The sequence below is a fragment of the Beta vulgaris genome, chromosome 8, assembly GCF_026745355.1.
Source record: "Beta vulgaris subsp. vulgaris cultivar EL10 chromosome 8, EL10.2, whole genome shotgun sequence".
Taxonomy (NCBI): domain Eukaryota; kingdom Viridiplantae; phylum Streptophyta; class Magnoliopsida; order Caryophyllales; family Amaranthaceae; genus Beta; species Beta vulgaris.
Window position 1 is genome coordinate 19,448,901 of NC_079209.1, and position 71,940 is coordinate 19,520,840.

General features: G+C 38.4%; 5 protein-coding genes, 1 long non-coding RNA gene and 1 pseudogene across 6 annotated transcripts; 1 reads left to right on the top strand and 6 right to left on the bottom strand.

Moving 5' to 3' along the window:
- Positions 1-605: 605 nt before the first annotated feature.
- On the bottom strand, positions 606-3,731 carry LOC130589853 (uncharacterized). The gene is made up of 5 exons (XM_057391464.1): positions 2,879-3,731; positions 2,532-2,781; positions 1,962-2,061; positions 1,520-1,863; positions 606-918 (listed from the first exon to the last, which is right to left on the bottom strand). Exons 1-5 carry the CDS (start codon positions 3,729-3,731, stop codon positions 606-608), a joined length of 1,860 nt encoding a protein of 619 aa, XP_057247447.1.
- Positions 3,732-4,334: 603 nt separating this feature from the next.
- LOC125492867 (serine/threonine-protein phosphatase BSL3-like) lies at positions 4,335-8,036 on the bottom strand. Its single transcript, XM_057391465.1, has 3 exons — positions 8,022-8,036; positions 7,366-7,651; positions 4,335-6,005 (listed from the first exon to the last, which is right to left on the bottom strand). Exons 1-3 carry the CDS (start codon positions 8,034-8,036, stop codon positions 5,878-5,880), a joined length of 429 nt encoding a protein of 142 aa, XP_057247448.1. The 3' UTR covers positions 4,335-5,877.
- Positions 8,037-8,171: 135 nt separating this feature from the next.
- Positions 8,172-11,538, top strand: LOC130589854 (pentatricopeptide repeat-containing protein At2g15820, chloroplastic-like; annotated as a pseudogene).
- A 14,201-nt stretch (positions 11,539-25,739) lies between these two features.
- On the bottom strand, positions 25,740-26,346 carry LOC125492247 (uncharacterized). The gene is made up of 3 exons (XR_007268727.2): positions 26,206-26,346; positions 25,995-26,115; positions 25,740-25,884 (listed from the first exon to the last, which is right to left on the bottom strand). It is a non-coding gene; the product is annotated as an uncharacterized LOC125492247 (long non-coding RNA).
- Positions 26,347-29,658: 3,312 nt separating this feature from the next.
- On the bottom strand, positions 29,659-30,827 carry LOC125492866 (ATP-dependent DNA helicase PIF1-like). Its single transcript, XM_057391466.1, has 2 exons — positions 30,210-30,827; positions 29,659-30,108 (listed from the first exon to the last, which is right to left on the bottom strand). The coding sequence occupies exons 1-2, from the start codon at positions 30,825-30,827 to the stop codon at positions 29,659-29,661; spliced, it is 1,068 nt and encodes a 355-aa protein (XP_057247449.1).
- Positions 30,828-30,858: 31 nt separating this feature from the next.
- On the bottom strand, positions 30,859-31,974 carry LOC130589855 (uncharacterized). Its single transcript, XM_057391467.1, has 2 exons — positions 31,388-31,974; positions 30,859-31,264 (listed from the first exon to the last, which is right to left on the bottom strand). Exons 1-2 carry the CDS (start codon positions 31,972-31,974, stop codon positions 30,859-30,861), a joined length of 993 nt encoding a protein of 330 aa, XP_057247450.1.
- Positions 31,975-52,286: 20,312 nt separating this feature from the next.
- LOC104901304 (hypothetical protein) lies at positions 52,287-54,086 on the bottom strand. The gene is made up of 2 exons (XM_010688859.4): positions 53,528-54,086; positions 52,287-52,824 (listed from the first exon to the last, which is right to left on the bottom strand). Exons 1-2 carry the CDS (start codon positions 53,999-54,001, stop codon positions 52,663-52,665), a joined length of 636 nt encoding a protein of 211 aa, XP_010687161.1. The 5' UTR covers positions 54,002-54,086; the 3' UTR covers positions 52,287-52,662.
- Between the last annotated feature and the right edge of the window lie 17,854 nt (positions 54,087-71,940).

Here is a 71,940-nt window from a genome sequence, read left to right on the forward strand (position 1 = left end):
AAGACAAACCAGTTCAATCCTAATTTGCTCAGTTGATTTAGATCCTTGACAGTGAATAGGAATTTTTTGTCCAGGCTTCTTTCTATTGAGAGAGTATTGGGTAGACTTCTTTTTGAAGGCATTGGTTGCTCTAATAGCTGCAATTCGTTTCTTAATGCTTGGGTGACACCATTTTGCACGATAGCCTTTTACTTTAAACATCTTACACACTACTCCTGTTAGTCGCCTAGAACACTTCTGTTGCCATTCTTTCTTTACCATCTTCGCCATTGAAGGATCCCAGGAGAACTTAGTTTTTAATTGAGCATGAAAAGACAAATTATTAGTGAAAGTTTAAGAGGAAGAACAAAAAACTTATGGGCGTGAAATTATAATTATAGTAAAAATTATTAAGTATCAAAATAAAAGTCACCTTGAAGGCTTTCCACCATACTCCCTTTGCATGTTTGGGAACATTGGACCAATTGTTCCATGGTCCCACAAAATAAGTCATATATGAAGTTTGAACAACTGCATCAACAACTTCACGAGAGTGGAACTTGATTCAGAAACACTTAGAACCGACAAATAAAATAGATATACTAAATAAGATCATTTACAAGTACTCACCATAGTCCCTCAGTTTTGTGCAAAATTTGAGTAGCCTCGGGATTACCCGTTTCATGTAGGAATTCAGCTTCCTCTTCAATTTCACTAGTGTCTACGTCAAGATCGGCATCCCTGCCCTCCTCATGATGATTAGAGTTATACTCAATGGATTGTTCTTCATTCTGAGAGCTATTATGGACTTCCAAGGCAAAATCAGGGTTTTCATCTTGAGATGATTGTGAGATTGGCCGAGAAGGATTAGCGGTTCGAGGCCTAATGATAATTCTCCCATTGAGTCCACCTCGGCTTCTAACCATTCTCTCAATCAGCCTGCACATCAAAAAATCATAAAAGTAAAGGTAAAAAAGGCACTATAACAACAATAAGTTTCTAACTAAAGATGTACAAGGCTATATAACATAGGCTTTGGATTTAAACATTCAACTAATAGCCAAACTTGAAATAAAGAATCACACAATATTTATTTAAATAGTTCCTAATAAAAATAACATGTCAAATCTAAAATAAACTATTTTCATCTTCTTCTTCATCCTCGTCATCTTCCTCTAACTCGTCATCATCCTCTAACTCGTCATCATCTTCTTCCTCCTCTTCTTGGTCCTCTTCCTCCTCTTCTGGGTCCTCTTCCTCCTCTTCTTGTTCATCTTCCACTTCCTCATATTCTTGAGAAGAAAGCACTTGAGCTTCTTCCTCACTCACTAGAACTTCTTGATCATTTCCTTGAAACTTGGATAGCAATGGAGAATTTTCATTTTCATGTACTTGGAATGCCGTAGGCTCAGGTGCATCAATGGTTCCCTTTGACTTGATGTTAAAAACACACCACCATTGATTTTTTTCATTACTACTACTTGGACAGGGAGTATAATAAACTTTCTCAGCTTGATGTGCTAGTACAAATGGGTCATACTTTGGATATCTCCTTATATGATTTACCTCAACAAGATTGTACTTTTCATGTATCCTAGTACCATGTCCAATATCAAACCAATCACACTTAAACAACACTGTTGTATAGCGCTTTCTTGCTCCAACATAAGTCAATTCTATCACTTCTTGCAGAATGCCATAAAAATCTTTTCCTTGGGATCTTTTCACACAAATACCATATTTCATAGTTGACTTATTCTTTCCATACTCAAACGCATGAAAATGAAATCCATTAATGTGATATTGCTTGAATTTTCGAACTCTTGTCAGCGGTCCAAATGATAATGAACGAATAATATCATTATTGATGCCCTTTCCCAATACCTATAATAATAAAAGCAATATATCACTATGGACATTGACTCGCATGATAAAAATAGTATAATATATATTCATATAATCACATCTACTAATTAACTTACATATTCTTTGAACCAATTAGGATATTCATCTTCAGATTTGATCCAAACTTCTTCTAGACTTTGATAACCACATTCTCTCATCATTTGTTCTTCAAATAAACTATTAATTATTTTAGTATCTTAGTCTATCTAAGACTTTACTTATATCATGAAATAAAAGAAATTTACCTTTCATATTGTTGTAGAATTTCGCAATTGATTAAAACATAACGGTGAGCAACTTTGTAATCTTTTTCATCAAGGTAACAAAGTTAGCCTTGTGATGAACTATGCCCAATAGTAGAAGAAAATATCTCAGGTAAATCAGAGTTAAGGTCTAGTTCATTATTAGCACATGTTGTCAAATTTAACTCTTTCACCTTGGAATCAACATCTTCTTCAAAATAAAGGGAGCAAAAATTTGTTAACTCCTCAAGTAGTTACGCATTGCAAATTGAGCCTTCCACTTGAGCTTTATTGCCCACCTTCTTTTTTAAGTGATAGAGAAACCTAATTAAGGGTGAAGTGATTATTATGAATGACGTACTTTAATTTTTTTTAAAAAGTTCAAAAATAATTCAATAATATTACCTCTCACAAGGGTACATCCTCCTATATTGAACCGGTCCACCAACTTTTGCCTCATAAGGTAAATGAATAGGGAGATGCTCCATAGAATTGAAAAAACCAGGTGGAAATATCCTCTCTAACTTGCAAATAATTTCAGGAATATTCTCCTCTAAGCGCACCACATGATTAACTTTCAAGGTGGTCGAACAAAGATCTCTAAAGAATTGGCTCAATTCAGTGATAACATTCCACACATTAAGAGGCAACAAGTCTTTAAAGACAAATGGAACCAATCGTTGCATAAAAACATGACAATCATGACTTTTCATACCGAATAACTTACTCCTCCTTCATATCGACGCATCTACCTAAATTTGAAGCATATCCATCAGGAAACTTTAGTTTCTTCACCCATTCACAAATAAGTTTCCTTTTCTCCTTAGGCAACATAAAAGGAGCATTCGGATTTAGGATCTTCTTCCCCCCTTTACTATCAAGGACAACTCGAGTCTCCAATTTTCTTCGTTTACAATACACTTTCATGTCTTTTCTTGCCTTCAAATCGTCTTTAGTTTTCCCCTTAACTTCCATTATAGTGTGAAAAGCATTATCAAACACATTTTTCTCAATGTGCATGACATCAAGATTGTGACGTATCAAGAGTTTTCTCCAATATGGAAGCTCCCAAAAGACACTTTGCTTTGTCCAATGGTGTAAGATACCATACCATTCAGGCCGCTTACCTTCATTCCTTATGCACTCAGTAGTTTTTGGCAACAAAGATACACGATTCGAAACTTCTTCTCCACTCAATCGTGGTGGAGGGGATGAGTTTTCAACCGTGTCTTTACGAAACGCACTCTTATTTTTTCGAAAAACATGATTATGGGATAAAAACTGTCGATGATAATCAAACCAACTTTGTTTTCCACCATTTTTAAGAGTGAAAGCCTTAGTGTTCTCCATACAATATGAGCAAGCTAATTTACCCGCCGTGGTCCATCCTGAGAGTATGCCGTATGCCGGAAAATCACTAACTGTCCAAAGCAATGCAACTTTCATTTGAAAACTTTGTTTGTTGGAGATGTCATAAGTTGGCAATCCTATCTCCCATAGTAGTTTTAACTCTTCAATAAGAGGTTGCAAGAACACATCAAGGTTCCCTTTAGGGCTTTTTGGACCCGGAATTATCAGACTGAGAAACATAAAAGGTTTCTTCATACATAACCCGGGGGGAAGATTATAAGGAGTCAAGATGACTGGCCAACATGAATATTGTTTTCCCGTCTTCCCAAATGGTTGCCCTGAATGAGGAGTTAGAAGCTTCAAAGAAGCTGTTAAACACACACACTAGCTAGTTGCCATGAATGAGGAGTTAGAAGCTCTTGAGAGTAATCACACATGGGAGATCACTCACTACAAAAAAAACTACATATAGAGGCAATCCAAAATTGCATCTAAATATACATTTGTAGCCTCTAATGGTGTTTAGAAGCAATTTTCTTGCTGCCTCTAATTAGTCCGTCGCTAATTATAGGTTGCCCCTAATGTCACCTTTTAGAGACAGACAAGTTATGGTGTTGCTATGTTGTTGCCCTAATGCCACCTTTTAGAGACAACAAGTTATGGTGTTGCTAATTGTTGGTTGCCCCTAATCCCACCTTTTTGAGGCACAAAACTTGAATTGTTGCTAAACCACTTACATTTAGAGGCGACCATCAGCAGTCGCTAATTATAGTTGCCTCTAATGCCATATTTTTGGGGCACACTGTTACATTGGTGATAAGACCATTTATATTTAGAGGCACCATAAGTTTGTCTCTAATTTTAAGTTGCATCTAATGCAACCATAAGTCTGTCGCTAAAGGATGTTTTTAGATGCAACAACTAGAATTTCCACATGTTCGACAATATTTTTGGGATTTTTTGTCGTTTATAAGCATCGAAAAAAAAAATTATCGACTACTTAAAGGAGCAGCGAACATTTAGCCACCGATAATTAACGACACTCATAGGCTTCGAAAATGTTGAGGCTTTTTAGCATCATTGCAATTGAATATGTCGCAATTTGAAGCTACTATATAGACACTTGTAAGCGTCAACATTGTGTTATTAGTAAAGTAACAGTTACAAGCACATTCTTACATCAACAAAAAAAAAACATTATAAATTAATAAAGGAAACTAGAAGTATAATCTTATTACTAACAATTTTGACGAATTGATACAAACATTCAGAAGAGGAAATAAAAAAAATAAAAAATATGTAGAAATTCCATCTTCAACCGACATTCAACCTTCAGTGAATCTTCAACATAAAACTTCAACTTGAACGCAATTCAATCTGCAAATTCAACCCAAAAAAAAGATCAATAATTGCAAAATAAAAAAGAACATAAATCTGGAAAGTGCAAAAACTATACCAAAAATCTATACATGTTAGTTAGCAAGTACTCCTAGGATCTCTGCAAATTGACAATGGTTTCTAAACTTGAATGGTAGGGTAATTTCATAGACCCACGCACCTTAGTTGTCGAGGTTACTCTGACAGCACTCTGACTGCATGTCCACACATGGAGAAATCAGTTTAGAAAATTCAATACCATTCCTTAAGAATAGAGCCAATCAAATACTTGTGCATTTGCAATTGGAACATCAATTTTTGGTTGATCTGAAGATACCATTCCTCCATTAAACGTTGCTGAAAATCATCATATTGTTGGTCTTTAGCAGTTCTATAACCAAACCAAACAGTGATTACAATAGGCTTGAAAAATTAGGCACACTGAATCTTGAAAAGTTATATACCTCGACGAGACAACTTCTTTCCGTAATTCATCAATATCATCACACAACCTCTTATCTTCTGTCGTCAAATACTTTATAAGAGTCTCTGCAGCTGAAATGACAATCAAAGTTGACATAATATGAGGAAATAACCACCTTGATCCAAGACATGCAATAGCATTTATATCTAGCACTTCTTTCCACAAACAATCAAGTAAAACCTTAAAGAAGAGTGAAAATCAACAAAATTAACACTAATCTAAAAAAAAACTCATCGAAAAACAAAAAGTTTGAATACCAGACATAAACTCCATGAATTTTACTTCTTATTCTTGATTAACTTGATCTAACTCATGATCCTTTGCTACCTAAATTGCACACACACACACACACACACAGAAAAACATTATTTAAGCAAAAATTCTATAAAAATTTGTAGAGATCCTAGGAGTACTTGCTAACTAACATGTATATTTGTTCTGCATTATCATTGTAACAAGCATCAGATTAAGGACAACACCCATAAGTTTAGCTTCTTTTTACCACGCATGATATCACAGCTGCACTACATTTAAGATACTTTACCTGTCAATTAGCCAGAGTACTCCATCTTTAACTCCCACAACCACAAGTGGACCAATTGGTCGTTTCTGCTCCATTGGGAAGCGAGTAACCGCAACAACAACTCCTTGTGAATTTGTTGATCCCTCTACAGGAAAGTCCAACACCATAGTAATCAATCAAACACTAACATCAAACAGTTCAAAATAGTCATAAATTTGGGGTAAGATAATAATTTCCATGGGAATTAGCTTCCCTAAACATAGTTTGATGGCACATAAATCCTTAAGGAAGCAAACACAAATGTACTTGAATGTTCAAAGCTCTAGCTCCAACCATTTAGCATACCCAGCCAAGATAAATACAATTAAGAGCAGAATTCATACTAAGAATTTTGATTCATCGATCAACTCGCCATGCATGTAACACAATTATACTATCATAACAGCGTAAAACCAGAAGCCATTCTCACGTTTCACACTGGCAGGGGCTTCACATTAAGGCAGGACAACAAATACTGCATATCTTGCCATCAGGTATATCTCTTGTGTCTGGTTACAAAGTGGAGTATTTTAGGATGCTCTTGTAAAAGTTGATCTTGCTTGTAAGTTGTAACAGTCTTTCTTGACATGGATATACATACATTAAGTGGAATTTTACTTGTATAGCAATGGCACTTTTACTTGATTTGCCATGTCATTTCCTGTTAACATGTCATTATTCGATTTTGCATCATTTTTGAAGAGTGATGAATATCATACGAGTCCAGCTAAATGGCAAAGTTTTCGCCAACTAAAAAGATTCATTAAAAGACCCTGGCTATCTCCCCCCACCCTTTTAAGTTGTAATGGTAATAAGAAAGTCGCTAACTTCTTTATTTTAACTTCCCATATGTGTAATTGATTCGTCTTGAAATGTTGAGAAAATTGGAATACGGAAAACTCTCTCCACCTAAATTTTAGAGGTAAATGTTTACAAAGGACGGAAAACTCTCTCCACCTTAATTTTCCTTTCTAAATCCCTTGTCCAACCAAACAACGGAAAATAGTTTTCGTGAAAATCATACTCTCAGTTTGTAACTATATGGGCAACATTGCTCCATCAGCCAAAAACAATAAGTACTAGCTATACATACTACTCAACAGCAAGCAATCGCTACAGTGAGTGATTACTAAATTAAAAACTAAGGCATCAACATCTCATATTCCAGGTCCCATGAAACCAAAGCATCTATCACAATTCACAACTACTTTATAAACACGATAATTACGAGCTCTGATGGAAACACCAAGTATCATTCACTAACCAACTACCCTTTCTTTTCTTCTTCTTCCATTTTTCTTTCCTTATAAGAGGCAATTCATATATAATCCATCAATTCACAGCTATACAAAAGAAAACTCAAGGTAACAGGCAGCAACCCTAAGTTCAATTAAAGACTAATAAATAAATCAAATCTACACTATAGAAAAACAAAAAACAAGAATGAGAAAGAAGTAGAAGCATACTGATGCCAGCACTTCCAGCGGAGGACGGAGTTCCGGTGGCAGCAGAATTTCCTTCAAGAGCAGTAGCACCACCAAAAAGGATCAACCTAGGCCCAATATAACCCGGACTACCTTCTTCCCCGACCGCCAGAACCGCTGTCAAAGTATGGCCGCACCTCGGCCCAGCTCCATCCTCTTTCTTATCTATTATCGCATTTACCACCGAATAACTTGGCGCACATCGAGGCCCAACTATCTGTCCTTGCAGCTGCTGTTGTTGTTGCTGCTGTTGTCGTTGTTGCCGTTGCTGAACGATGTTGTTTGAGAAGATGAAGATTCTGAATATCGAACATCCTCGCCCTTCTCTTCCTCTTGATTTTACTTTTGCCAAAAATCCTCCCTAATTTTCGATTTCAAAGAGGAGCGACAAGGATTAGGGAATTAGGGTTTGAGATCTGAAAAGGAGAGAGAAAACAAGAATAGAAAAGGAGTTAGAAAAATCTAGAATCGTGGCGAAGCGACCACGCATTTCTTGTTTTTTCGGATCGAAATAAATTCAAATCACTTTAATAGCGTACATCAGTATTGCTGCGCGCGAGAGTTGAAGTGCTCGGGTTGACTTTAATAGCGATACATCAGTATTGCTGCGCGCGAGAGTCGAAATAAATTCAAATCACTTTAATAGCGTACATGGTCTTATTCATATTTTTATTTTTATATATTAAGAAAAAAAAATAGAGTCAAAGTTTATATATGTGAATAGTAGCTAGCAAAATCAAAGTATTACACTTAAAAAGAAACAAATGTGGTAGTTATCACTTGCAGAAATGGTAGTTATCATTGTTAGTGTAAAAAAGGATAGTGTTTTTATTCCTAGCTAGCTAGTAAACATGCACACCCTCGTATATAAGAGCCTAAGAGGAAATGCAATAGCCAACAAGTACTTGCTTTAATGGTTGAAAAGGCATATATATCTCTTTACCAAGTACTCCGTTGATCAACCTGTAACGTACAGATCTCTTTTATATTGATGTAGATATGGCCATATGGGTACAAGTCTAACTCTAAAAAGAAAAAGAAAAATTGAAAGAGGAAAACAATTGTTGCATTGCTTAAGCTTTTTTTAATCATCGACCACCTTTAAATTAAACTAAGTTGAGGTCATTAAGCTTTATGCATTTGAAAACTGAAAATATATAATCGACGTAAAATAAGTTAATAGTGGATTGGTTCAAGGTATATATCTATGTGAATCGATAAGTTAAATCAAGACAACAATACTCCATTTAAGTTAATCGTTAACAAGTTATATTCAATTTGAAACTCATGTATCTTAGTCAAATTGAAAGAAATTGATGTTACATTAGATGTATCAACATGTAAGGCGATAAACTATTTCAAGATAATAACAACAATTTTCTACTTAAGTTAATCATCTTTAAGTTGCATTCATTTCGGAACGAAAGCATCTAATTCAATTGCAACAAATTTGGAACAATGTAACTTAGCAGATCGGTTCAATATAACAATACTCCGTTTAAGTTAGTCGTCTCTAAGTTGAATTTATATTGAAACTCAAAACAACTACCTTGACAGTACCCTAAGTTTAATTCAAGATAATAACAATACCATACTTAAGTTAATCACTTTAAGTTAAATTCATCATGGAACCAAAAACATCTAATTCAGTTGCAACAGATATAGAACATTGTAACTCAATAGATTAGTTCAACATAACAATGCTCCATTTAAGTTAATCATAACATATAATGAGGTTTGTTAAATTCCTGTATCATTTTGCACATTAACAATATCTTAATTGATTAAATCTTATTGCTTATTAACAAGATCTTGATATGAAGCCTATAAGTATCGATCAAGAAAACCTATGGCTTAAACCTCATTGATACAATAATACATCAATATAAGTATACTGTTATACTATATTTCACGTAAATGACTCGATTATTTGCTATATAAGTAAATCTCACTACTACAAAAAAGGCCAAGAAGACCATTTATAGGAGACCTGTGAAGGTTACCAACACATTTCTTAAACATAGCAAACCATTTATTATCAAAAATCAGTCTCTTATGTTTTACTATTTGAGTTATTGTGAAAGCTTTTGTGAGATAGGAGACTGCTTCTCAGTAAAACCGGTTTCCTTGACATATTTCAGTTTTTTTTTGTTACAATTTCTTCAACATAATACTAGTGTACATGCTATACACTCTACTTATTGTGAGATAAGAGACTATCTATTACTATATACTAAAAGAGAAAACATGGTTCAGTTTTTTCCCCCCAAAATTGTCCACGTGGCATGTTTATGTTCATTATTTTCCCGCTTCATGTTTTACCTTATTCTTTGAAGCGTAAAAAGAAAAAGTAGTCTGACTATTTGACTTATCATCATTTCCAATAGAAGTTACTCTCCTTTCTTTTCTTTAATTACTCTCCTTTTCCTCTGCCTTCATGTTTCTTCCGGTCTCTCCTTCTTCCTTCTCCATTATTCAATCTTGAAAACCCAAAAAAATTATATTAGGTCTCAATCTTTTTGGTGAATAAAACTTTGTTTCAAGATTTTTTATGTTAATACTATTGAAATTTGATGCGAAAATTAAACAAGTGAATCGATGAGTTGTTTTTGCTGAAATTAGTAGTGATAAAATCCGCCCCGCAAAATCTGATACTTTCATTTGTTTTCCAAGCGCAAGTTGAAGATTGATCTTGATGATTATGGGTATGTTTTTTTTTTTTTTTGTGAAATTTATATATTTAAAATAGTATTCTTAGAAATTTTGGATTTTTCTTGGTTGATGCTAATGACGTTGAAATTTTGGTGAATGAGTTATATGAAAATCGCTTTTAGGGATATCTCACCATTTTTACTATTTAATTTCTATTACTGGATCTTAATTTGGGGTAAGAACCCAATAAGGAAAATGATATTTTCCTCCTTTTTCCAGTCTACAACTTCACTCATTCATTAATGTTAAAGTTTGGAAGGAAGATAAAGAACCCACTTTGTTCCTGTCTTTTACTTTGCTCACTGCCTCCTAAAATTTATTTTGAGTTGAATTTCGTTATACTCTTATGAGTTTATGGTTTTTGGGTTATTTTAAGCATATGTTCTTCTAAATTTAAATTGTTTTTATTTTTTCTGATTTTGAGCAACCTCTGAACAAGATATCATCTAATACCTGAAATGTGTATTAGGAAAATTATCTGGATGAATGATGATGGAGTAGCAAGGAGAAGTTCATCTTTATAGTATTTTTTAACAATCCATTCCACTACATTTACCAATTTATTAAAACTTTTACAAATAGATCGTCATTGAACGGTTCTCTATTCAGTTGGAAAATATAGAAATAGGTAGGATGATTTCGAATCAAGGTCAGATTAGGCATATCATGGAAGTATCTAACCTGATGTTATTGAGAAGGCTGAAAGCATCTTTAACCTGAGGTTAGAGAATGACATTATTGGTATAAGCAACAGGTCATGTAATACCCTATTAAGTGGTTGCCTATCTTGTGGAGATACCTTGAAAGCTGAAAAATAATATAGGTTAATGCGCCAGAAGAATTATGAAGTTGAATCTTCTTTGATAAAAAGTTGGACCCCATTGTTAGGTCCAGCAAGAAAGTTGTTCAGAAATTTGTGACCTCAATATTATCTCCAGAACAAAGAGAGATTTTGGTGGGTTTGCTGCTGGGTGGCTTGCAGATTGAGTATTCAGGGGAAAAGAAGCTACATTTTGTCTGTTTCAAATTCAAGGATAAATCTGATGCGAACATTCCATCTTAAAAAGACACATATACATCAAGTTCCATGAATGGCTGCAACATTCCAACGGCTCATTAGATGATAATATTGATATCCCTTCAACATTCTTGACAGTCCCACATACTTGCTTTAGTTTCTATGCTCATCAGTTCTAAGAAAATGGGAGGCAAAGCATTCCCAAACTAATTCACCGGTGGTTGTCACCACGTGTTCTTGCTTACTGGTTTATGTATGGTGGATATATAGCACCGAATGGAGACATTTTATTGAAGTTGAAAGGAAGCAAAGGTGATTTGGAGAGGGTGTTTAAAGCATTGAGATCAAAATCATTGGAGTTCAGGATAAAGCAAAAAGGCAAGGTGTTTGTATCTAATTTTCCTTCTACTTCATCTATTGTATAAGGAGTTTATTATTCTTCTACCTTCTTTATTGTATCTAATTATATTTATGGAATTTTAAAAACTGAATAGTATTTATATATTATTAATATATTTCCAATCTTTCAATTTTCAAAAATAATAATACAAAATTATAATTTATATGTATCAATAATACATAATATATGCAGTATTTAAGTTGTATTTGAAGTTAGATTTTTTTTTACCACTATAAATGAGGATTTTAGAAAATCTTAAATTATAAGTATTTAAAAAAACGTGCATCGCACGGGTGTTAATCTAGTTTCTATCTAAAACTGATTTCCTTGGAATAATTTAATTCATTTTTTTTAACAAAATACTATATACTATATCTATACGTGCTATTTTTTATTTTTTTTTAGAATTGTTTTCCCTCCTTGCAGCAACAAATAAGGGAACATACCTTTTAAAAAAAAAACAATACCAGTTGTTTTCCCTCTCTTTAACTTCATTCTCGCTGCCCCTCTCTCTCTCTCTCTTGTTTTTGCCAAATTCTAGGGTTTTGCTGAGCTTCCAAGATTCTCTCATGGCATCAAAGCGTATCCTCAATGAAGTAAAGGATCTCATAAAGATCTTCCGACTTCATGCAGTGCTGGTAAATTCTCTATTTCTCCTCCATTTTTCGTCTTTCCTTCATCTTCAAAGTTTTTCGCTTTTGTAAATTACATCTCAAATTCGATGAAATTCGTTCCCAATTTTAGGAGAATTAGTTAAATTCATTATTTAAACTTTGTTGTCGCTGCATTATCACTTCTAGTTATATGCGAAAAACAGGTTAAATTCATTATTGAAACTATGTTGTTGCTGCATTATCACTTTTAGTTAAATTGATTATATCTGTTTAAATGCAACAAATTTTGTTTATAAACTGTTGTCTTTGCATTGATTAATGAAAGTGATAATCTTTTCACAATTTGTCGTACTTTTATGCGAAACGTTCGACTTTTTCACAGTGCATCTATACTTGGTCTTTCTGCCTTGTTACTTACTAGAAGAAATTATAAATAGGACACTCTATATGTTTGTCTTGTATGTGAAAAAGAATGTGTTGAATGGTGTCGAGAATATATAAAAAGAAATAGTTGAAGGAGAATGTAGAGGAGTTGACATTGGTTCTGCCGCTCTGCGTTGCTTGTGCTGCATAGTTTAGTTTGAGGAAGAGTTCGTTGTCGAATTTTCTGGGTGAACCTTTTTAATCCATGTGGTCTCCTATGTCACACTAGCAATATATGTTCAGATTACTGAGCTTGGCGTGCATGTGTATCTTTGTGCTTGTGCTTGCTTCATTGCGTGATTTACTCCTTATCTGAAAAGGTTTGCTTCTGCCTGCTTATACTGTCGACTGAGTGTGTCGTTTCCTTTTCACAGTGCTGGAGCATCTGTTGGCTAATTGAATTAGGAACACATTTTTGAGGCAATGTATTTGATTTCATATTGCTTCACAGGTAACTATATTCAAGCAGCGTGCTAGTAGATTGGCATCCCTCAATGCAAAGCTAATTGGTAGAGTTGGTGACTTCTGGTATATATATATAGTGGGGTTGTTTTTCTCTCTTGAATCTACTTTAATATGTTTGTTTATAGGTAATGATACTTATATTTAACCTTTTAGCTATGTCCAAGAAGGGCTTCAGCTTGGGTAGCTTTTTGGCAATAGATTCACAATAACTCTTAGGTAAGATGTCATTTATGGACTCCTTATGTTATCTCGAAACTTAATTTTCAAAAATGTCCTAACATTCATGTCATGAAATTGTTTTTCATGGTCTATGACCAGCCCCGATGGGTTATATCTATGGGAAGTTGTGTAAATGGAGGTGGATATCTGTCCCTGGTTGCCCATCAACAGTTGAGGCCTTGCTTTATGGACTTCTGCAGCTACAGATAGAAGAAAATTAACAAGCGCAAGGATTTACTTCACTTGTGGACCAAGTGAGCACATTCTGCTTATATTCCTTTAACATTGCTACATTTTGGCAAGATACTAATCAGTGTAGTATATGCCGGCTTGTTATGGCTAAGGGTCATTCATGATATCTGAAGAAAGCGCCTTGAAATTACTCTAAACTATGATGCCCAGTTGCGGTTTTTTATTGTATCTAATGAGAGGTTTATATGTTCTTTTAGTTTTCTCAGTTCCAGATTTTTAAAAACAAATTGAAACTCTATATGTTATTTTTCTTTCTGGCTAAAGTGAAGCTATCCTTTGGTTTTGTGTCTGGTTTAAGGATGAAGAGAACCTTTGATAAAAATTCAGTCTTCTAATAAGATTCTGAAACTTTGTATGTTTAGTAGTATATTTTTAGGATACATTCGCTTGATCTCCTGTATTCAGTAGTTTTTTCCCCTTCCTTTTCAAGGACTTAAATTTTTGAACTTTGGTAGTTTGAAGAGAGTTTTAGATTGACAACAGTAATTTCAACTATGGCCGGTATCCTTAAGGTATCCTCTACCTTTATGCTAGTTAGTAATCTCTCCTATATGTTCCTTTTATTTTTTTAGGAGTTCTTTCAGAGTTTTTTGTTTTGGTTTTCAGATTGTTTTGTTTTTGGTTTTCAGATTTGTAAGGAGTTGTTTCAGATTGTTATTTGTCATTTCTTTTAAGTTTGTTGTATTTTTGGTAATTATTGTAAGACTATGATGTTTATTGAATATATGAATTTAATGGATAGTTTATTGGAGTTATTTTTGTGTTGTAATTTTTGTTGAGAATTACTATAATATTTAAATTTCAAAAAAAAAACTTAAGTAGTTCATCAAATGTCTGAAAAATTATATTCGAACTCAAATTAAAGTATGTGTAAGCTACAAAATTGAAATTTATAAACTTATAGTAGTGAAATTAGTCATTACCTAACCTTGAATTTTTATGGAAGATTCAACTTTCTTCAATTTCTTTTCTCTGACTTTTGTAGTAGTGAAATTGTGAAAATTGTCTTTTATGAAAATTCAGTTTATCAGTTCTCAATTTTCTGTTCTCATAAACAATTATTTTCAACTCAATTTAGTTCAGTTCAATTTAATTCAATTCAGATATTTTAATCTGAAACCAATCTGATTCAACTTGATATAATTTGAATAGTACCTACACCCGACATCTGATATAATCCGAATCCGCCACAATCCGATATTGAAAGCCCCGAAATCCGAGTTGCCACAAAAAAAGACTATCCGAAATCAAAATAATATCAACCCGTAACAGTCGTCTATACAATAAGATCCGTCAATGTAAATGGGTGAATTTAACATATTTTTTTTTAACCTTACATTATTATTTAATAAAAAAAACAGTAAATTATTATTGGAATTTTAATATCTATAATAAACTATTGTTTATTTGTGGAACTTGTGAGTGTGTCGCTATGAAATATTATATGACACTAAATACATTGCTTTAGAGATAGCTAACTAAATTTGATGCTAAAAAAATTGGCTTTAGAGACAACTAAATTCATGTGACGTTAAATACATCGCTTTAGAGACAACTAACTACAGTTGATGCTGAAAAAATAGCTTTAGAGACAACTAAATTCATGTGACACTAAATACATGGCTTTAAAGACAACTAACTACAGTTGATGCTGAAAAGAAATGGCTTTAGAGACAACTAAAGTCATGTGACGCTAAATACATGGCTTTAGAGACAACTAACTACAATTGATGCTAAAAAAATGGCTTTAGAGACAACTAAATTCATGTGATGCTAAAAATATGGATTTAGAGACAACCAATATTCATGTGATGCTAAAAACATGATTTTAGAGGCAACAACACATTCTGATGCTGAAATGTATCTTTAGAGGCACCAGAATATACTTGACACTAAAAACCATATACTTTAGAGGCAACCATGTTTATGTGATGGTAAAAGGGGGTTTTAGAGGCAAGTCGGCCAAATGATGTGCCTCTATAGCCAAATTTTTTTGTAGTGACTGATCTTCCACCTGGCAAAATTGCAATAGGTTGCAAGTGGTTATACACCACTAAATATGACCCTCAAATGAATACTACTAGACATAAGTCTAGGCTAGTGATTCTTAGAAATAGGCAAAAGTATGGCATAGATTATGCTGAAACTTTTGCTCCTGTAGCAAAATTGACTACTGTGAGGGTTCTTCTTGTTGTTGCTGCCATGGAGGGTTGGCATACACATAAGATGGATGTAAAAAATGCCTTCATCCATAGAGAATTGGAAGAAGTGGTGTACATGAAGTACCCACCAGGTTATGAAGGAGAAGGGTTTAGGTTTGATTCTCATCTCAGGGGGGAGAATGGAAGTAAACCTCCTAGCAACAAGGTGTGCAGATTGCTTAAATCTCTCTATGGATTAAAGCAAGCACCAAGGCAATGGTTTTCTAAGCTAAGACCAGTTTTGATAAAAAAATGGCTTTACACGATCAAGAAATGATCATTCTTTGTTCACTAAGGTTGGTGAATCAACATTTATAACAATCCTTGCTTATGTTGATGATCTAATTCTAACAGGGAATGATATGAAGGCTATCTCTCAAGCTAAAACTTTCCTTCATAAGGAATTCAAGATGAAAGATATGGGGAACTTAAGTTACTTCCTTAGAATTGAAGTAGATAGAACCGCTCAGGGCATTTTCTTATCTTAGAAGAAATACATCAAGGATCTTCTTACTCAGTATGCTATGACTGGATGCAGAACATTAAACCTTCCTGTGGAAACTCATGTCAAGCCCCTCTCCACTGTAGGAACTCTTCTCCCACATCCTGAGATCTATTAGAGACTCATTGGGAAACTTATCTACCTAACTCTCACTAGGCCAGACATTGCCTATACTGTGCATGTTTTAAGTCAATTCATGCATAGTCCCACATCTGTTCACTTTCAAGCTATAAAAAGGGTGTTAAGGTACCTAGCTGGATCACAAGATCAAGGTATTCTTCTTGCCTCTAAATTAGGAGCTCAGCTTAAACCTTTTTGTGACAGTGACTGGGCAGGATGCCCAAATACAAGGAAATCCACTTCAGGGTTCTGTATTCTTCTTGGCAAGTCTCCTATTGCATGGAAATCTAAAAAACAAACTGTGGTGGCAAGATCAACAGCAAAAGCAGAGTACCGGTCCATGGCTATGGCTATTTGTGAAGTCATGTGGGTCAAAGAACTACGCAAGGAACTAGGGCTGAAGCATCTTGGCTCTACTCTTATTATATGTGACAACCAGGTTGCACTAGCTATTGCAGCAAACCCTGTGCATCATGACAAAACCAAACATGTAAAGATTGATTGCCATTTCATTAGAGACAAGGTAGCTGAAGGTCATGTCAATCCTACCTATGTGCCTACTACTGAGCAACTTGCTGATGTTTTAACTAAAATTCTGACTACTGAGCAACACAAGCAACACTTAGTCAAGCTGGGAGTTCACACACTTCAATCAGTCTCCTCAGTCTCAGCTTGAGGGGGAGTGTTGAGATCCATGGCCCAACATGGTCTCAATTTACATTTACAACCCAATATTCTTGCTTAGTCTCCAAGCATCAATACTGCTGCTGCAATACCACGGTACTGATATTAATGTCTTTCGTTTGTCGCTAATACTGGTATTTAGGCCGTTATTTTTGTTTGATCCAAGAAGGATTCTAGGACACTTGTCATCATGTGAATGGTGTGTGTAGTCTGTAATCATGAGCATCAGTGTATTTATGTAGTAGAGAAAGAATGTAAGAGGCATTCAGAAATATGGAATGAAAGAGAGAGTGATAAGTTTATTACTGCTAAGCATGAATCATTCTTGTCATTGTTTTCACATACTCACCATCAGCTTGATCATCATGATACTCACCATCAGCGTCATAATTATACTCACCATCAGCTTCACTCTCATATTCTGGATCACTATTGTTCTCTTCACTTCCCTCCCTGCCAATCAGAACCCATCTCAATGGACTTTGTGGTCTGGGGTCTTCCCATTCATAACCCTCGGGAACATTTTTCGCTTTAGACCTTGATCTAATTTGTGGTGAAGGTTCAGTAGTGTTTGAGATTGGTTCTTTAAGGGTAGTTTCATCTTTATGATTTTCAGTTGAATCAATGTGATCTACAGTCTACAGATGGTGGGTGGTAGCTTTGGTATTAGTGCTTTTTGAGGAAGCCCGATCTCGGGTAAGTTTTATCATATTTTGCTCAAATTCGAAGCCGAGGGACCACAATTGCTAACTTGGCAACATGTTAGACATGGGTAATAGTTTTTTCTTTGGGCTTGGGATGATCAAGGGGCTTTTCTATTAATGTAACCTCATCATCCTCGCTTTCATTTTCTAATCCAATCTTTTTCTTAGGGCTACAACTCCTAGGCCCTCTTTTTGGGGGTAAATTCCTTTTCCACCCTCTTATTATTAACAATCTCCTATACTAGTATACAACTAATTGTATATACTATATAGCCTCTAGAAGCACATCCGGTTCTAGACAATGTAGAACATGCGTAGGGGTGCTTATCGAACAAGCCGGACCCGAATAATACTAGGCTCGGCTCAATCTCGTTTAACTTTTCATGGGCTTGGCTCGGCTCGTGATCTCAATGAGTTTGGGGAAGTCGAGCTCAGCTCGAGCTCATTATTAGCTTTTGCTGCTCGAGCTCGGCTCGTGAGCTCGACTAGGCTCAAGCTCGCTTTCAGTCTTGGCTTGAACTCAGGTTCGATTATGGGGCTCGAGCTTGATTATGGGCTCGAGCTCGTTTGGGAATTTTTTTTTCCGAAAAACTGTATATATCTTAGTTGAGTTAATGTTTTTAAAGAAATACTTCCTCTGTAACAAAATTATTGCAACAATTTGGCTCGGTAGAACCTCCTAGTCAAAATTTGGTAATTGTATGTAGAGGGGGAATTAGTGAAAAGGAGGAAAGAGAAAAAAGGGGGGTCATTGGGTTTGTTGCCCATGTAAAGTTAGGGAGTGATAATGATAATTTTAGGTTTTTCAGTAATGGTATTGATGTAAATATGTTGAATTTTTCTTACTAAATTAAGTAAGTTTTAAATTGTTGCATTTTTGTGTTACAGCCAAATACGGCAAATGTTGCATTTCTTTTGTTACGAAGGAAGTACTTAATATAATTTTTAATGTATAAATAATTTTTTAAAATCAAATATTTTTTAATATCAATTATTTTTTAGTATAAAATAATAATCAAGCTGTTCACGAGCTTTTGAGCCGAGCTTTGCTTAGCTAAGCTCGGCTCGTTTAAATCTTGAGTCGAGCCACAACGAGCCGAGCTTTGACCGAACCGAGCCCGAACTGTTCGCAAACTTGTCAGGCTCATTAATCTCATTATCACCCCTAAACATACATATCAAGAAAGTTATTCTCCAGCAACAACACAATAAAATCCCCCAACTCATTATCATCATAAACTCTTTTGAGCCCTTCCTCTAGATTTAGTCCAGGATCTATGTATATCTTCCTAGAACCCTCATCATTAGTTCCTTAATTCAAAACCAGCGCAGTTGAAGTGTTTTAATAATCTAGAAGTGTTATTGAAATGAAACATGTACTTCAAGGACTTTAAAAGTTTAGGAACATAGATGCATAATGCGGAAAATCAAGTATCAAATATTTGTACATCTATCCCAAGATCATTGCATAAATTAGTATGAATCAAACAATAGAATAGAATTATACCTTTGATGTGTATGTTCCTCTTGTCCACCAAACTTCTAGTGGAGATCACCTTAGAACGTCAAGCGCCGTTCCTCTAATGTTAGTCCACGAACAACACTTGGATCACCACGTATGCTAGTACGGAAGAGAGACAAACTCACTTGCTTTTGGTGGTGTATGAGGGCCGAAATATAGGGAGGAAAACTGAGAGAAAAATCAGATTTTTCTCTTAAGAAGATGACACACACAAAAGATGCTCAACAATGTAACTCCTAATACAAATATATAGGAGTGGTTACAAGTGAACTTCATGAGGTTTTATTGGCCTCATAATGTGATACATTATGAGCCTAATAAACGCATAAGGTACACATCTTTTCCATCCACCAAAAAACCGTCCAACCCATTTCACAAATGGGTTTGGATATTATCCAAGTGTTATTACTTGTGTGACCTCATAGGACCCAATAATACTAGTAGATGGCCCTAATCATATTAGTCCAACAAACCACAATTAGCTTCTAGCAAAATGTTGTGATCATCTAATATTATTGAATATATTATCTCCATAACTTATCCTAATATTATTTAGTTTATTACACTTGATCGAGGACAAAATCCTTCAATCTCCCACTTGTCTAAGAACAAGTGTGTAACCTCAAACTCCTTAAGTCGCTTAATGTCTAACTTGATGATATGATAACATCATATGTTCATCATACCAATATTCAAGTCGTTCCTTGAAATCTGAGTTCGAACTGTCGAAACAAATGATTAACTTCTTAATCCATTTGAGCACGGCCATGCATTTTCAGTTCTCACTCTTCAAGAGGCCAAGACACCAATCCTAACTCTTAGGAGGACTTATCCAATCTTCTATGACCAAAGCTCCCACTCAATTTATAGCAGTTCTGATCGCTGCTTTTATAACCTCCTTTTACGGCACGGCGTTTTGCAGCGTCAAGAACATACTAATCCTTAAGTAAGAACAGTTTCATACTCATGTCAAAGGAATCCACTAAATATATTAATAAGAGTCTCATAAACCTTTTTCGAGAACTCCCACTAGGTCTGCCCAGCGTGTATCAACTATACAAGCCTATGCAAATGACTAGACATCTCCATGTCCCTATAGCCCATGAAACTGCGCTATCAATCAACTTGCAATCTAGTCCATGAAATTGAATCATTTACGTTCAACTTAATGATTCGAACTAGGGACTAAGGTATATTATAACTCCTGTTCACTGGATAGAGTTCCATTTGTCAAATCACGTATTTGACAATTCTATCAAACGTTATAAAATACTTTGAACGTTTTATTTAATACTAAACCAAGATTAAATAAGAACAAAACTTTTATTGATAAACATAAACATAACATATCAAAGCGAGTAATTATAACTGTGAACTAATTAAAAGTAAATAGTACACAATTAAACCCACTCTCCTATATGCTTAAGCCCTATAGCCCTAGTATGACTCTCATGCTTGGGCTGTGGCAAAGGTTTAGTCAAAGGATCAGCGACATTGCTATCCGTATGAACCTTACAACCACTTACATCCTTTCTCTCAACGATTTCTCGAATGAGATGAAACTTTCTAAGTACATGTTTACATCTTTGATGTGATCTTGGTTCCTTAGACTGAGCTATGGCACCATTGTTATCACAATGTAAAACAATACCATCTCCAACACTAGGCACTACTCCTAGCTCCAGAATGAACTTCTTCATCCAAACGGCTTCCTTTGCTGCAGCAATATACTCAGCTTCTGTGTAGAATCAGCGACAGTGCTTTGCTTTGAACTTTTCCAGCTCACTGCCCCTCCATTTAGACAAAAGATGAAACCAGATTGGGATCGGAAATCATCTTTGTCAGTTTGGAAACTTGCATCTGTGTAACCCTCAACAATTAACTTACTTTCACCTCCATACACTAAGAAATTATCCTTAGTCCTTCTCAAGTACTTTAGGATATTCTTAGCTGCACTCCAGTGTGCGTCACCTGGATTTGATTGGAATCTGCTACACATGCTCAAGGCATATGAAACATCTGGGCGAGTACAAATCATGGAGTACATAATGGACCCTATAGCTGACGCATAAGGAACATTACTCATTCGCTTAATCTCATCAGGCCCAGAAGGACACTGAGTCTTGCTAAGCGACACTCCATGTTGCATGGGTAGGAAGCCTCTCTTAGAGTTTTCCATGTTGAACTTAGTGACGATCTTATCTATATAAGTTCGTTGGCTAAGTCCGATCATCCTCTTAGACCTATCCCTATAGATCTTGATCCCCAAAATGTACTCAGCGTTTCCAAGGTCTTTCATAGAAAAACAATGTTTTAACCATTCCTTGACTGACTCAAGCATGGGGATTGTTTCCTATGAGAAGTATGTCATCTACATACAAGACCAAGAAGACTATGTTACTCCCACTTTCCTTCTTAAACACAAGACTCTTCTCCTTTTATAGAAAACCAAACTGTTTGATTGTCTCATCAAACCAAGATTCCAACTCCGAGATGCTTGCTTCAATCCATAAATGGATTTTTGAAGCTTACATACGCTCCTAGGATTTTCTGGATCCACAAAACCCTCCGGCTGTGTCATATACACATCCTCTTTCAAGAACCCATTCAAGAAAGCGGTTTTGACATCCATTTGCCAAATCTCGTAATCATAAAAGGCGGCGATCGCTAGGAGTATCCGAACGGATTTAAGCATGGCTACCGGTGAAAAGGTTTCGTCATAGTCTATACCATGAACTTGCTTGAACCCTTTTGCAACCAACCTTGCTTTGTAAACCTGAATATTACCATCCTTGTCTGTTTTCACTTTGAAAACCCATTTGCAACCAATAGGTGTAACCCCATCGGGCAAATCTACCAAGTCCCATACTTGATTTTCAGACATGGATGCCATTTCGGACCTCATGGCTTCAAGCCATTTTTCGGAGTCTTCACTCATCAAAGCTTGCTTGTAAGTAGTAGGTTCCTCAAATTCTAAAATCATTATCTCAGAATTTTCGGTTAACAAGAAATCAACAAACCTCTTGGTTGGTATTCTTGTTCTACTAGACTTACGAGGGGCTGCAACAGGAGAAATTTTCTTCTCAACAATTTGAGAATTTTCGCACGAATTAGATTCGAGTGGGACAGTAGGAGGTTCGTGTACGGGATGCACGTCCTCCAACACTTGGTCAGTTATGGGAGAAGATTCCTCCAAAGGAGGAACTACTTCAAGCCCAACATCTGGCTCTTGTGTCGTTGTCTTAACATAGGATGAACTATGTCCATTTGTTGCTCTTCTCGAACTTCTTCGAGAAATACATTACTCCCACTTGCCTTTTTGGAAATAAAATCTTTTTCCAAAAAGACACCACGACGAGCAACAAACACTTTGCCCTCAGTGCGATTGTAGAAGTAATAGCCCTTGGTTTCCTTGGGATAACCCACAAAGAAACACTTATCTGATTTAGGGGCGAGTTTATCTGAAAGTAAACGCTTTACATAAACCTCACATCCCCAAATACGTAGAAAAGACAAGTTTGGAACTTTTCCACTCCATATCTCATATGGTGTCTTATCTACTGCCTTTGATGGAGTTCTATTAAGTGTGAAAGTAGCAGTTTCGAGAGCATATCCCCAGAAGGATATTGGAAGATCAGCAAAACTCATCATAGACCGAACCATATCAAGTAGAGTTCGGTTCCTCCTTTCCGAAACACCATTCAACTGAGGTGTTCCAGGCGGAGTGAGTTGTGAAAGAATTCCACAACTCTTCAAGTGATCATTAAACTCTTGGCTCAAATATTCACCACCACGATCGGATCGCAGTGCTTTAATTATTTTGCCAAGCTGGTTTTGGACTTCATTTTGGAATTCTTTGAACTTTTCAAATGATTCCGACTTATGCTTCATTAAATAGACATATTCATATCTACTTAAATCGTCCGTAAAAGTAATGAAGTATCCAAACCCTCCCCTAGCTTTTGTGCTCATTGGTCCACATACATCAGTATGTATTAGGCCCAATAGATCACTGGCCCTTTCACCCTTTCCAGTAAAAGGTGACTTTGTCATTTTACCCATTAAACATGATTCACACACATCAAATGGTCAAAGTCAAAAGATGTTAGAAGTCCATCTTTATGTAACTTCTGAATGCGTTTCGCGTTTATGTGTCCTAAACGACAATGCCATAAGTAAGTAGGATTAGAATCGCTTGATCTATGTTTTTTGCTGTCTATGTTAAGGACATCTTTGTCTAAGTCTAGGAATATAGACCATTAGACCTTTAGCAGTGGCATAAAACATTGAATTCAAATAAACAGAGAAACAACCTTTCTCAATTGTAAATGAAAACCCTTCATTATCCAAAACAGGATAGAAATAATGTTTTTGGTAATAGCAGGAACGTAATAACAATTATTAAGCTCTAATATTAATCCAGAAGGCAAAGGTAGACTATAAGTCCCAACTGCAACGGCGGCAACTCTTGCACCATTTCCAACTCGCAGTTCCACCTCTCCTTTAGCCAAGGTTCTACTCCTTCTTAGTCCCTGCACATTCGAAGTAATGTGAGAAACACAACCGGTATCAAATACCCAAGAAGTAGATGTTGCTAAATTAATGTCAATGACATAGATACCTGAAGAAGAAGCCCCAGACTTCTTATCCTTCAAGTACTTTGGCATTACGCTTCCAATGACCTATTTGATCACAATAGAAGCACTTGGCATTTGCGGCCACCTTTGGCTTTGCCTTTGCCTGTGGCTTAACTAGAGTCTTAGTGGCAACTTGCTTGCCCTTATCTTGCTTTTTCTTGCCAGCCCATTCTTTCTTAAAACCTTTTCCCTTTTGAACCATAATAACTTCTTTCTTAGGTACAACTGTGATGTTTTGCTCGGCAATTATGAGCATCCCATGTAACTCAGCAAGGGTTTTCGATACCCCATTCATATTGAAGTTCAAACGAAACGTATTGAACCCCTCATGAAGTGAGTGCAGAATGATGTCAGTAGCCAACTCTTGGCTATAAGGAAAGCCCAACCTCTCCATGGCTTCGAAATAACCAATCATTTCGAAGACATGAGTGGCGACCGGCTTGCCTTCAACTAACGAACACTCAAGAATAGCCTTGTGAGTTTCATACCTCTCTATCCGAGCTTGTTGTTGAAACATGGTTTTCAACTGTCGGATAATGCTATAGGCATCCAAGCTTGCAAACCTCTTTTGAAGGCTTGGTTCCATAGCCGCTAGCATAAGGCAAGTAACAATTACTGACCTTTCTGCAACGGCCTTATGGGCCTCTTTCCAGCATCAGTAGAGGTAGTAGTTAAAACTGGGATCGGGGTTATAAACATCCTCTCGACCTTCGGACCTAAGAACAATTCTTAGATTCCTTTCCAATCAAGGAAGTTGTTCCCGTTCAATTTATCCTTCTCAAGGATTGAACGTAAGTTAAAAGGTGAATTATTGTTGTTACCAGACATGATATCTACATAGAAGATGCAAAAAGTAATAAGTATGTTTATCATAATAGCTTTTAACAAATTTTAAACACTTTAAAATAAAAGCTATGCACTTGACCAATTTTAACATGTCCCCTTTTTGAATCAAGTGGTTCTAAGATCCTATCAAACATGATTTATAAGTGGACTTTGGCCTCAACTTAAAACCAAGTTTAAAAGGTAAGTAAACTCCTTTACTAATTACAACATTTGTAATCTTAGTTAATGGGTGTTTGCTAAGGTGATTACGCTCCCAGGTAAGGAAGTTACCCACAACGTTGGGGAGACCTTCCTAATCCTAGACAGAGCATGTCACCCAAACACAAAACCCATAACTTTGCTACAAAATCCAAAACCTTTTGATGATTTTGTTGGGCCAAACCAAATAAACTTGCAAATTTCGGAAATTTACTCTACTTAGCCCAGATTGAAAGTAACACTCTGCTTTGGCAGAACCTATTACTAACATCAAGTTTTAGTTGGTGTTTATTTGGAATAGCAAAAACCCAATATTTTATTTAAGGGACCTAAGTAAATTATTATGTTGATTTATTACTAGTGAACATTTAAATAATTAAATCACAAGCATAATAAACTTAGAAAGCATTTAAAAGCAATATTATTTAAATGCATAAAATAAAATGTGATCCTAGTATGGCCCCTAAACCTAAAGACTACTCTTTATGGCTCCCTTGTTGAATCACCATGGATCACCATCCTTGTACTTCATAGGACTAGCTTTATATGCACGCTATTCGTGCGAAGTAGTTTATGTAGTTAAATTATTCCATACTTGCATCTAACTCTTTCTATATAAATTTTGGGTTTTATGTACATGCGTGTGAAATCATAATCGGATGTATATTAGTTGCATAATTACATATAGTATTATTTTAAGGAAAAATTATTTACAAAATTTACCTACGAAAAAAATCTCCATAATGTAACAATATAATAACTAAGATAGTAAATGAAATATCTAGTGTTTCAACTATGAAATTTGCCTTCATGAAACTTTGTTAACCACATGCATTCCTCAGCCCAATCGACCTGCAGCGCATAACTAACTGTATAAGAATGTTCCGGATTGAAGTCTTGCATTGGTGGAGGTATGATCCAACAGAAGGTTTTGTATCCAAGTTTTGAGACCAATATTTCCATTATTTGTTTGCGTCCATTTGGCTGCAGTAACACAAACAATTGTGCATTTATTTTCAAGGGTGAGATATGGGATTCGAAATTATGCAATATATCCAAATGCAATGTGAGCTAGTTTGTAATAGACAGAGAACCTGTTGAAGTATTAATTTTATGTCCGTAGCTGGGCATCCCAAAATGAGTTGTGCAAGATCATGAAGCATTGTGATTTTTAAAGTACCACTTTTATCACATATTGTTAGTCGAACTAACAATCTGTTAATAATATAAGATAAAAGTTTATCAGGTTAAATAATAAATAATGGTTGTTTGATGATCGTGATCATATGAGATCGAAAAATATACCTTGGAATGGTTACAACATCTGTAATATTGCAAGACTCACATGTGGGAACTCCATGGAAAAAGTTAACCTTTTTGAGACAACGATGACATGCTTCATATATGATATTGTCAACATGCTCAAGGTGACACGTATTAGCAATAACTCGATAATATTGCACCTGTAAGACAATTGTAATGTATTTATTATTCATGTATAGGTTTATTTTAGTTTTATAAAATAAGGAGTAAGGGTCTAATTACTTACTTTTCTCATAGCATGGAAGGTAGCTAATCGAATCCGGGGAGCATTTGAAATATCAATGGATGATTGTAAGGAGAAAGGAGTTGAGCGAAAACAGGCAACCCTTTTCTTCGCTAATTTATCAGATTCATACCTATTAATATAGAAGATAAAGTTAGTCAAAAAAATAATTAATTTAGGATACACATTAATAAAAAAAAGTAGTATAGGAGCAAATTATATGGTGCATACCATGTAGATAATGAAGTAGTTAAGTCATCTACTTTGTTAACATAAATCCTGGAGTAAAATCCAGTCGTAAGATATGTCCGGCCTATGTTTAAGATTGAGATAAAAATATTATCACATATTAATATGACACTTATAAATATGAAAATGAAATGCAAATTATGACAATTCATATATAGTTTAATACTCTACCACGAAAGCTCTTTACATGTAAACCACATGCAAAAAGAATTGGACAAAAATCAGCTTCGGTGTTAAGATGTCCATCCTCAAGTATGTGCACAAATTCATTCCAAATGGTGAACTTTATAATCGTCAAACTGCGAGTAAGAAATTCGATATTTAGGAACATTTTGTGTTAAATGAATATAGAGATAATATGCAAATCTCCTAGCGTCTTCGGAGACTACGTCGGTCCCCGAGTTATGTGTGGTCTCACGGCATGGCGACTTCATCGGTGTCGCTGTCATTTCGCTGGCGTTGTTCACCTCCCCATCATGGTGTTCATGACATTGTCTAGTTCATTCTTTAAATTCAACTTCTGGGAAAATTGGAAGAAAATATGAAAATCATAAGCAAAATTGAAGAATTTAAAAGCCCATTTTCTGCCAACATTGCGACGGCGTAAAATGAAGAACTAAAGTTTCTATTATAGCATTGTCGGTGAGTATGAATTTCTTAGTTTCTTTTTATTGCATGTGAGAAATCCACTAAATTTTTTAGTTTTTTATATTCATTTTTTTAGGGGTAGTTTTTGATATTCATAATATGGGAAATCTGCTTTAGCTTTCAGAACTCAAAAGAACACAGAGTCACGCATGGTCTTGGGGAAGATAACTACTGCTCGTGCTACACATTGGAGTTCTTTTATTTTTTAAGTGGATGGTGCATTGTAATCAAGCCCTCACAATTTTTGTATGTGTGAATCACTTTTACTTGGAGCAAAACTTAATTTGACTCCATTTACATTGCTAAGTTTCAAATCTATTTTAGCTTTCAAAAGAATGGTGATTTATGTTGTAAATAAAAAGATGGTGATTTTTGTTGTTTTAAAACCGAATTATGGTTCTTTATAGAAGTTGACAGTGAAAATGTCTCAAACTTTTTTTTTTTATGATTGTATCCAAATTTTTTTTTGAGGGATTCAAATTACAAATTGTTTTCCTTGCTCTGTGTCGATCAATTTATTAATACTTCATTCTCGCCTATAGTTATAATAAAAAAGGCTCAAAAGGGAAAAAAAAATGTGTCATACATTAGAAATCTTAAAAACATAGCACATATATTAACCAACATCTGAATTTAAAATAAAATAGAGCACATATATACCTTTTGAGAAGGCGCTGGTTGAACTTGATATTGCCTGCGATGTGGTTGGATTATTACAGTGATTGCTTGGGGAAGTACCTTAAATAAAATTACAGAGAAAAAATTAATATTGCATTATTATGAAGAACAACCCACTGTTTTTATACTTTGTTATTAGTTATTACCTGTATTTTCAGATAAACGCAACTCATAAAGAAAGTAAAGTAATTGAGAATCACCTCTTGCTTGTGATTTCCACTCTTACTCTTGTTTTTTTTTTCTACTCTTCATTTGGTTTCATTACCCGCTAAGTATAAACATACCAATAAATGTATCAATTTATGAAAAAAATAGTACCTTTTGAAGAACAAAGTAAATAATAAAAGAATTACCTTTTGACTTGTTTCTTCCATTGAGAACTACCATTGAGAGTTGACAATGATGTCTGTTGTTTGCACATAAGGGAGTGCATAAGAGGAAGAACTTTCAACAATTTTGGAGAGTTTAACTGTTTTTGGGAAGTGAAAATTGATACTTCTATTAGATTTGAACGGTTAGTTATGGGAGTTTCTCCCACTATTTTAGGGATTTAATTTTTTTTAAAAAAATTGGGTTCATAATCTGGTTACTGAGTAATGCACTTCTTACGGTTTATTGGGTTTTAAAAAGTATCGGCAGTTGGTTGCCTCTATATTTTTTTTTTTTGTGTCTCCTTATATATAGCTGTAATTTTTAACATTTGGTGAGGGTAAAATAGGGGTTTTTATATTTTGGTGTCCCCCCTTAGTTGCCTTATAGTATAGAGATTTGTTTCCAGTTTGGGACGATTTTATTATTCTCATCGGCGTGTACTACTTGTACCCCACGTAGTACATAAATAAATCCCTCGTGAAGCATTCCTAAGAAGTTTCCAACATGGGGCGAAAATATAGTGCATTGTACGCACTCACCCTATCATTAAAAACAAAATAAAAGTTGCTAAGAGTGTCTTGTACCATTGTGAAATAAATTTACACTACATTACTCTTAATTTTATTTTACCTCGACATCAACGAAAAGCATTTTCCATATCTGCTTAGTTGTTCCGCGTTGATTGTATTTGAAAACATCGTAGTTACGAACCAATCGAGCCCTGACATTATATCGTCGTACCCCGCAAGGATATAAATGCATAAATGGTGGATAATGGATCTCCATCCTGAAGAGATATATTAGACATAAAAATATATTTACATGTAATTTTAAAATGAGTAACATGATATGTACATCTACATCACATTACAATTTAGGTATCAAAATAAGATCATAATTGTAATGATGAAATTCAATCAGTTATACGATCATGATATGAGCATGAGATTATTATGAAGTAACTCATAATAGTAAAGTACATAAATTAGGTAGAACCATGACTATATTTCAATCAGTTACATTGTGCTATTATTACAAAGTGGTATTTCAAGATTTTACATAAAATGTCAGCTACGATTATTCAGAAGGCAATAAAACTTCTTTATATACAATATTCTTTGTAAACACCCCTTGATGTCCTTGTACATTTCCTTTTTTACCACAATCTTTGTTGTGTTCTCTGAGGTTCCGCGTGATAATGCCACATAGAGTTGCCCGTGGCTGAATACATGATCTGGTAGGTATATGCCAACATGGGGTATAGTTTACCCCTGAGACTTGTTTATTGTCAAGGCAAAACTAACTTTCACTGGAAACTGCTTTCTAACCAGCTCAAATGGCAATTTTATATCTTCAGCACTCTTTAATGGAATTCTGGGCAGGAAAACTCTGCTTCCCCTAGAATGCCCTGTTAAAATCTCAGCATCTATAAAATGATCCTTTAGTCCACGACAAAGCAATCGTGTTCCATTGCAAAGCCCATTCTTAGGATCGATGTTTCTCAACAGCATTAAGGGTACCCTAGGTTTCAAAGTGAGAGCATGAGGAGGCAATCCCGAAGCTGAAATTGAATTCAGAAACTCTTGCTGATACAAATTTCTCCTATCTTCGGGAACAGAATCAATCGAATAGTATGTTTTTCCTTCTCCGAGAAATTTCTCAACAACCTTATCATTAATCTTGTCAGCATCTTCGTTGAGGGTGTGATGATGGCCCTTTCAACCATATACTTTCCTTCTCCCACATGTTGACTTAGATTTGGAAAAACCTGGTCAATCAACATTTCGATCGAGACATCATCAGTTGATGGTATTACCATATGGTTTGGGAGTTTTATCGTGTGATCTGACACGGTTGGTTCATCTCCATTCCCAATTGAGAGCAGTCGAGTAGCAAATGCGCTATCATCTCTTGTTCTCATATTTTCTCTCAAATGCAAAATACTGACGTGTCTCCAAATAGGGGACTTGACAAATGACGCATCGATCATTTGTGCTCTTGTTCCGTTTCGAACCACTGGTAACACTTGTCTGAAATCACCACCAAACACAATAATTTTTCCTCCAAATGGTAAGTCATTTTCCATTAGGTCTTTCAGTGAACGATCAACGGCTTCAAAATGATATCTATGTGTCATTGGAGCCTCATCCCATATAATTATGGAAGAGTGCTTTAGTAAAGTGGCAGTTTTAGAACGTTTGGTGAATGAGCAAGTTGAGTTGTTATCAGGTTGCAATGGGAGCTGAAAAGTTGAGTGCGATGTTCTTCCCTGATGCAACAACGTCGCTGCAATTCCAGAGGTTGCTGTCGGAACACCAATTTCACCTCTTCCTTTTACGGTTGCTAAGAGTGCCCTGTATAAGAATGTCTTGCCTGTACCTCCTAGACCATCAACGAAAAAAGCTCCACCAGTTTTTGAGATCACAGCATCCATAATGGTGTTGTACGCATGTTGTTGATCGCTATTAAAGTGTCACGCACGTTAAGTCCTCTTCTGGAACTGGCACAGAAAAGTACTCCTCCATGATTGCTGGAAGATCATCGATGTCCTCAGTACTTTCAGGTAAACTTGGCAACTCTGTGAAGTCAGAAATTCTTTTTCTCAGCGGCCGTAATAAACGATCTAAATCCTGCAAAAGCTTATGAGTGAGAACACCATTGTTAGTTGTCGTGCTTGAAGATGGATAATCCTCAACCATGTACGTGAAGAACTCGTCCCATAGGGCACGTAATCCAGTGGGTTGGCAGTATACCAAGATGGTTGCGAATAATCTTCGTAATGATGATGGCATTCTTACAAAAGACACTTCTAAAATACACTGACGGATGCTTTCATCACTCTCAATTAGACCAAGGGATTCCGTAGCAGCTCTGAATGTCGGTTGTGTGACACCATTGACCGTTCTCAGATGTTAAAATGATTGGGGACTTCGCACGTGGTTGAGCAATAATCTCATGTAAAATCTCTCTCCTTCAAGTGGAGAAGCAACGTACAATCGACCAATAACTCGCTGATTACTTCTCCTAATCTGCCACTCACACCTAGACTTAATCCACCTGTAGTGCTCTGGAAATTCTCTATAAAGAAATCTTCTTGCACCTGGATCAGTTTCATTTATCTTAAAGAACTGAGTCAGCATCGTTCTGGAGTTTCTTGGGTCTTCTAATACGTCTGAAATTAGGCAGTTCTCTTCGAATCTCACTTGATGCATGTTTGGCAAATGCACTTGCAAACGATCAACAGATGGATACATTCGAGTTAATGGGAATTTGTAGATTTTCCAAAAAGCTACGGGTGCGCAAATCCATCTCGCATCCACGTATTGTGCAATCTCATCACCATTCTTAACTTCCATGGATACTCTATCTGAACCCTTATGTATATATTTATAGAGATATTTGACACACTTAATGCTGCTGCATATCTCTAAATTGACGTGACAGTCGTACTTTAAGAGCAAAAATGGATTGTAGGGAACTACCCATCGGTTGTCTACTTTTATCCGAGAATTTTGACGCAATGGTACAGGTGGACGATCTTCTCGGCGACGATATAGAGGATATGAGTCATTTCCCTGCATTGTTGCATTAGTAAATGACTTTGGGATCCTTTTTTACAACCCCCTTGTTTCATGCATGGGGAATCCCTGTTGTGAACACCACATGGACCGTGAATCATTTGTTTAAGAACTTTTTTGTACAACTCCGGTTCTTGTTGTTCATCTGGAATTTCTGCTCTGACAATTATATCGTAGTCAATCCGGAGTGGTTAGCTTGTCAGTTTGTTCGAGGATCAACAACATATGAATGCGGAAGACCCCTCTTTTGGAATTCCACATACATACATAAGTAACCACCTTTCACAGGATTCCCCTTCTAGAACATCTTTTTTAACTCTTCAAATTTAGCATGAAACACCCTTGTTAGTAGATCTGGCCGATCATTTGGAACTTGTCCAGGCAATAGTTCTGATTATATTTCCGACCAAGATGGATTGCATGTCATTGTCAGAAATATGTCCGGCTTGCCAAACTTTTGTACCAAGGCCATGGCATCTTGGTACTCTGGTGCATATTCGTGGGCTTCCTACGAATGAAGATGGTAGTATCGTCCTTGACCAACCTTCTCTGTAGATGTAAATTAATGGAAAAAATTAATGTTAATTGAAGGGTTTTCTTTCTAAGAAAGAGTATTGGTATAGGTAAATCAATATAAACTGTGTTATTGCTCTCCATCATTTAGAGAATCTCTAAGCCCTTGTACAAATCAGCACGTATCTTGTCTTGATTGAGTGCAATCCATCTCAGCTTGGATGCTTGCATTTTGACACAATTATCAACAACATATTGTTGGAGTAGACGACCACCTCTTAAGAGTAGAGAATCAAGATGTTGTCGCATCTAAGAAACATTATTTTGTTGCTGTTAGAATGATATGTGTGCAAAGCTGTAGGAAAATAGGGCATACACATAGAAGGTAAAATAATTTTATAGAACATATATGCATAGAATTCCCGGCATGTCAGCTTCCTGCCAGTAGCAGTACAACTGTTTAAATCCCAACCATAAGAGCCATAAGGAAATAATAGAGGATACTGTAGTGGGTCGTAATAACCCGTTGTATCTTTGATATACATCAGTTGCCCATTGACAGACTCTATCATAATATCTCTCTCTTTTAGGTTAGCCATGTCATCCCCTCCAACGACGACGGCTGCCACTTGGATGCTGAAGGCATTGAGTATGACGATTATTAGCAGGTTGCTCTTTGATGACAAACTTGCATTCGTGTATGTCCGTACGTTGTGCAAGATGGAGAAGATTATGAACAAAAGGATTATGGGCATTTAGAATATTCTTAATCCTGTCAATGATGTCGATCCGTAATGATGAATTTTCAGCTGCACGATTTTCATTTTCATGATCAGTGTCATAAATGTAGAGCTGAAGGAACCGAGGACGATCATTTGAGTTCAAAGGCAGAAGACGCCTATGCGATGGTAAATAGACATTTGAGCGCGATATGTGTACCCCTTGATGTGCATTGGCCAATTCATCATCTATTTTCTACTCCATTGAAGTGAACGCGAAGACATGATTATACTTACGGATGTTCTCTCTGAAGTGAATCCCATTATCCGATTGATCAGAGAACAGGTCAAGTAAATCAGTCGACAAAGGTAACTCAGGTAGATTGACCTTTCCATTTAAGCAGCAAAGTTTGGGAGATTCAGATCTAAATAGGCGTGCTTGACAATGTGGACACGTTGTCATTGTAGGCAAATTAAATATAGGCACCCCTTGTGACTCGGTATAATTTCTTGCACAATTTCGATAACCATGTCTCCCCACTTTCCAAACCCTCACATCATCAAAGATGAGACTTGATATGTTGTTCGCATGAGATCTCATGTTGTTATCAATTTCAAGCAATGGATCAGGCAAACAATTGTCTCTTTCGGTCTCAACTAAGTGTGGAATGTCTATTGCATCGGTTATGGGTTCCAATATATCTGCATTTGTTCTACTACTTCTCCTACACAAAAGAATGGATTGGGCAAGTTGCGGCATCTCGAAGTCCCCATAACTTTCATTGGGCAGTTGAATATGATTTTCAATGTTTGCGCGTGTGTCGAGTGAACGGAGTTCACCAATGGGGTGTGCTGCATGATTGAAAAGGTTTATATTTTGATAAGTACATTTAATAGTGAATCGTATATTACTATTTTTTAATCTATTTACATTAGAGCTCTTACAATCATGTATTTGTCGTCCATCTCCATTGACAATATGATCGTAGTTAGTAATATCTGTCATGGGTCTTCTAACTTGTGAAGAGCTGGAAGCATCATTACGATTTTAAATCATGATATGTCCTTGTCCAGAGGTTGTTTGAGGTCGACTTTCTTGAGAAGTAACGACAGTTTCTCGAATTACACGGGCATAATTAGATTGCCTTTTTGCTTTCTCATGTCCTCTTTGCTCAGGTGTAAGTGATTGCCTTTGACGTCTTTTCTTATCACTCCATTTCCTCCTTTGTTGTTGCATTTTTTCTCTTTCATTTTCATCCATTATGAAACACAAATATCAATCTTATTTATTATTGAAAAAACATATAATATTTATTAATATGTTCGTGTGTAAATCTTTATTGAAAAACAAAATTTCTTATTTTTATGTAATATGTATTGTCATATATTAATAGAGATTCAAGATATCAACACCTACGAATTCCTCTCTAAGTCTAACTTTAATTTTTAATGTTTAATAACTTTTTTTTCTAAGTTATTAGATTTGATTTTTTGTGTGTCGTACCTCTCTTTACATATAGGAGTATTCTTCCATATAGAATAGAGATATGTAATTTATGAATTTTGTAGAGGGTAAAAGGTGAATTATTCTTCTCAAGGATTATTCGGACCTAAGAACAATTCTTAGATTCCTTTCCCAATCAAGGAAGTTGTTCCCGTTCAATTTATCCTTCTCAAGGATTGAACGTAAGTTAAAAGGTGAATTATTGTTACCAGACATGCTATCTACATAAAAGATGCAAAAGTAATAAGTATGTTTATCATAATAGCTTTTAACAAATTTTAAACACTTTAAAATAAAAGATATGCACTTGACCAATTTTAACATGTCCCCCTTTTTGAATCAAGTGGTTCTAAGATCCTATCAAACATGATTTATAAGTGGACTTTGGCCTCAACTTAAAACCAAGTTCAAAAAGGTAAGTAAACTCCTTTACTAATTACAACATTTGTAATTCTTAGTTAATGGGTGTTTGCTAAGGTGATTACGCTCCCAGGTAAGGAAGTTACCCACAACGTTGAGGAGAGCTTCCTAATCCTAGACGAGACTGTCACCCAAACACAAAACCCATAAACTTTGCTACAAAATCCAAAACCATGTTGATGATTTTGTTGGGCCAAACCAAAATAAACTTGCAAATTTCGGAAATTTACTCTACTTAGCCCACGATTGAAAGTAACACTCTGCTTTGGCAGAACCTATTACTAACAATCAAGTTTTAGTAGGTGTTTATTTGGAATAGCAAAATCCCAATATTTTATTTAAGGGGCCTAAGTAAATTATTATGTTGATATTACTAGTGAACATTTAAATAATTAAATCACAAGCATAATAAACTTAGAAAGCCTTTAAAAGCAATATTATTTAAATGCATAAAATAAAATGTGATCCTAGTATGGCCCCTAAACCTAAAGACTACTCTTTATGGCTCCCTTGTTGAATCACCATGGATCACCATCCTTGTACTTCATAGGATAAGATTGAATCACCATTCTTCTTATTAATACTTGAATAAATATTTTTGGAATTATAAACTAAAATATTACAAGAATACCAACGATGCATAGATCGTATTTAGATTACAAAAATACATTAACGATACGCAGATCGTATTTTCTATCCAAGTTTTGGGCCATACTAGTCACCGCATGCATTCATAATATCAAATATATAAAACATGCATTTTAATCAACTATTTAAATAAATTATCATGTTTTAACAACTTTAAAACATAATAACACCATGAAGATTTAATCACACATTAAATCTTATGGTTGGTACCTTAAGACAAAATTTAATCATATTAGAATTTCGTCTCACAAAGGCTTTAAAATATTAATCTAACAAATTTAATCAAATTAAACTTAAACAAAAATTAAAGCAATTGTAGGCACCACATATAATTTAATCATATTAAAAACAAAAACTTAACATGATGACTAACCACATAAATAGGCATGGAAGATTTAATCAACTATTAATACTAACAACCTAAAATGTAATTAACATCATAAAAATAATAATAATAATAAAATAGTTACTAACTCCTTAGTAACCCCCTTTAAAATGAAATAGTCAATTATCACATATAATTAACTAATAAAATTAAAACTCATTATTTTAATTCAATTATGACTTAAATATAAAATTAATCACCATTAATAAATCAATTTGCAATATTCGAATATACTCAAAAAAACAACATTTTTTTTATAAAGCTGCCAAGGCAGCAGTGTGCAAGCACCACTGTCACCTCAGCAGCGGCCCACCACCGACGCGCAAGAGGGTGGCAGCACCGGCAACCTGGCCACGACGGCCTGGCCACGGCGACGATCACCACCGGCAGCCTGCACAGCGCGGGCAACAAGCTGCGCAAACAGCAGCGCCCAGCGCAGGATATGACCCGCGCCAGCCACCACGCACGCCAGCCACAGTCCGGTGGCGCCGGCGGCGCTCCAGCCCTACGCCGGCCGATTTTCCGGCGGCCTTCCCCTTCCCTCTCAATTATCAATCAACCCTTGTGCATAATTGAATGGAAGTTATAACAAATTGTTTTGGGAAAAAAGTTAGGGTTCATATCAATTTTGTTTAAAAAAAAAAACATGAACTAACACACAAAATCTGATATTTTGTGATGTGAGATTTCAATTTTGAGTATAATATATATTTATATATACATAAAAATCCAATTTTTATGTTTCCAATCAATTAATATCATAATATCAATTATGCAAATAAATTTATATATAAAACCCTCCCGTAATAATTGAATTAAAAAAATGAAATAAAAAATGCATCAACATGATCATATTAATCTATGCAATAGGCGAACTGATACCACTGTAGGAACATAGATGCATAATGCGGAAAATCAAGTATCAAATACTTGTACATCTATCCCAAGATCATTGCATAAATTAGTATGAATCAGACAATAGTATAGAATTATACCTTTGATGCGTATGTTTCTCTTGTCCACCAAACTTCTAGTGGAGATCACCTTAGAACATCAAGCGTCGTTCCTCTGATGTTGGTCCACGAACAACACTTGGATCACCACGTATGCTAGTACGGAAGAGAGACAAACTCACTTGCTTTTGGTGGTGTATGAGGGCCGAAATATAGGGAGGAAAACTAGAGAGAAAAATCAGATTTTTTCTCTTAAGAAGATGACACACAAAAAGATGCTCAACAATGTAACTCCTAATACAAATATATAGGAGTGGTTACAAGTGAACTTCATGAGGTTTTATTGGCCTCATAATGTGAAACATTATGAGCCTAATAAACTCATAAGTTACACATTTTTTCCATCCACCATAAAATCATCCAACCCATTTCACAAATGGGTTTGGATATTATCCAAGTGTTATTACTTGTGTGACCTCATAGGACTCAATAATACTAGTAGTTGGCCCTAATCATATTAGTCCAACAAGCCATAATTAGCTTCTAGCAAAACGTTGTGATCATCTAATATTATTGAATATATTATCTCCATAACTTATCCTAATATTATTTAGTTTATTACACTTGATCGAGGACAAAATTCTTCAAAAAGAACCAAGAGGAGTTGGATTCTAGAAGAAATTTGATGAAGTTGTTGACATGAAGCTCCTTAGAACATTAGGGTGGTCCTTCGAACTTCTGTAAGGAGAAAGCAATAGCTTGGAGCAAATGGTTTGTTCCTTTGATTGAGGAGCAGAGTAGTTACTTTGATAAAGGATCAACAACTTGTAGAAACCGTATTGTGGTTAGAGCTTATAAGGAAGAAGCTGAGAAATAAAATTGATGTTAGGATATAATTTAGTTAAGCATGATATGTACTCCCTCTGTTTCCTAAAGATCTTCCCACTTACTGTTCCTACAGATACCAAGGAAAATCAAGTTGTGTGGGGCATGGTGTGAGTAAAGTAGGAGAGAGAAAGGGGTTAAGATAAATAAACAAATAAAAAGGGGTTAAAGTGGGAGAGAGAAATGGAGTAAAATTGAATTAATAATGTAATGGTGGACCATATGATAGTGACATGAGAGGGTAAATAGGGAAATTTGTTTTGTCAAATAAGGAATAAAGCAAAAGAGGGAAGATCTTTTGGAAATACCCTTAAACGGAAAGAGGGAAGATCTTTAGGAAACGGAGGGAGTATCAAATAAGTAAAATATTTTATTTTTGTGAATAATTAAAATAAAATCTTAATATCTTATCTTTGTTAGTTTGTGAGTTAGATTTAATTAGGATAATGAGTTATATTTTATAATAATATTTTTGGGTTAAATTCTTAATTAATTAGTTTATATTTTAGTTTGTTAAATCACGGTTATCTAGTTGTTAATTAAAAATAACAAATTTTTAATGTGTGGTCAAAGCTACCAAGTCTATGATGTTGTTTAGGTTGTTTTTAATTTCTAGGGGGTTAGTAGTAACTAAGTGAAACATGCTGAGTTACTCGAGGCTATAAATAGTTCACTCTAAACTTCATTTTAGTGAGTGACTGATATACCTAAAATAGGATATATGATATTCAATTACGTCAATGCTAATTGAATTCTTAACAAGTGTCATTGTTCTTGTTTCTGTCTAGAAATTAAGGGTTCTGATTCCTTTGCTTAGGGAATACCGGGTCAGATTCGAATGTCCTGAGTCCAAAGTCTGTACGCCGGAATCCTGCAAAAGTAATGGTTAGACTGCCCCGGGGGTTGTTCCGGGATCGCCTCTCCGACGCTCAAGTCAGTAATCAAACTTAGAGAGATAAAGTCTAGAGAGAGATGCTCTGGTTTGTTAGGTAAGAATTCAATACCTTCTCATTGATGAGGGGGTTGAGTATTTATAGTGCTGGGGATATCCCAACTGTAGGCCAGCTGGAGGGCACTGACAGCTGGGAGGCATTATCACAGGTGGGGCCCTCTGGAGGTTTAAGGCTTTATTGGGCTTAATTATCTCTGGCAGGCTCAACCCAGGAAATAAGCCCAAACAATTAGCCCTACGCTAGGAATGGGAAACATCGAGGCCTTGCTGAAGTGTCTCCCGTTCGTGGCGGACCCCAGACAGTCCTGAGCCCAGGCTGACCTGGTCTTCTAGAGGAAAAGGGGGCACGTGCCGACCCAATCTTCTCAAGGAGGGGGTGGCGAGTGCCGACCCGGTCTCCTTGGAGAGAAGGGCGGCATGTGCCGACCCGGTCTCCTCAAGGAGAGGGGTGGCTAGTGCCGACCCGGTCTCCTTGGAGAGAAAGGCGGCATGTGCCGACCCGGTCTCCTCAAGGAGAGGGGTGGCTAGTGCCGACCCGGTCTCTTCAAGGAGGGGGGGTGGCACATGCCGACCCGGTTCCTTAGAGGAGAGGGGAGGAGAAAGGATGCGTCGACCCGGTCTCGAGGGAGAGAGAGGAAGCTGGCGTGCCGACCAGGTCTCGTAGGAGAGAGGGGAAGCTGGCGTGCCGACCCGGTCTCATAGGAGAGAGGGGAAGCTGGCGTGCCGACCCGGTCTCGTAGGAGAGAGGGGAAGCTGGCGTGCCGACCTGGTCTCATAGGAGAGAGGGGAAGCTGGCGTGCCGACCCGGTCTCATAGAAGAGAGGGAAAGCTTGCGTGCCGACCCGGTCTCGTAGGAGAGAGGGGAAGCTTGCGTGCCGGCCCGGTCTCGTAAAGAAATGGAAGGGTAGGGCTCGTACATGGCTCGGACCATGGACCAATGAGCCCCATGCTTGTCCGAGCCGGTACCCACTCTCGCTAAGTCAATCTGGGACTTAGGAGACTTACTCAACCAAAGAGGAGAGCCTCCTTGGGCCGAGCTGGTTGGACGCGGCTCGGCTGAGGGGCCAATGAGCCCCATGCTTGTCCGAGCCGAGCCGGTGCCTGCTCTCGCTAAGTCAATCTGGGACTTGGGAGATTTACTCAACCAAAGAGGAGAGCCTCCTTGGGCCGAGCTGGTTGGACGCGGCGCGGATGAGGGGCCAATGAGCCCCATGCTTGTCCGAGCCGGTGCCTGCTCTCGCTAAGTCAATCTGGGACTTAGGAGACTTACTCAACCAAAGAGGAGAGCCTCCTTGGGCCGAGCTGGTTGGACGCGGCTCGGCTGAGGGGCCAATGAGCCCCATGCTTGTCCGAGCCGGTGCCTGCTCTCGCTAAGTCAATCTGGGACTTAGGAGACTTACTCAACCAAAGAGGAGAGCCTCCTTGGGCCGAGCTGGTTGAACGCGGCTCGGCTGAGGGGTCAATGAGCCCCATGCTTGTCCGAGCCGGTGCGTGCTCTCGCTAAGTCAATCTGGGACTTAGGAGATTTACTCAACCAAAGAGGAGAGCCTCCTTGGGCCGAGCTGGTTGGACGCGGCTCGGATGAGGGCCAATGAGCCCCATGCTTGTCCGAGCCGGTGCCTGCTCTCGCTAAGTCAATCTGGGACTTAGGAGATTTACTCAACCAAAGAGGAGAGCCTCCTTGGGCCGAGCTGGTTGGACGCGGCTCGGATGAGGGGCCAATGAGCCCCATGCTTGTCCGAGCCGGTGCCTAAGTTTTTGGACCACTGGCTGAGGTGACCGAGTTGGTAACCTTGAGCTGATGAACTAGCAATCTTGAGCTGGTGAACTTAATAGTTCCTTGAAACCTGAAATGCCACGTGGCGATGGTGGATTATTGGGGTGCTTGAAAACATGGTGGCGATTCAACTTCTGGTCATTTATGACCTTTGTGACGATTGATATTCCTGGGAGCTGTGTCTTTTGAACAGTTTTGGGCATTTGGGAGGCCCATTAAGGTGGCGAAAACACAGGGCCCGGTCCAAGATGCGACGCGGGACACGAAAACCGAGGATTTTGCCTATAAGTAGGGAGAGAGGAGAGAGATTTTGTCACTTTTACAATTCTCTCTCTCTCTCTAAATTTGAGATTTCTGCTCTTTCTCTCTCTACTTTTAGAGTTCCTTCTCTCTCTAAGTCCGGGTTCCATCTTCTTCGTCCGACCAGGTACGCACTTGTTTTGCTTTTTCACTAAGTTTTTCTTCTCTTTCTTTTAATAAAATCGGCCGACCCCCTTCTTGATAAATAATGGGGAGCTCGTCCGAGTCAGTGACACCCCCTCCCTCACCTCCTTATAATTTAGCCGAGGAAGTGAGAGGTATGGGAATGGTATTGGTGTCAACTTTAATAAGTTGCCCGGATCCCTCGGCTGTGCCTGAGGCGCTTTCCCTCCCGAGTACTCCTTCGCAAGCCAAGGAGGAGGAGGCCGAGGGTACCATCCCCTACCCTGGGAGGTGTCCCTGGCCTATCCTTCTTCGAGGAGTTACTTAGACAAATATCTGTCTGATGGTGTAGTTTGGATAGCTATGCCGGGAGAAGAAGGTGAAGCGTCGACGTCCGGGAGGCTCCTATATCCGGAGCTTGATCCCAAGGGCGGACCGGGAGCGAAGTTTCCACTTCCGTCCTTAATAAAGGCTTTGCTAGAAGATGCCCGAGGCCAAGCGGCCAAATTTCAAATAAAGGACCCCTATTTGCTGGTCCGACCCGATGCTAGCCATACCATCTTATCTCCACCGCCCGGATGCACTGCATTTTATTACAAAGCAATGGAAATGGGCTTAAGATTCCCGCTGACCCAATTTGAGAAAGACATTTTGAACGCTTACAACTTATGCTTGGGTCAGCTCTCCCCAAACTCTTGGGGCGGCATTTTGGCTGTTCAGGTAATATGTGATCTCATCGGCGTTAAGCCGACCCTCACCCTCTAGCGCCATTTATATAAATTGTTCGAGATGCCGGCCGGGGATCACGGACCTGGTTGGTGGTGCTTCCAGGCTCGGCGAGGCTACCGAACCGTTCTTGACCTACCCACTTCTCAAAAGGGGTTTCGCCGGGGATTCGCCTTTGTCTACTATGGGGGAGAATGGGGCATCCCGACCGTGCCCCCATCTGCCGACCCAAATCACTGCCTTAATTTCAAAGTGCCCGAGCTATCGGAGGATGAAGCCGTGGCCGCTATATATATGCAGCTAGAGGCCAAAATAGTGGATGGCGGCGAAGTTTTTGTAGCGGGGAACTGGCTCCCGAGCTGCAAACTCTTCAAAGATAAGCACTTCCTGGCGGCGTTTGGTCTAAGCCCGGCTTTTCCCAAGGGTAATTCGGCAAAAAGGGGGTCCGGTTGACTTGTTTTTGTTTTACTTGCTATATTTTGCTAACTGTCTGTCTTTTTCAGAGGCTTCTCTAGCTTATATAAAGGAAACAGACCCGGACATGGCCGAACGACTGACCTCTGCTGCTCTGAAGGCTGCTAGGATTAGGGCCGAGATGAAGGCCAACAAGATTAACAAGCCTTCCAAGCCAAAGGTAAGCGCCCTTTTTATCCGACCTGGATCACACTAAGTCTTTTGATTCTCACCAACTCCTTGTACATTTTGTAGGATCCCTCCAACCCTAAGCCGAGGAAGCGTAAGGAACGGACCGAGGAGAGGGTGGAGATGACAGAGAAAGCCTTGGCGAAGGCTTGGGCCGAAAAGGAGGCCTCGGCCAAGAAGGCAAGGCAAGAGCCTTCCGTGGAGGTGAATAGCCCGCGCCAGGCTTCTGGGGAGGAAAATACACGCATCTCCCTTCACCCAGAAGACTTCGAGCCGGTGCGTAGCCCAAGCCACGCACAGGGGACCTCTCACACCGAGCAGACCTTATCCGAGGCGCCGGTCCCGTTTACTGAGATGTCCAAGTCGGACAAAAGACAAAGGATCGCCAGTGCCTTGGAGATACTGGTCACCCAAACCGACCGAGATCATATCAACGCGGTAAATGGGAAGAATGAGTCGAGCGAACTCTTTCGCTCCTTGATGGACGTAAGTACCTTTGCTTTTTCCCTTTTTACTCTTTATTGCTACTTCTAACTGGTCTTTGTTTTGCAGTTTTCCATCCGGATGACTAAAGTAGCCGAGGACCGGCTGCGTTGGTGCAAGAGGTCCAGAGCTTGAAGGAGGCGGCTCGGACGCATCTTTGATGAGCTTTATCAGGCCAAGGAGGCCAAGCGTCTGGCCGAGCTTCGTTGGAGGAGGCCAACACAAAATGACAAGGGCAGGCGACTGGAAGCAGGAGAGGGAAGACTGGAAAGTGGAAGGGCCAACCTTTCCTTGCCAAAGAAAATGCTGAGTCCGCCAAGGTTACGGCCGAAGACCAAGCAAGCTCAGGCCGAGAGAGACTTGGAGGAGGTCAAGCTCAAACTTCTGCGGCCGAGGCAACTAAGGAAGCTCAGCGGCCGTTTCTCGCTCCAGGAGGAGTGGTTCAAGCCTGGCAGAAGTCGGACGACTCTACCTTCTGCGCTGAGGTGGGCCAATCCTCCCATAAGATGGGCGAGGACGAGGCGCTCTCCAAGCTCAGGGAAGCCTTGGCCGACTCCTGCCCTGAAGCTGACTGGAATTCAGTCTGGTCTCGCTATCAGGAGTTGGCTGAAGCCGAGGCAGCCGAGATTAAAGCCAAATGGCTGAGGAGATGAGCTCGATGATGATCTGATGATGATGAAGAAGATGCTGCTAGCACCGAGCCACCTCCAACGAACAACCTGCTGCTGAGCAACCTGCCGCTGGTCCTTCCTCTTAGCTGCTTTAGGATTTTATTTTCTTAGCTTTGGCCTTGTCGGCCTTTTAGCTTTTCTGCTTTCGACCCTGTGTTTTTGTAAACTTTTGGTTGTATTTTGCAACTTTTGATCAATTGGAATACAACTACTATTTTGCAACTTGCTTTGTCGCACATTTTTCGTTATTTGCAATATTATAAATTAATAATAAGACAATAAACTGGTTAAGTCTTGCTTGCCTTTTGATCAAAATAATGAGACTGGCTAAGTCTTTTTATTTCTGGGGTAGAAACCGACTTGGTACATGGACTGGTTAAGTCCGAGTTACAATTGGTTTGCTTGCTAAACCGACCAGGTAGTGCTGGCCTTACACATGCCCCTAGTGCAAGTAACGAAAAAAGTTTACAAATAGAATCTTTTGAGATTGTCTAGTTCCAAGGTCGAGCCAGGGGACCCCTTCGGGAGTTCGAGTCGGAATGTCCCTGGCTTGATGACTCTGTAACCTTGTAAGGGCTCGCCAATTTGCCCCCAACTTCCCTTTGAGATGGGAAAGTCCGGTGGCTTCGACCTTTCGACGACCCAGTCGCCTAGACTGATTGGCCGAGGCTTTACTCGCCTGTTAAAGTGCCTTGTGATTTTTGCTTGTACCGGATGGCTTGTAGCAAAGCATTGCCTCGGGTTTCTGGCAACAGGTCTAAGTTGACGGGTTTTTCTTCTTCTTTTGGTCGAACTCATAGAATGTCATCCGAGGGGAGGGATTCCCACCTCGACCGGAAGGACAGCTTCGCTTCCATAGACCAAGCCGAAAGGGGTGCCCCGTGGCTTCTTTACTTTGTTCGAGCCGACCAGAGTACTCCGGGTAGGTCGTCTACCCATGCCCCTTTAGCTGATCAAGGGATTTCTTGATACCCTTTAGGACAATTTTATTGGCCGACTCGGCTTGCCCGTTGGTCTGAGGGCGGGAGACTGCTGAGAACCTTGTTTGAATGCCGAACCGGGCACACCCGCTGTTGAACTGTCGGCCATTGTCTGATACCAAGGCTCTTGGAATTCCGAACCGGGTAATGATATTCCTCCATATGAACAGCTGAACCTGCTTGTCAGTAATTGACGCCAGTGGCTCGGCTTCAGTCCACTTGGTGAAGTAATCAATAGCCACAATCAGGAACTTCCTTTGCCCAGAAGCTGGGGGAAAAGGTCCGAGCAGGTCCATGCCCCACTTGTCGAAGGGCAGGACTGCTTGAATGGTGGTGAGGGGAGTGGCGGCGCCCTTGGTATGTCCGAGTGAATCTGGCAGGAGGGACACCGCGGACTAAGTCCGAGGCATCAGCTTTCAAGTAGGCCAATAGTACCTCCCTTAGCGCCTTTCCGGCTATGTTCGACCCCCTTGATGGCTTCCGCAGGCTCCTTGGTGTATTTCCCGGAGGACATAATTTCCTTCCTCGGGGTTATACACTTGAGGAGGGGATGAGTGAAGGACTTTTTATAGAGCTGCCTTTCATGCCAAAGGAACCAACCTGACTTTGCTTAACCGGTCGGCTTCTTTAGGATCATGGGTAAGGTCCCGTCTCGCAAGTACTCCACAATTTCACCCATCCAGTTTGAGGACGATTGAGTACGAGCTGCTCTTTGGCATTTATGCTAGGCTCCTTCAACTTCCCAAGTTATGGTTCTGGGGCCGACCCTTCAGCAGAACTAGCCATCCGAGCCAGTGCATCGCTTGCTGATTTTCCGAGCGAGGAATGTGGTAATCCGGAATCCGGACAACCTTCCAATGACAGCTCGGGCTTTGGCCAAGTACATCCTCATGTTGTCCTCCTTGGCCTCATAGTCTCCGGAAACTGACCCACTATGAGTTGTGAGTCGGACTTGGCTATGAGATGTTGCCCAGCTAGGATGCATAGCTGTATTCCGAGGATGAGGCCTCATACTCGGCTTCATTGTTAGATCCGAGAAATTCGAACTTAACAGCATATTCAATTTTTTCTCCGACCGGGGTTTGATGACCAGCCCGCTCCACAACCACTCTTTGTGGATGACCATCAACAAGCAATCCCACTCCTCTTGCGAACCGACCGGGGGTCGAGTTGCGCATTCAGTGATGAAGTCAGCGAGTGCTTGGGCCTTGATGGCTCTTCGGGGCTCGAATCGAGCCCAAAATCTGCTAACTGGTCTGCCCAATCGCTCATCCGACTCGAGTGATTTCTATTCTCAATAGCTTCCGGAGCGGTTGTCCGGTTAGGACTTTGATGGGATGTGCTTGGAAATAGGGCTTGAGCTTCCGGCTCGCCATTACCAAGGCAAAGACCATTTTTCAACATCGCTGTACTTCGCCTCGGCCCCCCTATAGGCGTGGCTGATGAAGTAACAGGATGTTGCTTTCCTTCTCGCTCGGCTATAGGACGGCGCTAAGAGCGTAGTCCGAGACAGCCAAGTAGATAAACAGGGGTTCCCCCGGCAAGGGGGAGATCAGTTTGGGCAAAGATGCCAAGTGATTCTTGAGGAGTGAAGGCTTGCTCGGCTTCGTCATCCCATGCGAACTCTTTTCGCTTCAGGGCCTTGAAGAACAACAAGCTTTATCGGCCGACCGGGAGAGGAACGACCGAGCGCGCTAAGCAGCCGGTTAGGCGCTGTACTTCCCGAACTTCCGAGGGATTTCATTTCTAAGACCGCTTTGATTTTGTCCGGGTTGGCCTCTATACCTCTCTCATCTACTAGAAATCCGAGGCACTTTCCCCCTTTAACTCCGAAGACGCATTTTTTAGGGTTGAGCATCATTCGGTATTTCCTTAGGGTGCTCAGCGTTTCTTTCAGATCTGCAGGGTGATCCGACTGGGCCTTGCTTTTGACTATCATATCGTCAACTACCTCAATGTTCCGACCCAATTGGTCGCTGAAGATTTTGTTGACGGTTCGCTGATATGTCGCCCCGGCATTTTTGAGGCCGAACGGCATCATTTTGTAGCAGTAGACCCCCTGAGGAGTGATGAATGCTGTATGAACCCTATCCTTCTCGGCCATGGGAATTTGATGATAGCCGGCATTTGCATCCATGAAGCTGAGAAGGGCGTGCCCTGCCGTTGAATCGACCAGCCTATCGATCTTTGGCAGGGGGTGATTGTCTTTTGGGCAGGCTTTGTTTAAGTCGGTGAATCGACACACATTCGCCATGCCCCACTCGGCTTTTTGACCAAACCACGTTGGCCAGCCACTCCGAGTATTGACATTCTTCTATGAAACCCGCTTCGAGCAGCTTCTTGACCTCTGCGCTGTGCGGCATTTCTTTCGGGATTGGTGCTGAGCTTTTGCTTGATGGTCTGAACCCCTCTTTGATGTTAAGCTCATGACACATGATTTTCGGGTCGAGCCCCGGCATTTCTGTGGCCTCATAGGCGAAGACATCTTGGTACTCCGTGAGCACTTGGATGATATCTTGCCTTGTTTGGGGGTCCATGGCCTTGCCTACCCTGACAGTCCGACCGGGGTCCTGGCCGATCGCGACTTCTTCGTCATCCTCGGCTGGCTGAGGACGCTCGTATTGCTTGGGGTTTTCAGTTATGTACACCCCGAGGCTGTTGAGGGCTGACCCCTTCGTATTTTCTTTTTTTGAGTCCTTTTGGACGTCGTTGTCCGAGTCCTTTTGGACGTCGTTATTTTTGAGGCTATTCACATAGCACTCTCTTGCGGCCTGTTGGTCGCCTTGAATTTTTCCTACCTTCCCTCATCAGTCTCAAACTGCAAGAGGAGCTGGTAGGTGGAGATGGCGGCCTTGGCTTTGTTTAGCATGGGCCTCCCCATTATTATGTTGTAAGGCAAAGGGATGTCTACCACCAAGAAGTCGATCGGTAGGCTTCTCCCCTTACCCTTTTCACCCATCCGAGTGGGTAATTTTATTGATCCGACCGGGTGGACAGAGTTGCCCCGAAGCCTATGAGCGGCTGAGCCATGGGGTAACATCCCGTCGGTGTACTTCACTTTTTGAGGCAGTCAAGGTGATTATATCAGCGGATGACGCCACTATCCACCAATACCCTCTTCACCTTTGTATTGCTACCTTGAGCTCGATGACAGGGGGTCGTCGTGCGGAACGTGCAACGTCCGACTGGTTCCCCAAAGTCATGACGGGGCACTAGCTCGGGGAGCTGGACATCAAGACCTGATGTTTAGGTTAGGTGAGCCTTGCGGCTCGGCCGGTTAGGCCTCCCGACGCGAACCTCCAGCGATGACACCAATGAACCTTCGTGTCCCCCTGTTCGACTGACCCACCTTTTGCTTCCCTTTTCTCGCTCGAGGCTTAGGTAGTGGTTGAGCTTGCCCTGGTCGGCCAACCGTTCAAGGATTTCTTGAGCTCTCGACAGTCTTGGTGGTGTGCCACATTCCTTGTGGTAGTCACACCAATACTTTTATCCCTCCGAGACGATGATGTCCGGATGGGCGTTGGCCTGGGAAGCCAATTTTTGTTCCGGATATCAAAGTAGATCTCCTTCCGGTTTTTATTGAATCGGGGGTCGTTGCCGTTATCGGTGAGCCGATCCCCTCGGCCCCCTGTTCTTTGATGCTTAGGCTGACCTAGATGTCCACCGTCATCTTTCTTTCTTGCCACCTCATCCGAGTAACGGCAGATTCCGTTGCTGGATGAATCTTTGGGCCCGAGCCATGGCTTCCGAGTAAGTTTTACTTCATTCTCGGCCAATGACCATCTGAGCCGACCCGGTTGGAGCCGGACATGAGGGCAGCGAAGGCTACACGTCCTGTAGGTCGGTTATTTTGAGAGACTCTCGTTGAACCTCTTATTAGTCCGACAAGGATTCATTCTTGTCTTGCTTCACCCCATGAGGTGAAGGCTGGTTTTTCTTTGCCTCTTTCCCGCTACGAACTTGGTGATGAAGAGGTGTTCCAATATGGCGAAGTCAGTGATGACCCCCGCCGGCAGTTCTTGGAACCAATTAGAGCCAAACCTTTGAGGGTGGTAGGGAAGAAGCGGCACCAAGTGGCCTCGCAACTTGTCTGCACGCTCATTTGAGCCTTGTAACTAGCCATATGATCATCTGGGTCGGTTAGGCCCGCAAATGGCTCGATCAGGGGGGTTTTGATTTTCCCGGAGGTTGGGTCCCTAGGATTTCTGACTGAAGGGGATCAGGAACTTGAGCCCTCCTCCAGTAGCCTAGGGGCTGAGAATGAGCCGAGTCCCCTTGGCCCTCTCGGTCATTTGCTTCTTCTGAGGAACTCCCGGCGTCATAGCCTTGGCTGAGGCGCTTCTTGTTGTTAAGGAATTCTCGGGCATCTTGGGGTTTCCGACCCACCCCCCCTTGGGGATTTAGATACTGGGTCTCTGCATGCGACGGGCCGACCCCTGTCGCGCTGACTTTTCTTTTCCCGGTGGCTCGGGTCTCTCGCATCGGACCGTGGCCGGCTAGGCTGCGGATCCGATTAGAACGAGAGTGTCCCTCTGGAGCGGACGACGTGCGCTCTCTGGGCTCATGCTGATTGAGCGGGACGACTTGTTGCGGCTGCCTCTGTGGAGCATGGCCATCATGTCCATCATGCCCTTTTGGAAAGTTTCCTGGAGCTGAGCCGTGATAAGGGCCAGGTCAGACGCAAAGAGCGGCTGAGGCTCCACATGCTGAATATGCTGGGATACCGACCGAGGGTCCAGAGTTTGGACGGTAGGTGACCTCCGAGCCGGTGAGGGGCCGCTCGGCCTCCCGGTTATGCGCAGGCGAGTGACCTCGCTCCGGCGAGGGTTGGGGTTCCCTATTGTGCGGCGGAGTGGCCTCTTCTGGCCGAGCAACCTGTCAGAGGCTGCTTGCGCGAGTGTTTTTGGTTGGTGCCATTGTCAATTGGCGTTCTGAGCTGAGTAGCTGAGTGATAAATCTGAGTGAGTGGTGGCGAAGTAACTTTTTGTACTATCCCACAGACGGCGCCAAACTGTTTCTGTCTAGAAATTAAGGTTCTGATTCCTTTGCTTAGGGAATACCGGGTCAGATTCGAATGTCCTGAGTCCAAAGTCCGTACGCCGGAATCCTGCAAAAGTAATGGTTAGACTGCCCCGGGGGTTGTTCCGAGATCGCCTCTCCGACGCTCAAGTCAGTATCAAGCTTAGAGAGATAAAGTCTAGAGAGAGATGCTCTGGTTTGTTAGGTAAGAATTCAATACCTTCTCATTGATGAGGGGGTTGAGTATTTATAGTGCTGGGGATATCCCAACTGTAGGCCAGCTGGAGGGCACTGACAGCTGGGAGGCATTATCACAGGTGGGCCCTCTGGAGGTTTAAGGCTTTATTGGGCTTAATTATCTCTGGCAGGCTCAACCCAGGAAATAAGCCCAAACAGTTCTTAAGCTACTTGTTTATTCCCTTGGTGAGAAATTCATATTTAATACTACTCGCTCCGTCTTAAAATATAGTTTTCATTTTTATTTTTTCATGGAAAATAAGGTAAGTAGAATCTAAGAGGGGTAGTAAAGATCTTTTGTTTATTTAAATAAATGTTGTATGGAAAAAGATGATTTTAGGAGAGAAAATGGAGAATAATTGGGGAAAGAACATTAATTGTAACACTTAGATTGAATAAACAAAGTAAAAAAAAAATTCAAGAAGCAAATAACTGATGGTGAAATGATTTACCTAGACAAGTTAGGGGAATTTATGAAACTAAATATAAAAATGAGTATATTTTAAAACACCTAAAATAAAAATAGAAACTATATTTTTAGACGACACGAGTATTTGTTTTGAGTTTCAGATTTTGCGTGAAATCATGTATAAAGGGAGCTTTGAAGGAATTAAGAGAAAAGGACTTTCAATCAAGTCAACAGAATAACAATAATTGTAGGAGCAATTATTAGGATTTAGTAATGGTGCTCTTAGAGGAACATCAATCAAGTGTAATAGGATCTGGCTTATTATTAGTGAAAGAGCTCGTCTAAAATTTGTGGTCGAAGTTCTTAATTATTATTAGGCCTGTGAAGGTTTTTCTCATAAATTCTCTCGCATGTCTTTACATTGTTCCTCTTGTCTTTTTTTAAAAAAATTTCCCAAAAAGTACCCCCTCCCCTCCCTCTTTTAAAGATAAAGAACAATTGATTTTCAGTAGACCTGGCAATCGGATCAATCGGATCAATCGGATCGGATTCGGACCGGATCAATTCAGATCGGACCGTTTTCGAATCAAGTTACATTCGGACTGGGACCGGACCGTTTCAAATTGGGTCATCGTTCGAACTATTATATCAGGTCGGAATCAGACCGGACCAATTCAGATCGTACCGTTTTCGGATCAAGTTACATTTGGACCGGGATCAGACCGGATTGGATCGTTTCGGATTGGGTCATCGTTCGAACTATTATTTCGGATCAGAATCGCACTATGGTGGAATGAATGGAATACTTATGCCAATGATATTTTTTTAATATAAAAAACGGGTAAGTTTCGGGTATTTCGGATCAAAGCCAAATCGAAACCAATAATTTCGGATCGGTTTACCTTCGGGTCGGATCAGTTTTAGATCGGGTCGGATCGGTTTCGAATCCGGTAAGATTATATCTGATCATTCGGATTTCGAGTCAAGATTATTTCGGATCGGGATTCGGACCGGATCGGGAACGTTTCGGATTCGGATCAAGGTTCGGACCGTCTCGTTCGGACCCAGATCGGACCACGGATCGGATATTTCGGACCAGATTTTCGAATCAGGACCAACTTTGTCAGGTCTAATATTCACCACCATGATCACAATCCTTCCTCTACTTTTGAAATAGAGTTCAGGTTTTTCATCATAAATATTCATCACTTATCTTCGTCTGATGACCAAAGGCTCTACTCATCCTTCCTTGTACCTTAACCCAATTGCAAATATATTTAGTCAAGCACCATTTTTGATCCTTACGTCGTTTAAGATTGTTCAGGTTTTTGCTTCAAGCTTAATTCTGAATAAAAACATTTTGACAGTACAACTCTTTAGGGCATATATATCGCATCAGACCATGCTTGACGTAATTATTCAATGAGCACATAATCAACTTCGAGCAACTGTCGAGTGGCATGTAATTATATTCTCCAACATGCAAACATTGGTATCATGAAGTACATTACAGAATGCAATCAGAATAGATGGTCAGGCAAGCTGGAAGAATTTACTCACACTTTATATCAGCTCCAGCAAGAGATCACAAAGTTTTACAATTTAGTCGAACTTCAACATCCTAATAACATCATTTCCCACTCGGCCACTACTCCAGCTGCATTCACTTCACCAAAATCTTGCTGAACTTATCTGAACTAATTTAAATTTATTTATTGAAGCTTAATGGAACTAATCTGAATTTATCTGAACATACTGAAACTTATTCGAATTCGAGTTTATCTTTCCGGGGACGATTATCTCAAGGCGAAGAGAATACACCCACAAGCCACAGTGTTCAAACAAGACATTCCATGAAAACTACAGATTACTCACAAAATAAGCCAAAAGATTTAGATAAGCAAGTTTTCAGATGTTATCTTTAGTTCTTTACTTTTGGTTGAAGCACATACACACACGATACAACATGTATAAGAAAACTGACCAGCTTCATTTAATTATGGTACCTTGCCAGATTACACATGACATCGATTCCTCCTCTATCAACTAAAGTCTATTCTGATTTGCTTTCATGTTTACAAAATACATGGTACCATAACTTCCTTACTATTGCTCCTCTATCAAGTAAAGTATATTCTGATAACTTGCTTTCATATGTTTACAAAAAACATGGTACCGAAACTTCCTTACGTTCGCTTTTCTTTCATGATTCCTACATTACAGTTAGCTCAATTTCCATCAAACTTTCCTAGCTAAACCTCCCAATCAAACAATATACCCTTCCCAAAATTCAAAACTTGCAATCCCTAACCACACACAAAAGAAGAAAGCAACAAAAATTAAAATCAGAGTTCTTGGTGATTCTCAACATGTGCATATTGCGAAGCTAAGTCCTTCATAATTTGAATCAAACCTTTCAAATCATTAGTACCCACCTCCAGATAATCCTTCAAAGACTCACCTGCCATTTCTTTCTGCAATATTTCCACCAATTCTCTTAGAGCTCCCTGCATGCATGTCTAAATATCAAAATTTACGCCCCACCAAAAAGATCAAGATGAAAAACAGAGAAAACTTAGAGAAACTAGAAAATTGTTACTAAAGAAAAAAAAGAAGTCTATTGAATTATGAATATAGCATCCAATGTTTGGCTCATTCAATGGAATATGAAAATCAATAATGTTATATGATATTATATACTGCTTAAGTTGTTGATATGAAGAAAAATTAATCATATTCGATATGAATTGAGCAAAGCTCATGATATCGCAGTGGTAAGTTGGTGCATTAAGGGGGGAGAACTACCCAAAATACACCTAAATTTCATTGATAACCCTTAACTTTTGGTAGCCAACTTTAATTCTCATATTAACCCCTCTTCGTTATACTTCATCCATTTAGAAATAGTTACACGATTTCTAACTTTCACATATGTGGATCTATGATTTCAACCATTAATATATTTAATTATTAATGAGTAAAAATTATAAGTTTGGTTCCGAAACTGCAAAATGGGTTACCAATGATAATTAAAATTAAGTTTGGTTCCGAAACGGAAAAATTCAAAGCTTATGTATAATTTGGTTACCATTAAGAATTTCCTTTTTTTTTTGGTAAATCATTAAATTAAGCATAAAAATCACATAAAATGGCACAATGATATGCCGTTATAAATTAGCACAATAAATTTAAAAGAAAAAAAGAACTCACGGATTTCCTAAATACTGAGAGTAACCGATTCGAAATAGACTTGAATACTCGAAGGACATTCTTGTAATTCCGAGAAAACCACGCTGCCCTTTCAGAATCAGACTTCAAACTAGCCAATTCACTGAGTGGACTCAGCAACTCGTTGAAATCTGCGACGATTCCAAACGCGTCTTGAAACGACATCGTATCCCGCCAGGCGTAGTTCCTGAGGTAATCCCAGGCCATGGAAAAGGCGGAGGGCAAAAACCTGAAGCTGAGGCCATGGTCAAGCTTGCTGGCGATGAGGCGAGCACGTCGCGCGCCTTCGAGGTCGCCTCGGGAGGCGCGAAGGTTGGCGACGCGGGAGGAGAGAGAGTGGGAGAGGGATAAGAGGGTACGCAGTTGGGTCAAGGAAATCAAGGCTTCGGTTGGGTGAGGTGGGGTTAGCACTAGGAGGGAGAAGAGGAGAAGGAGAGAGAGAGGGGGTTTAGACATGGTTTTTTCGTTGTTTGTTGAAATGCATCACCTCTGTGTAGAACAGGAAGATGGTGGCATATTTGTGAATAAAATGTTAATAATATTAATTCGTAGAGGTTAAATATTAGGTCGTGAATTTATATAAATATATTAACATCGTGTTACGTAGAATGGATTTGAAAGGAAAAAAAAAGAATTGGAAAGAAAATTTTAATATTTAATGCGTGGTAAAAATTTATAATACATATTTCCTCCGTTTTTTTATAGATGCTACATTTCCCTTAAATGGAAATGTCATAATAGATGCTACATATCATAAATGGATTCCTTTTCACCATAAAAATCTTAAAATACTATTAAAAAGTTGGTGGTCCCCCACCTTTTCTTTTAAAATACTCATTCCTTAACAAATGGTTTTTTATTCAAAAAGTGGTGGTCCCCTACTTTCTCTCTCTACCTTTCTTAAAAACCACCACTTTCTCTATGTAGCAAGAATAAAAACACGGAGGAAGTATGTTATAATTTCATTATAATGAATCGAAACACGACCTTTCAAAAACAAAATGTAAGAGTTTAACTACCAATATATTACAATTTCAATGTTCTTAAAGTAAAATTTAAATAAGTCTTATAATTATTTGTAACTATAAATACATGGACAAACTTTTTGATCTCTAACACTATTATTAAGATAATAACTTTCTCTTACCTAATTCCATTGAAATTGTTATTTTTATCCCTAATTATTTATAGTTTTTTTAAACAACTTATTATGCCATAACGTCCATATTTCAATTTTGCACCAGATAATTATGAAAAGCTAATAAATTTAATTATAATTTTTTTTGAATAATAATAATATATTTAAGCTTTTAGTAGAGTTTTCAAGCTTTGGGAAATTGTAGAAAACTCCATAGGAATATAAAACAAATTGCTGTAAGTACATCTTTGCATCTCCTTTGTACTTAGCTTAGTTATTTATGGTCTAATAGCTTGTTTAAACTAATATTTAGCATTTTTACATATTCAGGGGAAGGTATAGGAAGAGTAAACCACTTGGGATAAGAAGTTTTAAGTGCATTAAGCAACCTAAGTGAAGGTACACACTTAGTTTGGTTTTAAACTAGAGATTTCCATACTTATAGTTAAGTGATTGTTTCTTTGTAGTGTAAAGCATGTTTATGAAATGAATTTACTTATGATGTGTATTTTATTATGTGTATATTGAGTATATAACACTAGTAGAAAAAGGACGATTGGCGTCCCCTCAAGTGCGTCGCACAAAAGCGGAAACGACGCACAAGCACTATTTGCGTCGCATGCACCTTTGCATACGACGCAAAATACCTTGGCCCAGCCACAAGCTACTACCAGTATGCGTCGCACACACCTAAGGTGCGACGCATATGGCCATTTTGCGTCGTACACAATCATGGTGCGACGCATATTGCTGCATTTTGGTGGGTAAAAAGATAGAGATATCTGCGTCACACCAAGGGTTGGGTGCGTTAGAGCTTTATGCGTCGCACCTTAGGGTGTGCGATGGAAATTACCTGTGCGGCCCAAACTATTAAAATTACTAACGACGCAGATGGGCTTCCCATAAAGCCCATATTAACTCCCTTTGTGCCTCTTCCTTTCAAACCCTACCTACCCTCTCAGCCTCAATCGTTCCTTTCATTTCTCTTCAAACCCCACCCCACTATCTCTCTCCAATTCTCTGGTTCTTCAATTCAAAGGCCTCTTCCTTTCATTTCATTCAAAACCCCCAAAACACCACCAACTACATCAAAATTCGAACAAATCGTATCTTCTCAAGTTCAAGCTCTCAAGTTCGCATCCACTGAAATCTGTCGAGCGCCTTTTCCGTTTTTCGGCGAGCGAACGAAAGTAAGACCTTCAGTGAACGAACGAAAGACATTCATGAGTAAGACCTTTTCCGTTTTCCAGCGAGCGAACGAACGAACGAAAGAAAATTCTGATTTTCCATTTCCCGTTTTTAGCACTTTGACAGGTTTGATTTCCTTCGATTCTTAGATTTCGTTCATCAGCGTCTTCAATTTTGTTTTTTAATTTTTAGATACCATTTCTATTTTAGTTTTCAAATCTGAAAATTCATTTTTTCATTTCAGATCTGAAAAATAAAATATTTAATACTTGACTTTTTTTTTTTACTATTTTGGCATTTGAAAAATAAAAATGCACATAGTTCATGCAATTGAAAATAATAGCCTTTCGTTTTTATTTTTATTTTTCATATTTGATTTTTCTTGTTTACTTTTTTGGTATTTTAGGGTTTATTTTCAGATTTAGAATTTTCTTGACTTTTAGTTCTGAAATTCTTATGTTCATTTTCAGAGCTGGAAATCATTCTTCTCGAAGTCATCTCCCTCGTGTCATTGGAAAACTCAGCCTTAATATGTGGGGAAAAAAAAAGGTGTTGGCTGTCACAAGGAGCAACATGTGCAAGAATGTGATACAGTCACTGGCCAGAGGTTATGCTGCAATAAACTATGCCTCTGTTTTCCTTTATTACTGGGTGTTCTCAACCCCAGTTGTGTCTTTGATATTTGGAAGTTACTTGTATGTTTGCATCAATTGGTTTCACATACATTTCGATGAAGCTTTCTCCTCCTTGCGCATTGCAAACTACAAGTCATTCACTCCCTTCCACATTTTGTAATCTTTATTTTTCTATAATTTTCTTATTTGATTTTCTGTAATTTTATTGAATTTATTTTCTGTAATCTATGTATTCTTTTTTATGTAATTATCTCTTTTTCTTTGTTTTCTGTAATGTATTATTACAAATCTACGATCTTTTTGTGAAGAAACCAAAATCTTTATTGCAAGTTTGCAACAACCTCATTCTTGGTTCATAAAATTAATTTTTTTAAAAAAAAATTATTTTTTTTTGTAAAACAAATTGCAATTTGCGTCGCACGTAGCCCTAGGTGCGACACAAATCACTCATTCTGCGTCGCACCAGAGGCGATGTGCGGTGCACATTAAGCTCTGTGTTGGGTTGGGGAGGACCAATTTACGTCGCACGTAGCCCTAGGTGCGACGCAAATCACTCATCTGCGTCGCAACAGAGGCGATGTGCGACGCACATTAAGCTCTGTGTTGGGATGGGGAGACCAATTTGCGTCGCACCGTATACAACGTGCGAAGCAAATAACTAAAAGATCTGCGTCGTTTTCGCATACGACGCAGATCGATCCCGAGACATCTGCGTCGTGACCTGTGCCGTTGGACCCAAGTCCGATGCAAATAGGGGTCCCAGGTCCGACGCAAAACGACCTTTATCTACTAGTGTAACATAGATATATATAGCATGCTAAAGTTCATTAGAGATGTTTTATTTGACCTAAACAACACTTATACACTAAGTCATTACGATTATGCTTCTAAATGGAATGTGTTTAGTACATGGACTTGTGGAGTAATTGTGATGATTGAGGTGGAGTTGTTATGTTGTTGTTGTTGTGAAGTTGTTGTGGTGGTTGTGGTGAAGTTGTTGTGGAGTTGTTATTGTATTTGTTGCTCTGTTGTAGTAGTGTTGTTGGGATATTGTTATTCTGTTGTTGCGGTTGAGGTTATGTTGTTGATGAGGCATCCTTGTTGTGAAGTGTTGTTGATAGTTGTGGTTAGTTATATGATCCAAAGATATGTAGAATTAGTTTACAGAATTTAGAATTAAGAGTTTGGGATTATGGTTATGAAGTGGGATGATAGTTATATCGTGTAGCTAAGGTTATTGAACTTATAGTTGGTTCTGAATTGAGGGCCAAGTATCTAGAATGTTAAAGGTTAATAATATGTAAATTGGCAATTAGTTGTTGTGTTATTGTTGTGGTGGTTGTGTTGCTCTTGTTATGTCGTTGTTGCTACTGTGTTGGTGTCACTAGTAGAAAAACGACGATTTGCGTCCTCTGATTTGCGTCGCACTGAAACAGAAATGACGCAAAAGGGTAATTTGCGTCGCATGCAAAGAAGAGTGCGACGCACATCATGGGTAAATGAGCACCAGTACGAACTATATGCGTCGCACGTACCATAGGTGCGTCGCAAAAGCCTAATGTGCATCGCATCTTATTCAACGTGCGACGCAGATACTAACCCCAATTTGCGTCATACCTTCTTTATTGTTCGACGCACATACTAAAGCCACGAGGCCCACTTCCTTTTTATTTCATAAACCTAGCGCCCAGATTTCATCTCCTCTCTCTCTCCCCCTCTCCCTCACTAAACCCTAATTTGTGGCATCAATTCTCTCTGTCGTTTCATCATATCCCTCTCCTTCTCTCTCTCCCTCTCCCTCACTCAACCTTAATTCCTCGCCGTTTTATCATCCATCACTCTCTAGTCTCTCTTCAAATCGAACCAACAACGGCGCCGAAGTCCTTCCGGCAAGCGAATGGTCAGCACAACACCAACAACGACGTCGAAGACCCGACACCACCAACAACGGCGCCGAAGTCCTTCGAATTCCTTGAAATTTCCGTATTTTTTAAAAAAATTCTGTAATTATGTAATATATTTACTATATTGATAGTTACTCCCTCTTCTCAAGATCTGAGTAGAATATTTCTCTTCTGTAATTTCTCTTTTATGATTTTTTTATAATTTTCTCATGTAAAAACGTCCCTTCTACTCAATGTATAATTTGCGTTGAAATTCCAGTTGTTTTCGTCCCTTCTATTCAATCTGCAATTTCTCTCTTCTATGGTTCGTGTATTTTTTTTAATCAAAAATGTCAATTTGCGTCGGATGTGGAGATTTGTCCGACGCAAATCACTTTTTAAGGGGTTTGTAGACCTGGGCAGCATGTGGGTGGGAGCTTTGCGTCGTATGTTGGCAATGTGCGACGCAGATGAGTGATTTGCATCGCACGTTGCACTGGGTGCGACGCCAATTCCCGAGCCATTTGCGTCGCACCGTATACAACGTGCGACGCAAATAGCTAAACGATCTGCGTCGTTTCCGCATACGACGCATATCATTTCTGGGTCATTTGCGTCGAGGCCTTTGGCGTCGTACCAGAGTCCGACGCAAATAGGCGTCTCACATCCGACGCAAATTACCTTTTCTGTACTAGTGTGTCCTGTTCTGTTTTTCATCCACTCTGTTGTGGTGGTGGTGTTGTTGCTTTATGATTGTTGGTGTGGTTGATGTTGTTGTTGTTGTTGTAGTTATGATGGTTCTTGTAGTTGTGGTGGCTGTTGTGGAATTATTGTGGTGGATGTTATTGGGTTTTGTTATTATTGTTTGTTGTTTGTTTGTTATTGTTGTGGCAGTGCATTGTTGTTGTTCTTGATTTAGTTAAAGGTTGTGAGTTAAGTCCAGTTAGTTTAGTTTTATAATTAGAATTCTCATTATGAATTAGGGATTATGAAATTGAGATGCTAGTCGATGTAGCTAATGTCATTAAAGTTATTACGTTAAAAACTAGTTTCAAGTATGAAAACCCTAAATCTTCTAAATTTACAAAGTAAGGGAAGTGAAAGGAGTTGATAAGAGTTCTGAGTATTAAGAATGAGTTGATAAAGTTTTGAGTATTGAGGATTAAAGTATGAATCCTTTTATACTTATATTATAAATATGAAAGTGAGGCGTGAACAGCACCCGAGTTAGGGCGGGTAAGTCGCTAACTGTTGCCTTCCAGGAAGGGCAAATTCTTGGCGTTATAGGACATGTCCGGTTAAGTCGTGTAAGCAGAACAGTAAAAGGTGAGGTGACGACCCTCAACAGTTTGGAGACAGTTGGTACGACGTGGCACCCCTCTCCATTCGTGTTCATGCCAAACGATCGATTTTGTGAAACTATGTAATTGAGTTGGATGTGATTGATTATAATTATGTGTAGTTTTCAAACACACATAAACTTGTCTTTTCTATTACGTGTGTACTCAACTTTGCTGATAGTGTCATTTTTGTGGCCTGTCACTGGGTGGGTGGCAGAGTTAAACATTGTTGCAGGATTGTGTTGGAAGCAAGGATCGAGTTGAGAGCAAAGTTATGATTCGAATTGTGTATTATGGGATAAAGTCCAAAATTTAAGTTTATATATAGAGAAGTTTATTCAGAATTACTTACAGTATAGATTTATTCTTTTGCCATGGAATTTGAGATTGAATGACTATGTAATTGAAGTCTTATATAAATGATTTTGTTTTGTGGGCCAATAACCAACAAATCCAGGATCGTTTTATAGGTTATGTTTCCGCTGCGAGTAAATACTTAATTCGATGCTTATTAAGCATTGATTGTGATTAGTGAATCTTAAGTGTGTTTAGCTAGCAGCTCGGGAATCGGGCTGTTATAAATGGTATCCGAGCAACCCTCACCGTGCGCTGAGTTAGCCACATAGTGATAAGAGATTTTAGTTTGTCGTTAAGGCACTAAGAACCGCTTTTCAAACAATATTTTAAGTCCAACAAGCAATTACTAAGAGAATAGTAAGGGCAAGCAAGGTCGATCCACATGGAAAATGGGATTGATTAAAGTCTATCAAGTCCAGACTACCTAATTGAAAGGTATTTGGGGGTTTGAAAAATGTTTGGTAACAATTAAGACAACTATCAACTAGAACAAGCAAATATCGAGAGTTCAAATATCAAATAAAAGACACTAGAGTTAAGGTTACTAGTATGAATAAGAACGGATGATGATTGTTAATGCGATTGTGAAGCAACAAAGACGATTATGCAAGGTTTAGTTCTCCTCTAAAATACTCGAGTCCTCTCTCGAATGGTCCTCAAGAGTAATCGCTTGATCTATCAACTAAATCCTCTCTCGAATGGTCTTTAGTTAATTGATTAAGAGATTCAATAAGTTTGGAAACCCTAATGAAGGATCCCCTTAATTTCCATCCAATATCTTGGTATAGAAATTAAGTTGATTCTTGGGGATGATAAAAGAGTTCGAAATCCGATTTAAGAACATTTGAAATCAAAATACCAAAGTAGAAATGTGATCAATATCTATCCTAAGGTCTCAAAACACCAAGATCAATGCATAAGCTTCTCCATACATCACAATCACATCAACATCATATTTAAAACCCTAATTCATACTTTCACCCTAACCCTAGATTATGGAACTACTCACTAATCATGGAGTTAAAGCAATTAAACAATGAATCATGACGAATCTAAGGTTAAACTGATGTAAGTAATTAAACTAATGTAAATCGCACTTATGGGACTAAGAGAATAAAGATCTTAAATAATATAAGAACATAAACAAACACCAAGAGAATGAATTAAAAACTGAAACTTTGAATTAACACTAGGGGAAAAAACATAAAGGGCTGCGCAGGAAGGGCTGCGCTTTTCGTAAAAGCGCAGCCCTACTAGTGAAGGGCTGCGCTTATTTTAAAAAGCGCAGCCCTACTAAGCAGAAGGGCTGCGCTTTTTAAAAAAAGCGCAGCCCTTCACTAGTAGGGCTGCGCTTTTTTAAATAAGCGCATCCCTTCTGTAGGTAAGAAGGGCTGCGCTTTTAAAAAAGCGCAGCCCTACTAAGTGAAGGGCTGCGCTTTTTTAAAAAGCGCAGCCCTTCTGCTTAGTAGGGCTGCGCTTTTTTAAAAAAGCGCAACCCTTCCTGAAAAAATTTGAAATTTCGGAATCGCGGGCTTTGAAATATTGAGCGGGGATTCGTCAAATATATTATCCCTCATTCTCTCTCCTCTCTCACGTCCCTCATTATTCCTTTCCTCCTTCTCTCTCATCCTCTCTTCTCTCTCATCCTCTCTTCTCTTCAAAAACTCCCATAAACATTTGCGACAAAAACCTTGAAATGATTTGCACTAAACATGGCGACGGAGTCCGATTGCCTATTGTGATACCTTTTCGGAAGCGGAACGAGCCAACAAGTCAAACACACCGCTATGCTGTGACGTTTAGGCTTTTTAAGCCATCCGAGTTCGTTTAAGCCTCCAAATAGCCATTTTAAGTTTTTCCGAAATTTTTTTTTTCCCTTAAATTATGTATTTGGGTTTTGTTTTATGTATTTAAACATTATTAGGTTGTAGTTCTTGTATTTTCAGATCTATAATGTTCTTGTATACTTCTCTTTGTTTATATTTTGATTAATGTTCTTGTATACTTCTCTTTGTTTTGATTAATGTTCTTGTATACTTCTCTTTGTTTATTTTGATTAATGTTCTTGTATACTTCTCTTTGTTTATTTTGATTAATGTTCTTGTATACTTCTCTTTGTTTATTTGATTAATGTTCTTGTATACTTCTCTTTGTATATAATTTCTTGTATTTCATCTTTGTTTGATTAATGTTCTTGTATACTCTTGTATACACTCTTTGTATATTAGTTTTTGTTCCTTTTTTTCATTTTCGTTTCATTCTTTTTATTGTTTTGGGTTTAGTATTTTCGTTTCGTTTCTCTTCTCTTCTGTTTAATTTCAGAAAATGTGAGATTATGAGTAAAAAAATGACAAAAAAAAATTTTTTTTTTAATTTTTTTTTTGGTAGGAAGGGCTGCGCTAGTTAGGAAAAAGCGCAGCCCTTCTAGCCCAGAAGGGCTGCGCTTTTTCCTAACTAGCGCAGCCCTTCTGGGCTAGAAGGGCTGCGCTTTTTCCTAACTAGCGCAACCCTTCTAGCTTAAGGGTTGCGCTTTTCTAGCACAGCCCTACTTAAAAAGTGAAGGGCTGCTACTGAAAGGGCTACTGTCAAAAAGCGCAGCCCTACATGCCTTTTTTAGCGCAGCCCTTCTTCATTTTTCCACTAGTGTAAGATGAATGAAAAGTACCTTCAATATCAATGGAATCACAAACTATGATCTCTAATCTCAATTATCAATGAAAAACTCAAGTGTTTTCTCTCTAATACAAAACCCTAAAATATTCTCTGAAAACTAGAATGAAAGCGTAAGTCTAAAACTAAAAGAGAAAAAGGGTTTAATGAACGAATTTTTCATTCCGGAACGCATGGTGCGGGCGCACCAGACCTCAGGTGCGGGCGCACCAGACCTCAGGTGCGGGCGCACCTGAGTCTACTATCTCATGGTAAAAATCTCCCGTCAAATGGTGCGGGCGCACAAATGGGCAGGTGCGAGCGCACCTATGTCTTCTGCCTCAGCCTGAATTCCTCCGTCAAAATGTGCGGGCGCACAGGTAGCTGGTGCGGGCGCACCATGTGCTGGGTGCGGGCGCACCTGTGCCTTCTGTCTTTTTCACCCAATTTGGTTGTGGTGCGGGCGCACCTACGTGTGCGGGGGAACTCTAGGCGCACCTCATGGCCTCTCACATCCTCTAGCTTGTTTCTTTAAGCCATGTCTCGCATTACTCGCCCCGAAAAGGGTCATACCTGCAATAAAAACACGAGCAAACATGGTGAAAGCATATGTGCTAGAAGTTCGATCAAAATAGATCGAATATATAGCAAAAAGTCACTATGATCAAGTATGATCGAGTGAATGAAATAGAAGGGAAAAGTGAGGAGAAAGAGGGAAGAAAGGGGAAAAAGGGAACCAAAACAAGCCAAAAGGAAGCCATAAAGTGCGTTAGGAACGCACTTATCACATAGCGGGGTAGAAGATCGTTGGGAATGTGTGTCTGTAACTTGGGTAATTAGAATTCAAGTTTTGAGCTATAGAATAAGAATAAGAGTCTAGATTTTGGAATATGAGTATTGAATTCGAAGTTGTAATTTGAGGAAATATGAAATCTATTTGTTGGGAATATTGAAAACTTTTTCATAGAAATTTAGTAAGGGCTATCCGAGGTTGTAGTGCTTGATATATGGATACTTAAGGTTGACCTATGAGTTTGTGTTTTGAAGTTTCGAGGACGAAACTTATTTTAAGGGTGGTAGAGTGTAATAGACTGAATTTTTAAGCAGGTTCAAATATTTTGTTAGTTATATTAAGTCTTCATCAAGATTTGGTCCTTTAAGTAGTTAGAGCTCTCTCCAACATCATACAAAGATAAAAGTGGATAAGAACCATCATTCTTAATGGTTAAGAAAGTTTGTGGATAAGCACTATCATTCTTAATGGTTAAGAAAGCTTGTGAATAAGCACTATCATTCTTAATGGTTAAGAAAGCTTGTGGATAAGCACTATCGTTCTTAATGGTTAAGAAAGCTTGTGGATACGCAATATCATTCTTAGCGGTTAAGAAATCTTGTGGATAAGCACTATCATTCTTAGTAGTTAAGAAAGATTGTGGATTAGCACTATCATTCTTAGTGGTTAAGAAAGTTTGTGGATAAGTACTATCATTCTTAGTGGTTAAGAAAGCTTGTGGATAAGCACTATCATTCTTAATGGTTAAGAAAGGTCAAAGAGGATAAGCACTATCATTCTTGGTGGATTAGAAAGCTTTGGGAACCAGTAGATAAGTTAGAAAGTCGTTGAGAGCCTTAAACATTAATATTGTGAAAATCGTTTGGAGATTGTTTTATCGGGTAACGATGAACTTCCAGTTAAAGAACCTTTTCGGGATGAATCCGAGCTCAGAACCTAACCAAACTTGATATATGACATACTTGGGATGTCGTAAGGTTAAAATGGTCATTAATGCCCAATAATTACGTGGCTCAATAGGGTAAATTGCCTACATAGTAAAAACTGGCCGCGAAATTAAGCTCAGACCTATGCTCAAAGAAACTGCTTAGCAGCTACTTAAGTGTCAACTCTCAAAACCCTTTGTGTGCATGAAAGCCAACATTTCAGGCTAACATCTCCAACAAGAATCACCCAGAAGAGGTTTCCCTCCCTCATGGGTACCGCCAGAACAACCTATAAAAGGCTTGCTCTAGAGTTACGTCTCTTTTCTCTTATTTCTTCCTCTTGGACACCCAATTCTCATTACATAAAACTCAGCTAGACATAATTCTTTAGTGTTTCAAGCGTTTAGTAGAGTTTTCAAGCTTTGGAAAATTGTAGAAAACTTCATAGGAACATAAAAGAGATGGTTGTAAGTACATCTTTGCATCTCCCTTGTAATTAGCTTAGTTATTTATGTTCTAATAGCTTGTTTAAACTAATATTTAGCATTTTTACATATTCAGGGGGAGCTATAGGAAGAGTAAACCATTTGGGATACGAAGTTTTAAGTGCACTGAGCAACCTAAGTGAAGTTACACACTTAGGCTATGTTTAGTTCACCTGAAATTTTCAGATCTGAACTTATTTGATCTGATCTGAACTTATTTTTTCTAATCTGATCTGATCTGATCTGATATGATCTGATCTGAACTGATCTGATCTGAACTGATCTGATCTGATTTACAAGATTTTATCTTTTATAAAATATGTTGTTACTATTATATTATTACTTTGTAATTCATTATTATGCAATACATTATAAGATCTTATTATAGTATTACTATTATTATCTTTTATTTCTATTACAACTTTTACACAACTTTTATTATTAAATAATAATAACTATTATCATTATTATGATAACAACAACAATAATTATAATCATAAAATAATAATTATTACTAAAAATAATTAATAATCCAAGTCATTAATTTATAAGAGCACTTATACAATGTTTCACACTTTCCCTTAAAAAAAAAAATTCACACTTGAGAAGTCGGATACTCAACTTTTTTTTCATATAAAATAACATAAGATATATAAACAACTATGACTTACGCAAGAAAGAAATAAATAGTGTGCAACTTCAAATAGCTTGAGAGAGATTTGGAATTCGGTAGGAAGAGGTATACCGAATCTAAATTTATAATTTGTACTCGCACTTGCTTATTTTGAAATGGTAATCCGAACTTAGTAGTTTTGTTGTCATGAATTTGAGCTATCATATTTTATATATTTCTTATTTTTGCGTCAATCTTATGTTCTTAACACGTGGCTTTTAATTTGCTATTATTTAATAACAACAAAATAACTTAAATAATAATAACAATGATATTTATAATGATAACAACAAGATTAATATAATTACCAATATTAATAATTAATAAGTACAACAAACAACAATAATAATCCTTTTGAACAAATGTACTAGTAAATAATAATACCCCTTTGTATTTTTTTTATCTTTCTCACTTAGAATCTTGACACATTAACAATTAGAGAGAATCTTTTAGATTTTTCTCAATATATAAAAAAAATATAGTCATGTGGGGTCTTGTTTGATTCGTCTCAATGAGTACTTTATTAATATTCAATTATTATAATTTTTACTAATATGTAATGAAAGACATTTAATAGTAATAATGAGTTATTAAATATAAGCATGATCTGATCTAGACTGATCTGATCTGATCTGATCTAAACTTACTTTTTCTGATCTGATCTGATCTGATCTGAAATAAGCAAAAATAAGGTGAACTGAACATAGCCTTAGTTTGGTTTTAACCTAGAGATTTCCATACCTATAGTTAAGTGATTGTTTCTTTCTAGTGTAAAGCATGTTTATGAAATGAATTTACTTATGATGTGTATTTTATTATGTGTATATTGAGTATATAACATGGATATAGCATGCTCAGATTCATTAGAGATGTTTTATTTGACCTAAACAACACTTATACACTAAGTCATTATGATTATGTTTCTAAATGGAATGTGTTTAGTACATGGACTTGTGGAGTAATTGTGATTATTGAGGTGGAGTTGTTATGTTGTTGTTGTTGTGAAGTTGTTGTGGTGGTTGTGGTGAAGTTGTTGTGGAGTTGTTATTGTATTTGTTGCTCTGTTGTAGTAGTGTTGTTGGGATATTGTTGTCCTGTTGTTGTGGTTGAGGTTATGTTATTGATGAGGCATCATCGTTGTGAAGTGTTGTTGCTAGTTGTGGTTAGTTATATGATCCAAAGATATGTAGAATTAGTTTACACAATTTAGAATTAAGAGTTTTGGATTATGGTTATGAAGTGGGATGCTAGTTATATGGTGTAGCTAAGGTTATTGAACTTATAGTTGGTTCTGAATTGAGGGCCAAGTATCTAGAATGTTAAAGGTTGATAATGTGTAAATTGGCAATTAGTTGTTGTGTTATTGTTGTGGTGGTTGTGATGCTCTTGTTATGTCGTTGTTGCTACTGTGTTGGTACCCTGTTCTGTTTTTCATCCGCTCTGTTGTGGTGGTGGTGTTGTTGCTTTGTGATTGTTGGTGTGGTTGATGTTGTTGTTGTTATTGTTGTTGTTGTAGTTATGATGGTTCTTGTAGTTGTGGTGGCTGTTGTAAAATTAATGTGGTGGATGTTATTGGGTTGTTGTTATTATTGTTTGTTTGTTATTGTTGTGGCAGTGCGTTGTTGTTGTTCTTGATTTAGTTAAAGGTTGTGAGTTAAGTCTAGTTAGTTTAGTTTTATAATTAGAATTCTCATTATGAATTAGGGATTATGGAATTAAGATGCTAGTCGATGTAGCTAATGTCATTAAAGTTATTACGTTAAAAACTAGTTTCAAGTATGAAAACCCTAAATTTTCTCAATTATCAAAGTAAGGGTAATTGAAAGGAGTTGATAAGAGTTCTGAGTATTAAGAATGAGTTGATAAGAGCTTTGAGTATTGAGGATTAAAGTATGAATCCTTAAATATCTTATATTATAAATATGAAAGTGAGGCATGAACATGCACCCGAGTTAGGGTGGGTAGAGTCGCTAACTATTGCCTTCCAGGAAGGGCGATTTCTTGGCGTTATAGGACATGTCCAGTTAAGTCTTGTAAGCAGAACAGTAGAAGGTGAGGTGACGACCCTCAACAGTTTGCAGACAGTTGGTACGACGTGGTACCCCTCTCCATTCGCGTTCATGCCAAACGATCGATTTTGTGAAACTATAGTAATTGAGTTGGATGTTATTATTTGTTATTATATTTATGTGTTAGTTTTCAAAATATACCTAAACTTGTATTTTCTATTACACAGTGTGTACTCAACTTTGCTGATAGTGTTGTCATTTCTGTGGCCTGTCACTTGGTGGGTGGCAGAGTTAAACATTGTTGCAGGATTGTGTTGGAAGCCAGGATCGAGTTGAGAGCAAAGTTATGATTCGAATTGTGTATTATGGGATAAACACTACAAGAAAAGACGAAATCAACGACAGCTTAAAGCCGTCGTTGATATAGTAAAAACCGTCGCTGATTTATCACCGATGGCCAAACGGTCGTTAAAAAGCCGTCGTTGTACAGATGGTCGCGGATATTGGAATCAACGACCACTTGGCCGTCGGTGAAATTTTAGCGACGGTCTCTGGAAAATCAGCGACCGTTCCATGAAACCGACGTTGACTTCACATCAACGACGGCTTAAAGCTGTTGTTGATTTGACCGTCGGCTTTATGCAGTCGTTAATACTTTGATTTTACTGACGGCTTTAAGCCGTCGTTTTGTTACCTAGCCGTCGCTGAAATTCAGCTCCATGGCAGCATACATTTCCTTACAGCGACTGCCTAATCATCGTTCATAATGTGTAGCTGTCGCTATTTTTAAAAATTACGTTAACTTAAAATTTATTGTTCGAAATTATAATTAAACCTCTATCTGCACAGCTGCACCTAAATATACTACATTAAAGTTGTTCCTCCATCACATAGTCAATTTTTCAATTACAAAAATATGCAATTTTGATATATATTATAATTTGCATAGATACTTATATAATTAAATGAAATAGATTACACTTATGTACACAAAATAGATCCCGATGTCGGGAAATAAAGTAGAAGTCGGGTTCTACAAAAATATATATCAGCAAATCTAGAAACTAATAAGCTAGATGCCGATAAAATATAGACACTAAATGTCTATAGTTAGACAAACTACCTAAATTAAATATATGTACGCAAAATAGATCCCGGTGTCGGGAAATAAAGTAGTAGTCGAGTTCCTCGCCTCCACTTCTTCCATCTGTGCAGCGACCTTTGCCTCCAAAAAGACATTGTCTACCTTTGTGCTCTGAGAGCAACCGCTGACTATAACAACATCAAACTTCTCAAGAAAATTTGTACTGAGATTTGATAAATCACCTGCAAGAATATATTTTTGATTACCCGAACCTTTTTGCCAACATCAATACCGAAAAAACATCACTTGGAAAACCAAAGATTATTTGATAGAAGTTCATTAGTATAAGATACTAAACAAATTCATATAGTTTGGACAATTTCTGTTTCGTATTTTCATATTCAAGTTCAATTTCTGATAGACAGGCACATATTAGTATAACATTTTCCTTGAAGGAGGCATATTTATCTACTTCGCAAAATAATAACAAGTACAGAGCCAACGACAAACATATCTTGTGTCCTTAAAAACTTCTCTACTTCCCTTGACTCATAGCAAAATTCGAAGGTGAGTTTGACTACTGATGCAATTCTTTGGTATTGTACATTTAGAGGAAGCATATAATTGTTTCTTTTCTATGTTCAAATTATCTACTGAGGTGGATTCTTGATTCCACATTATCAAGCAAGAAACCCTTGACCACCCAATTCATCTAACACAGGACTAGTACAAGTACCTGTTCACCTCAGCTTAATCATCCTTTAGATGACTGATTCTTTCCTCTACAGTACTCTGCAACATTACTACAAAATTCTAACCATCAAAATTTCCAACCTTATGCAGCCTCACAACCCAACCTGGGGCTGCTATGTTAAGACATAATTGACATAGATGGAAACGACCTTCCACTAACAAGCCTTCTTCAATCAACAAGTCGCAGTTACAAGCATTTTGCTGTTGTGATATTCACAGCATCATGATGTAACAATATACCAAGGACACATTAACATTTTTAATACAAGCAAAAACATCTGTTGATGCACTTCATCAGTCAATGTGAAAGACTTGATATTAACGACCAAGAGTGAATAACCTTGACAAAATGTAAGACTAGCTGACTAACCCCCAACAAACCAAGCCACAACCAGAGTCAAAATCACATACCTCTTTGTTAGCATGCTGATAAATGGCAATTTTTTCCGGCACCTCTCCACTTCCAGCCCCTTCAACAAGCTATCATACGAAAGAAATTTTTAAACATAAGAGTAGAAGATTTGAAGCATACTTTTAGTTAATAACATGAAAGAACCATCAGATGATACGCATATAACTGAACTTATTGAGAGTCCTAATCCATTTAATTGAACAGGCTATTCAGATCAGCCATGTAAATAAATGGGTTAAAAATCTCAACCTTAACCCACTATTTTTTAGTTAGATTCGGTCTGGTTGTTGGATCGACAAGGGTTCTCTTCTATTGGGGAAAAGCAATAGAGGATTCTGCTCTTGTATATCTTTAATTTAAGTTTCACAGTATCAAACGGCCATGGAAATGCCTTAAATCAACACTGAAACACTGGTTCTCTTACATGATAAACATGGTATTGCAACTCTAATCAGGGCCGTTCCGGAATATAATTGGGCCCGGGGTAAAATTTAGAAAATGGCCCCCTAACGCACGAGAGATATAATGAAATATACAATATAAAAATTCTAATACAAAGTTTTCATTAACCCCCTTTGTTAAAAAATTGTTATTTTGTTGTTGTGGTTAGGGTTATGTTGTTGATGAGGCATCCTCGTTGTGAAGTGTTGTTGCTAGTTGTGGTTAGTTATATGATCCAAAGATATGTAGAATTAGTTTACAGAATTTAGAATTAAGAGTTTGGGATTATGGTTATGAAGTGGGATGATAGTTATATCGTGTAGCTAAGGTTATTGAACTTATAGTTGGTTCTGAATTGAGGGCCAAGTATCTAGAATGTTAAAGTTAATAATATATAAATTGACAATTAGTTGTTGTGTTATTGTTGTGGTGGTTGTGTTGCTCTTGTTATGTCGTTGTTGCTACTGTGTTGGTGTCACTAGTAGAAAAACGACGATTTTCGTCCTCTAATTTGCGTCGCACTGAAACAGAAATGAGCAAAAGGGTAATTTGCGTCCACGCAAAAAGAGTGCGACGCACATCATGGGTAAATGAGCACCAGTACGAACTATATGCGTCGCACGTACCATAGGTGCGTGCAAAAGCCTAATGTGCATCGCATCTTATTCAAGTGCGACGCAGATACTAACCCCAATTTGCGTCATACCTTCTTTATTGTTCGACGCACATACTAAAGCCAGAGGCCCACTTCTTTTTATTTCATAAACCTAGCGCTCAGATTTCATCTCCTCTCTCTCTCCCCCTCTCCCTCACTAAACCCTAATTTGTGGCATCAATTCTCTCAGTCGTTTCATCATATCCCTCTCCTTCTCTCTCTCCCTCTCCCTCACTCAACCTTAATTCCTCGCCGTTTTATCATCCATCACTCTCTAGTCTCTCTTCAAATCGAACCAACACGGCGCCGAAGTCCTTCCGGCGAGCGAATGCTCAGCACAACACCAACAACGACGTCGAAGACCCGACACCACACAACAAGGCGCCGAAGTCCTTCGAATTCCTTGAAATTTCCGTATTTTTTAAAAAATTCTGTAATTATGTAATATATTTACTATATTGATAGTTACTCCCTCTTCTCAAGATCTGAGTAGATATTTCTCTTCTGTAATTTCTCTTTTATGATTTTTCTATAATTTTCTCATGTAAAAACGTCCCTTCTACTCAATGTATAATTTGCGTTGAAATTCCAGTTGTTTTCGTCCCTTCTATTCAATCTGTAATTTCTCTCTTCTATGGTTCGTGTATTTTTTTTTAATCAAAAATGTCAATTTGCATCGGATGTGGAGATTTGTCCGACGCAAATCACTTTTTAAGGGTTTGTAGACCTGGGCAGCATGTGGGTGGGAGCTTTGCGTCGTATGTTGGCAATTGCGACGCAGATGAGTGATTTGCTCGCACGTTGCACTGGGTGCGACGCCAATTCCCGAGCCATTTGCGTCGCGCCGTATACAACGTGCGACGCAAATAGCTAAACGATCTGCGTCGTTTTCGCATACGACGCAGATCATTTCTGGGTCATTTGCGTCGAGGCCTTTGGCTCGTACCAGAGTCCGACGAAATAGGCGTCTCACA

Coding starts and splice junctions, on each gene's coding strand:
- LOC130589853 (XM_057391464.1), bottom strand. CDS start 3,731: ATGAAGAAACCTTTTATGTTTCTCAGTCTGATAATTCCGGGTCCAAAA. Junction 2,062..2,531: donor AGGATGTACCCTTGTGAGAG/GTAATATTATTG, acceptor AATAATTAATAG/TTTATTTGAAGAACAAATGA. Junction 1,864..1,961: donor CTAATTGGTTCAAAGAATAT/GTAAGTTAATTA, acceptor TTATTATTATAG/GTATTGGGAAAGGGCATCAA.
- LOC130589855 (XM_057391467.1), bottom strand. CDS start 31,974: ATGCAGGGAAATGACTCATATCCTCTATATCGTCGCCGAGAAGATCGT. Junction 31,265..31,387: donor CAGCGAGTTATTGGTCGATT/GTACGTTGCTTC, acceptor ACCGACATTCAG/AGCTGCTACGGAATCCCTTG.
- LOC125492866 (XM_057391466.1), bottom strand. CDS start 30,827: ATGGATGCTGTGATCTCAAAAACTGGTGGAGCTTTTTTCGTTGATGGT. Junction 30,109..30,209: donor TAAAACTCCCAAACCATATG/GTAATACCATCA, acceptor TATGGTTGAAAG/GGCCATCATCACACCCTCAA.
- LOC125492867 (XM_057391465.1), bottom strand. Junction 6,006..7,365: donor CGCTGGAAGTGCTGGCATCA/GTATGCTTCTAC, acceptor ACTTTCCTGTAG/AGGGATCAACAAATTCACAA.
- LOC104901304 (XM_010688859.4), bottom strand. CDS start 54,001: ATGTCTAAACCCCCTCTCTCTCTCCTTCTCCTCTTCTCCCTCCTAGTG. Junction 52,825..53,527: donor TCTCAGTATTTAGGAAATCC/GTGAGTTCTTTT, acceptor ACATGCATGCAG/GGAGCTCTAAGAGAATTGGT.